The sequence below is a fragment of the Hoplias malabaricus genome, chromosome 11 (genome assembly GCF_029633855.1).
Source record: "Hoplias malabaricus isolate fHopMal1 chromosome 11, fHopMal1.hap1, whole genome shotgun sequence".
Lineage (NCBI taxonomy): Eukaryota > Metazoa > Chordata > Actinopteri > Characiformes > Erythrinidae > Hoplias > Hoplias malabaricus.
Genome location: NC_089810.1, coordinates 8,485,522 through 8,557,610, shown reverse-complemented (window position 1 = coordinate 8,557,610; position 72,089 = coordinate 8,485,522). Strand labels below are relative to the sequence as shown.

Genomic DNA, 72,089 nt, shown 5'->3' with positions numbered 1-72,089 from the left:
GGGGGGCACTTTGTGCTGGAATTGTGGACTCCAGAAGCAGAGAGAAATATCCAGCAATATCCAGCTCCTCAGTCGATCACATCTCCTTATCACTTTTCCAGCCCAGCTTCTCTTTATCTGCCCGTTGGACGGAGAACTGATAAGGGCATGTGCCCGATACGCCCTGCCCGTCCACAAGGGGGCAATGGACATCCGCTGGACGTAGGACAAGACGATGGACCTGAAAAGACCTCATATTGACCACTCCTAATTCCTCTGCTGTGTCCTGTGTGCCTCATGTCATAAATGTGTTCTCTTGACGTAACGTGCCTCTCTTTTGAACAAACACTATGAGCTGGTTAATGTCACTGTGGTGATTGTTGTTCTCCTGAGATGGCGATGATGCTGTTTGCCCCCACTGTAACACTGATCTCTACTGACCTCTCTGCTTGTTGTCCACATACTGTTCAGTTTCCAAATAAACAGGCATCAAAATGAGCATGTATGCGTACTTTTTTATTGAGTAACCAAAATAAAAAAACTAAACGTGCCCTCTTTAAACCTGGACAAAAGTTTGTGGACACGTGTATTCATGGCTTTAAACTTTAAGAGGATTAAAAACAATTTGGTTCAGCTGCATCCAGCTCTGGATCAGTCGCCACCACAACTCGCCCCAAAGGTTCAGGCCGGAGCTCAACACTCCAGAGAAAGGAGGTAGAGATATGCTGCTTCCAAAGTGTGAGGTCTCAGGGAAGGAACCATGACTTTGGCTCAATCTGAGATGCTATAAGCAGTGAACCGCAGTGTCACACCTGTAGCATCACCATAACATCCCCCAGTCCCCCTTTATCTCTGTCCTAACTCTGAGAGAGAGCAGGTTCCCTCTAACACACAGGTCACCTCTCTATTTTAGTCTTCTTGCTGTTGTCTGGTCTTGTTTTGTTCTCATGGTGATTTATGCTGCTGTGATACACAACTTTCCCTCTTTATTAATTAAGGGATCTCTCTATTTACAAAGAGGGCATCACTTGTATTAAATAGTCCTCAGAAGTGTGTCAAAACGAGATGTATTTATAAAAAGACTAATATTCCAGAACTTCAGGAAAACTCTGATGGATTTGAACTTTCCTGATTCGCTGTTACTTCAGCTACTTTTATTTTTGTTGTTTTACAGAAAGCACTTGTACTCTCCCACTGTAAAAACCTGTAAATTAAACAAACAATAAACTACTGTAAATGTAACACACGTCAAGGACTGAGTGATCTGTGTGAGGGGAGGTGTGGGACAGAGAAAGAGACACTCTGTTGTTTATTGTTGTTGTATGATATTGTTGTTGTTAAAATAATGTATAATGTGCAATTATGTGTCATTGAATAATGTACAGTGAAATGTGTCTTTCGCATGTAAGCTTTAATCTGTGGCAGTAAACACACACACACACACTAGTGCACTAGGGGCTGTGAACACACACCCAGAGCAGCAGGCAGTCATCCTCGTTTCATCCGTGGATGTTCCTGTCAGTCCTGGGGAACAAACTGGCAACCTTCCAACACTAAGCTCAGTCTCTAACCATTAGGCCACAGCTGCCCATTTTGTTGTTGTTATTATTGTTGTTGTTGTTGTTGTATGTTATTGTTGTCGTTCTGTAGCCTGAGGTGAAGCGCTCATTCAGACGTGAGCCCAAACCTGAGTCTGGTCCATTGGGAACATCCCTGAGCCCAGGATAAGTTTGGGTTTGGGCTTAGGTTATCTGGATAAATGAGAAATGTGCATTGTGCACCGTGGTGTTGTGTTGGCTTGGTTTGTGAAGGTGATGGATTGTGGTTCTGTTTCAGTGCCCACCGTCCTCTTCCTGAATGGTGACCCCCTTGTTCTTGTGGTGGTGGTGTGGAGGGAGGTTAGACTCTGTGTGTTTCCCTGGATGTAGTTCAGTGAAGAGTGTGAGGGCGTCCAATATGTGACCAGTGTGTTTTCCAGAGTACAGCACTTTTCCCAGAATGTGGACTGTGTCTGGTTTCCTCCACCCTCCGTCCCCTCCTAATGTCTACAGGCATGTCCCTGGTGTTTGTTCAGTGGGAGACAGCAGGCTTTAGCCCAGTGTCTCCTCTGTAAACCAGGCTCTGGGAGCTTAGCGCCTGCTTGTTTAAGCGCGCTGCACGGGGACGTGTGGAATGGGTGAAGCTCTGTGGAAGTAATGCAGTGAATAATTGCGAGGCCTGAAGAGCCGGTCGGGCGTCTGTTAAAGCCTGGGGGCATCCAGCGAGCAGGCAAACCTCAAACACTCGTAAAATCAAACAGATGTTTTTTTTTTACTCCTACCCTTGTTTCTAAGTGTCCTCTTGCCCCTTGTAGCTGGTGGATCATTCTCAGCGCTACAGTGACACTGACATGGTGGAGGGGTGTTAGTTTGTGTTGTGCTGGTGTAGAGAGGATCAGACACAGCAGTGCTGCTGGAGTTTTTAAACCCCTCAGTGTCTGGACTGAGAACAGTCCACCGACCAAAAACATGCAGCCGACAGCGTCCTGTGTCACTGATGAAGGACTAGAGGACGAGCGGCACACACTGTGCAGCGACAGATGAGCTACTGTCTCTGACTTTACATCTACAAGGTGGACCAACGAGGGAGGAGTGTCTCACAGAGTGGACAGAGAGTGGACACAGGGTTTGAAAACTCCAGCAGCACTGCTGTGTCTGATCCACTCTACACCAGCACAACACACACTAACACACCACCACCACGTCAGTGTCACTGCAGCGTTGAGAATGATCCACCACCACATCACACCTGCTCTGTGGGGGTCCTGAGTACTGAAGAACAGGGGGGTTATAAAGTATGCAGAGCAATATATGGACTACAGTCTGTAATTGTACAACTACAATGTGCTCCTGGTTAGGTTCTCTCCAGCCTCTTTATATCCTGTATCCACACAGCAGTATGTACCACATGCTTGATCTGAGGGTTGCCATGTCTTTAAAAATCACCTCACAGTGCAGCTACAACTTTAAGCACAAGAGGGTGTCATCCCTCCATTTTTCCATCCCTCTTCCTCTCTGCTCTTGTTAGTTCTCGCAGACGTTCGCCAGTGTTCTCAATCACACGACTCCTAAACCAGCACAGGGTCCACGAGAGGGTCATTGGGGTCCGGTCTGCACTACATCATCACAGCTCCTGGCCGTGGGTCAGTCCTGATATCATTAGGGTGTGGAGGGCAGAGGAATTTTAGTGAGGATTATCTGCATGGTGCACTTTCTAGAGCTTTTCTCTTGTTCTGTCTTTCTCCTCCTCCTCTGTCATTCATCCTTCATCATTCCTGATGTGCTCAGGGACAGATGTGCACTGCAGACAGTATTTGCATATTTGCAGTTTGTGTGTTCGGTGAGAAGGAACTCATTTTTATACGCATTTATTACAGGGTTAAACCTCTCCATGTAAAACACCCATATTTTACACGTCTCTTCCTGGTGCGAATGCCTGCTGTATGCCTCCATAGTGAGGTGTTTGGGGCGTGTCGACGGGGAGGAGACAACAGGGAAGACCCAGAACTCGCTGGAGAGATATGCCTCGACTGGCCTGGGAATGCCTGGGTATCCCCCTGGAAAAGGTGGCTAGGGAGACGGAGGTTTAGGTTTCTTTACACAGACGGCTGCCCCCATGACCTGGACCCAGATAAGCGGTAGAGAATGGATGGATAAAACAGGCTAGAACCATATATAGTGTTTTAAAAATATCAAATAAACCAGTTGTTGTGTCTGTATTTTGCTTTACATCGAGGATTTAGGACAAAACCGAGACCAATAAAAGTGCCCAAGCGTCAAGAAACATCCTGGTCAGATGCAGAGGTGTTAACCCAGGTTTGGAGGAAGCAGTTAAAACCCTGTAGTGTCCAGTGTGGCATGGAGAAGGCGTGCGGTGACCTCTACTGGTCGGGTACTGAGTTTGCACCACAGGACTGTAGTTCACCCCACCTCAGCCTCCTCATAATTTGTGATGCAGCCATGGGAGCCTGTCACCATGACGACGCAATGCTAAGAAAAAGCTGAGATGGGTCGGTAATCAAAAAAGCTGCTGGTAGGAGGATGGAGGTGTGAAGATGAAACACTATAGATGGGAGGATAGTGAGGAGAACAGTGAATTAATTACAGATGCTAAAGCGGATTTCGGTGGAACAGATTCATCGGAACCAGGTGTTAATTTCACAAACAGAATTTGTTGTTAGTGAATGAAGCTGTGGTAACTGAAATACAGTGCTTCAGTCTGTACAGTGTGAATCACATAGATTTACCCATATTATCACTGTATAAAAACCCAAACTAACAAGCTATTATTTATAAAAATGCAAAGATGCATTTTGTATAGACCCTGCATGGTTTGGATTGTCATCATAGAACTCTGGACTCTTCCTCACAGATCTGTTTATTTTTAAAAACTGAGATATTTGTCTCTTCTTTTTTGAAACAATCACCATCCAGAAGAATATGAAACCAACTGCATTCTCACACCAGTCCAGTAGGGGGCCATAGTACTTCTTACAGAGTGACATCAGAACACCACACCGCATGACAGAAACAGGTTTAATCCCAAATCACTCCATACTCCCTCTGTAATGCAATAAACATGACTGATGTAGTTCACTGTAGAGGGAGAGAGGAGCTGTGTGTATACAGTGTAGTTTATGACTGATGTAGTTCACTGTGGAGGGAGCGAGGAGCTGTGTGTGTACAGTGTAGTTTATGACTGATGTAGTTCACTGTAGAGGGAGTGAGGAGCTGTGTGTGTACAGTGTAGTTTATGACTGATGTAGTTCACTGTAGAGGGAGCGAGGAGCTGTGTGTGTACAGTGTAGTTTATGACTGATGTAGTTCACTGTAGAGGGAGCGAGGAGCTGTGTGTGTACAGTGTAGTTTATGACTGATGTAGTTCACTGTAGAGGGAGTGAGGAGCTGTGTGTGTACAGTGTAGTTTGTGACTGATGTAGTTCACTGTAGGGGAGGTGAGGAGCTGTGTGTGTACAGTGTAGTTTATGACTGATGTAGTTCACTGTAGAGGGAGAGAGGAGCTGTGTGTGTACAGTGTAGTTTGTGACTGATGTAGTTCACTGTAGAGGGAGCGAGGAGCTGTGTGTGTACAGTGTAGTTTATGACTGATGTAGTTCACTGTAGAGGGAGTGAGGAGCTGTGTGTGTACAGTGTAGTTTGTGACTGATGTAGTTCACTGTAGAGGGAGCGAGGAGCTGTGTGTGTACAGTGTAGTTTGTGACTGATGTAGTTCACTGTAGAGGGAGTGAGGAGCTGTGTGTGTACAGTGTAGTTTATGACTGATGTAGTTCACTTTAGAGGGAGCGAGGAGCTGTGTGTGTACAGTGTAGTTTATGACTGATGTTCACTGTAGAGGGAGTGAGGAGCTGTGTGTGTACAGTGTAGTTTGTGACTGGTGTAGTTCACTGTAGAGGGAGCGAGGAGCTGTGTGTGTACAGTGTAGTTTATGACTGATGTTCACTGTAGAGGGAGCGAGGAGTTGTTTTGTTTTTTGCTTTAAAAACAATACCATGCGCACAGATATCATCTTAAAGATGCAGCGCACATCATTATCATCATCATCATCATCATCATCTTCTTCTTTTCTGCTTCACCATTTCAGGGTCGCGGTGATGCAGCGCAAATTCTCAATAATAAATAATAATAAAGAAATCTGCTGCCACAATTTCCACCTCCAAAGAAACATCTTATAGCACTCACTCAGACCTTCATCAGAACTCTCAAAACCAGGAGCTTGTCTCATCAGCTTCTCCGCTGAGACGATTCTGTGTGGCCTGCAGCTCGACCTCAACACTGCCTCATTGTGTCCCTGGGAAGGACAGAGACAACTACAGATGATCAGCTTTGGACAAGCAGCTTCTGAAGGTGGACTCATCTGCACTCAGTTATAAATTAAATTACCAGTGTATTATTATTATTATTATTATTATTATTATCATTTATTAATTTTATTACCTTTTTATGTTTCTATTAATGCCGTTATAATTATTATCATCATTTTATTAGCATCAAGAAAACAACAAAACAAAATAATAATAATAATAATAATAATAATAATAATAATTCATTCATTATCTGTAACAGCTTATCCAATTCAGGGTCGCGGTGGGTCCAGAGCCTACCTGGAATCATTGGGCGCAAGGCGGGAATACACCCTGGAGGGGGCGCCAGTCCTTCACAGGGCAACACAGACACACACACATTCACTCACACACTCACACCCACGGATACTTTGGAGTCACCAATCAACCTACCAATGTGTGTTTTTGGACTGTGGGAGGAAACCGGAGCACCCAGAGGAAACCCACACAGACACAGGGAGAACACACCAACCCCTCAATAATAATAATAATAATAATAATAATTAATATTTGTTTTTATTGTTATTTATATTTGTGGTGTGTGCCTTCTCTTCCACATCATTATTCTCTCTCTCTGTGTTTCTGACCACACACACTCACAGTAACCATGGCGACACAAACAACGGGTAGCAGGCTTTTCTCTTTTTCATTCCTTTAAGCTTTTGTTTTCTCCCAGAATGCACTGCTTCGGTAATGTAAACATGTGATTATGAACTCCCCCAACACCAGTGGTGTAGCCTCGGGTCCAGAGGGCTGTGGTTCTGTCTGTGTTCCTGAATTTCTCCTGATCTGGGAGCGATGTGGATCCAGGTGTTCCAGACCTAGAGACACATGGGAATGTGGACAGAACGTAAGGAAGCAGGGAAGGAGTCGTTTAATCCAGCAGGAGAAGTCGGTTCAAGAAAATGAGTCCAACACATTTGAAATCTGATCTTTTCAGCATCATGCCTCACCCACATTATTCTCTGGACTGTCGTCCTGTTTCACTCAAAGTTTCCTGATTCTGATTTCCATTCAGTTTGGTTATAATACCCAGCCCCAAGTGTGGTCCAGGGGGTATAAACCATCCCAAGGAGCAGTGGAACTGTGTTCTCTGGAGCAATTAATTCAAAAGTTCTCATCAGAAAGATGTAGGTGTATTCTAATCACACCCGGAGTTCCCTGTGAATTGGACACCACCGGGATGACATTTTAAGTGAGATTTCAAATTATGGGGACTAAACAAGTATCGCTGTAAGGTAACAGAGAGGAATGGTTACACTGGAAGGTGACAGTGGAGTTTACTCCTCAGTCATCGTGGTCCACTAGGGCTTAACAGAACTGGTGTGTTTTCATTGATAATCTAGTTGAAGTCAACAGTAATGACAGTAATGAATTTGTGCCCCATTTCAACTGCAGAAATTAAGGCTGACTATAAGACTAACCTGGCAAATAACCTCTAGGGGGCAATAGCTAACAGCTACATTTACTTGTTCAATGGTGAACACAATACCCAGTCTGCATCGCTTTGTTGCTTTCTCTAATGTTGTTAGTTGTAAAAACATGTACACAGCAGACAGTGCAGCAGAGACACTACTCACAGGTTGCAGTGATGCCGTCAAAACAGCAGTGTCTACACTCATGAGGCATTGTATGTGGAAAATAACTGCATTGTTAGTTTTATTATCTGTGATGTGCACTATGCAATGAGTGTAGAGCTACTTTAGGATGTGGCCCGAGCTCCTCTACTGACGAACACAGCTGTTTACAAACAGGGCAGGGATTAATGGGTCAGGCATTCAAACTTATTTAATCACTAAATTAGACTGAAAGTGTGTAAAGAAGCAAATCGATTTAAATATCACACTTTTTATTTGAGTTGTGTGTTTGAGTAATGAATACATCCCCAATGTGGCAGCTACTCTGTAGTGAGGCAACAGCGGAAATCCATGAACTGGAGCTGTTCAACTCTATTAAACTGCTTAGTGATTATAACGTATTCTGTGGCACATCTTCATATTTATATACATCTAAAAACAGGTGGTCATTTTTTATAAAGAGAAGAGTATTTTCTACATCATCTTTCTGGATTCAATCATTAATTCTTGAAAAAATCTCACCTCCAGAAGTGAGTCAAACGATTTTCCAGTGCATTACAAAGCGTTCTCTGGATGAAATCACTTAAGATGTTCAAGGTGTGGTGCAGGGCAAGGAGGAGGCAGATATATATTTGCAACATGCATTTTAATGAACAGAAATAGATTGAAGAAAATTAAACAAAACCCAATACGATTATTATTAACCAGAAAACGGCAGACAATATACAACAATATAAACAAAGAGAACCTAAAGGCAATGAACTAAAACTAAGACCAGAAAATATTAATCTAGAACTGACAATGGAAACAATGGGGTAAGACTAAACTAAGAACTACAGGAAAAGAGAGATACCTGATTATAGGAGACTAGACTGAGACACTGGAGAATGACAGAGATAAATGCAGGAAACCACTAAAGAGAGACAGAAACTTACAGGGAACAAGAGACACAAATTTGAGACAAAACCTAACTAAAAACAACATAATGGAACACCTTGAGAAAGAGAAAAACAGGGACTAACCATCTAACAATGATAAAAACTTAAAATACTGAGAGAAACAAGAAGGAACCCAAACAAGAGCCAGGAGCTCAGCGCTCATGGAGAGAACACTACAAATGACCCAAGGAGCATTTAAACATGAAACATGTGATTCCCAGTGATTCTCGGTAGGCACCAGACGCACAGCAATGTGAGTTCATTTATATAGCACCTTTCGTACACTGATGTCATTCAAATGTTTAACAAATAAGATAATGCAGATATAACAGTTTGATAAAATTATGATTAAAACGAATACAAATAAACATGATTTGAATATCCGATTTTAAGAACTGTTTTTAAGAATATGAGATGTATTAAATATACTGATTAGATTTAAAATGACTTTCCTTCGCCATTATCAGCACCAACAGAAAGCCTGGCACTGTGTCCCTGCTAACACAGCTACACTCCCCATCTCCTTCAGTTAATCTGATCCCAAAACCTGACCGGCTAATCAGCGCTTCTCCCAGCCACAGGATGTGACACTTCCCCCTTCTCCTCACTGCCCTGGCCTCCTGTTCGATCAGTGAATCCGGAGCAGGGGGCCATGCTAACATCCAGTGCTGTGCTAATCACTGTTATTAGCTTGTTTAGCAGATTGATGGCTGCGAGTGTTGGTTTGCGGCTGCTCCAGCTGTGAATGAGTCCCACAGAGGAGTCGGTTCACAGCCAAAACTGAAGAGGAGAAACAGAAACACGCTTTCAGGTCTTGGAAACAGGCTGAGAGGAAATTCTCCACCATAGAGAACATCTACACAACTCAGGGCCCTCTGACCTCTACCCAAAACTGAGACACTCAACTCTATGCACCCTAATTATTTTAGATTTAGTTTTTCCATTTTTGTCAGTGCCTTTAAGTTGTTGTCTCAGTTGCATTTAAACAGTAATTATGAGTTATATCCATATTCCATGTGTTGTTTTCTTTTCTAAAGACCCTTGGCTACTCAAATATGTAATCACTTGAGGTTTAAATGGTGACTGATATCCAAACCAAAAGTTTACCAAGCGCCTCTTTTTTCTTTTTTTTTTTTCTTTTTTTTTAATGTTCAGCCTTCAAAACTTATTCTCACATGTCTGTGAGAATCCCATTCTGGGATGTCTGTTAGTTGAAAACATAAACGTAAGTCTCCATTTATGTTGGCCTCACACGTCCTAAAACCACAGTGCCACCTAGCGGTAGGTTGTTCTCCTGCTGGCTACATTTGTGGATCAGGCTGCTGTGTGTGGAGCGGGTGAAATGTGAAAGGAAAATCTCAAAATCCAAAGACATTCAGAAATGAACAGATGCACGTCATGGAAAACACGCGAGTGACTAGATCCACAAACGATTCAACAATTTACAAATATATACAATGTTGCTGTGTTTCTTTAATGAAGTGACTCTAACTGAACTGATTCAGTGTGACAGAGCTCTGCCTTGGGAGCACCTTCAGAGGAGACTTTTTATTGTAAACACCAAAGAATGGCAGAAGAGTCTCAGTGAATGTGTGTGTGAAAGTGTGTAAGTGTGTGTTAGTGAGAGGATCAGAGAATGAGAGTTTTCCTCCGTCCCAGTCCAGCTCCACTCTGACCCTCTGCACCTTCTGTGACACTGAGAGGGCAGTAGATGACGGTGGTGTTGACATGGCCCGGTATTTACCACTTTTATACCACACACACCACACTCCACTCCTGTCGAATATTTCTCCCTTCCTCTGAGCCGACTCTGTCATCACTCCCACAATCCAGTATGCATTGTCTCCAACATCAACCTCCCAGCAGTGTGTTCCTGAGTTTAACCCCTCAGAGCCCAGGACACACCACTGATAATCAAATCTCTCTGGAACATCAGGGAGATGCTGTTTCTCACTGAAACTGACACTGGTCAGATCATCAGACACAGTGAGAACAGGATGAGCAGTGTTGGGGTCCAGAGTCACAGGAGCTGGAGATAAAACACACATACACACACACACAATATTTACAAACACACACACACACACACACACACACACACACAGTATTTACATATAATTAAACTAACACACACACACACAGTGAGACTCACTAAAGCTGATCATCTCCTGCATCTTCTCCCAGACGGTAAACTTCAGGTTGCTCAGGTGGTTGCTCACATGGAGCAGTGCTCCTGAAAGCCTCTCTGGATCCTGCAGTGTGCACTGAGCTCTGGAAGAACATTCAGGAGTCAGTGCTGCTGTGGCTTTGAGTTCAGAACCACAGAAAAGAGAGAGACAGGAGACACGGCACTCACCTCTCCAGAGTGGACTTGTGCGTCTGTAAAACAATGAGGCCAGTGTGGGTCACTGTGGTCATTTTAATCAGAAAGAAATAGAGAATAACGTCTGTGGACAAACCCTGACTAAAGTGTCCTCACCTGTACGAAGGTGATGTCCTCAGCGCTCATCTGCTCTTCTACGGCTCTGACTGTGTCTGAAAGGGACGAGATCTCTCTGCTGATCTTCTCGATCTTCTCCTTCATCCTCTGACTCTTCTGCTCCTCTTCCTCCCTCAGTGCAGCGATCCTGGCTGCCTCTTCATCTCTGAGAAACTGGTGGAGCTCCTCAAACTCCTCCTTAATCTGCCTCTCTGTGAGCCGAGCCTGAGTCTGGAGTCAAGGAGGAGATGGAGTGAGAGAGGATTGATGATGTGATGATGTTGACCATTGTAATCTCTGTAGTGTTTGATTCTCACCTTTATATGTTCTGCAGTCTGATCCCAGTTCAGTTTACACTCTTTAAACAGATCCAGTTTCTCCTGCAGGGGCTTCAGAGCAGACTTGAGTTCCTCCTAAAATAAAAGTTAAGATCAGGATCTGTCCTCCATCTGTCATTGACCACTGGGACACCTTAACCAGATAATTTAATGCTCATTTTCATGCTCAAATCCATTCATCTACACAGTGTGTTTACCTTGCAGCTTATAATAGCTTCATCCACGGGGCAGAGCTTGTCTTTGGTGTGTTTTCTGGAAGTCTGACTGACCGGCTGCTGATCGTCCAGACAGAAGGGTTTGAGTTTCTCACTGGTTTCTTTGGTTCTTTGGTTTCCCAGAACCTCTGCAGACAGGCTTTACACACACTGTGACTACAGCTCAGAAGAACAGGATCCTTGAAGACATCACAGCACACAGGACACGAGAGATCCTCCTCTGAGAAATGTTTGGAAGCCATTTTCTTCAGCTGTGGTTCCTTCCAGTCAGAGCTCTCACTCTATATCCTTCAGTTCTGTGGAAATAACCCACTCTGAGTTCAAATGAGTTTGAGGTTAAACAGGAGTCTTTCCAGCTGCAGTTAGTCACCAGTTTGTTTCAGAACTGAAAATGTGCCTCAGAATTCTCCATAAAGCTCTTTATAAAACTAGACACACCCCAGCACATTCCAATCTTTCTGTACAGGACGGGAGACGCTTCACACTCAGCACTGCCTCAGTAGGAGGAGCTTTGCACAAGGAAGTGTTTATTTCTGTATTGAGATCTCCTCACTGCAGAGTTAAATGATGCAAATGATACATTTCTGGTTTAAGCTACACCTATAAGAAGTGAATAGTGAGAGAATGTGAGTAGTGATGAGAATGTGACATCTTCAGAAAACAAATAAATAATTTATAGTCAGTGAAATTATAAACCTCGCACAATTTAGACTTTTTGCTTTTAACAGAAACCTGGCTAGAAAACAGCACCGATGCTGCTGTCCTTTTAGAATCTGCTCCCCCAGACTATAGTTTTAATAGTGTGTGTAGAGAAAACAGAAAAGGTGGTGGAATAGCCGCCCTGTTTAAAAATATATTTCAATGCATATTTTAATACTTACTATTTATAGACCCCCTAAATACTCATAAAATGCAGATTTTATTGATGAATTTACTGAGCTGCTAGCAGTCATTTCAACTGACTTTGATCATTTTGTCACCTCAGGAGACTTTAATGTGCACATAGATAATGCACAGCAAAATCACTAGTGTTAAATCAACACTGTTAGTGTAATAATTTAACACTCTCAGTGTTACGTTAACACTAAAAGTGTTGATTTAACACTGGTGAATTTACTGTGTGCCTTGGACAAAACCACTAAGGAACTTTATTCTTTACTTGATGTCTTCGGAACAATCACAGTGCATAATATCTCACTCTCCTGAAAGTGCTCTTGCGAATCTTGACTCTAAAGCTTTGAATCTTATTGACTATTTGGCCCCTCTGAAAACTAAAACTGTATCTGGTAAGAAGAAAGCACCATTGCGATGCAGCATGAGGGTAAAATCCAAGAAAAACGAGTGCAAAAAGGCTGAGCGTAAATGGAGGCACACTAAACTTCACATTCACTTGGAAATTTATAAAGAGAAACTCCAAACATACAATTTGTAAGTTAGAAAGGCCAAACAAACCTACTTCTCTGAGATCGTTAGTAAAAGCTCTAACGCTCGCTCATTATTCACAATATTTGATCAGCTGAGAAACCCACCACCACAGGTTTAACCCAGAACTACTCTCTGTGGAAAAATGTAATGAATTTGCAGCTTTCTTTAGCAATAAAATTCTAAACATCTGACAAGTGATCCTCAATACGTCTCCTGACAGCAGAGCTGTTCAGATACAGCCTCAAAATCTGAAATGTACCCTGTCTGAATTTACTGCTATTCATCTGAAAACTCTAGAGGAAACTGCCCAGCATCTGAAACCATCCACATGCATTAGACTTGCTGCCTGCACACTTTATGAAGGAAGTCTTCTATTGTCTATCTGAGGACATACTGCAAATATTAAATGGCTCTCTACTTTCGAGGATCTTCCCTCAAGCATTAAAAACTGCAGTAATCAAACCTTTCTTAAAAAAGAGCAATTTAGACAGCACTCTCCTGTAGTGTAACAACTGTAGACCAATCTCTAATCTTCCATTCATAGGCAAAATTATTGAGAAAATTGTTTTTATTCAGCTCAGCAAATTTCTACATGATCACTGTTACTATGATGACTTCCAGTCAGGCTTCCATCCACATCACAGCACAGAAACTGCCCTCATAAAAATCCTAAATGACATCCGTCTGAACTCAGACAGCGGTAAAATATCTGTGCTAGTGCTTCTCGATCTTAGTGCTGCATTTGATACTGTTGATCACAGTATCCTTTTAGACAGACTAGAGAACTGGGCGGGGTTTTCAGAAACAGTTCTCTGCTGGTTAAGATCGTATCTAGCGGATAGAGACTACTTTATTGCCATTGGTAATTATAAATCAAAACGAACATCATTGACCTGCGGTGTTCCACAAGGATCAATTCTTGGGCCTCTACTGTTTAACATTTACATGTTACCACTTGGACAAATCCTTAAAACTAAAAAAATTGCCTATCATAGTTATGCAGATGACATTAAGATCTATTTAGCTCTGTCACCAGGTGACTAAAATCCCATTGTCACTCTCTGCAACTGCCTAGAATCAGTAAATAACTGGATGAGGGACAGCTTTCTTCAACTAAACAAATATAAGACAGAGGTGATTGTGTTTGGAACAAAGACTTGAGGTCACTACTCAGCTTAAAAGCAGAGCTCTAAAGCCTAAAGTTCAGGTCAGAAATCTTGGCGTAATTCTGGACTCAGATCTCAACTTTAATGGCCAAATAAAGGCAATAACAAAATCTGCATTTTATCACCTTAAGAACGTATCAAAATTCAAAGGGTATGTGTCACAATTACACTTAGAAAAACTCATTCACTCATTCATCTCTAGCAGGCTGGACTACTGCAATGGTCTCCTTACTGGACTTCCCAAGTCCACAGTCAGGCAGCTGCAGCTTATTCAAAATGCAGCAGCTAGAACTCTACCAGAACCAAGAGAACCGAGCACATCACTCCTGTCCTCAAGTCACTGCACTGGCTGCCAATTAAACACAGAATTGATTTTAAAGTGTTATTAATTGTTTATAAATCAATAAACTGCCTTGGACCAAAATATATTTCAGATCTGCTAGAAGTGTATGAACCCAGTGCCCCTCAGATCACTCAGGACTGGTCAGCTAATGGTGCCCCGGGTCAGAACCACACAGGGGGAGGCAGCTCTCAGTCACTATGCTGTCTGCACCTGGAACAGACTCCTGGAAGACATCAGATTTGCCCCAAATATCACTATTTTCAAATCTAGACTAAAGACCTCCCTGTTCTCATGTGCCTTTGAGTAGCACTGCATGTAGATTCAGTTAAAAATTTAGATCTATATATTTTATTTCCAGTACCATTTCAGTAACTGTCCTTTTTATTAATTTGTTTTTATTGTTTAAAATTTTACTCAATAGCTTTTAATCATTTTTATTTACTTATTCCTTTTTAATTATATATTCTATTTGATACCTTCTAATTGTTTTTATTTTGTTTTACCTTTTACATTCTACTGTAACTTTTCTTTATCGCTCTGTAAAGCACTTTGAATTGCCATTGTGTTTGAAAGGTGGTCTACAAATAAACTTGCCTTGCCTTACATTTAATCTTAAATGTGATTTTGTTGCGTTTTCATTTCACATCAAAAACTGTTCTAATTTTCTGCTCCACCTTATATGGCTTCTGGTTTGGATTTTCCATTCCACATTAAATGGCTTATTGTTTATTTTGTTCTACATTAAAATACTTCTTGCTTTATACAACTAGCTACACTGAATAATAAAGGAGATTATTGCGCAAAGCCTGGCATCTCACGCACAGCGCCGTAACTAGAATAAAAACTTTAGTGAGGTCCACACTGTGGGAATGCAAAGCCACTTCACAATATCTAACATTTATAACTTCAAATGCTGATTTCTAATTTGTTACCCATCCATTCTCCCATAAACTGCCTTGACTCCTCTTAGACTATGTATTTTGTTTTACGTTTACCTTTCTCTCTCTCTCTCTCTCTCTCTTTCTCTCTCTCACACTGTGTGCTCATCCTCTTCTCTCACTTCTTCTTACTGATTACTAAAATCATACATAAAATACTATTAATAATCTCAAGCACAGTTCTAATATATTGCCCAAGTGACTAGGTCTTTAGTCCCTCATTAATATAAAGTAGTAATCCATATAGGACTGGGACATAAGAACACTAACTGTTTTAATTACTAGCATTAATTCAACTGTATTACAGTAGTAATAATATTAATAATATACTGCATGACCAATCAAAATTACTGTATTAATGCAGTAATTAAAACAGTTAATATTCTAATATTGTACTAATATTCTGCATAGATTATGTCATATCATTAATTCATATCACGTTAATTTTAATAATAACTGTTTAACGCTAGAAGTAAGTTGTTACGATACATAAATTTACCAACACATACAAACAATGATGCTGGAATCATGTTTAGATAAATTACAAATTATACTACTTAATTTTATTTGTGTTGGATATTTTTATAAAGTGATTTAAAAAAATATAATGTTACTATAAAACATGTAATTACTGAAAGCATTTTGTATTATTCTGTTTTTATCCTGTGTTAAGATGTCCTACATTTGTATTAAGGGAGTAAAAAGGGCGTAAAAAGGGCGAAACCGTGGAGCAGGTGTTAGTGTCTCTGTCACAGCTCCAGGGTCCTGGAGGTTGTGGGTTTGAGTCCCGCTCCGGGTGACTGTCTGTGAGGAGTGCGGTGTGTTCTCCCTGTGTCTGCGTGGATTTCCTCTGGGTAACTGTCTGTGAGGAGTGCGGTGTGCTCTCAGTGGCTGTGTTGGTTTCCTCTGGGTGACTGTCTGTGAGGAGTGTGGTGTGTTCTCTCTGTTTCTGCGTGGGTTTCCTCCGGGTGACTGTCTGTGAGGAGTGTGGTGTGTTCTCCCTGTGTCTGTGTGGGTTTCCTCCGGATGACTGTCTGTGAGGAGTGTGGTGTGTTCTCCCTGTGTCTGCGTGGGTTTCCTCCGGATGACTGTCTGTGAGAAGTGTGGTGTGTTCTCCCAGTGCCTGCGTGGGTTTCCTCCGGGTGACTGTCTGTGAGGAGTGTGGTGTGTTCTTCCTGTGTCTGCGTGGGTTTTCTCCGTTTGACTGTCTGTGAGGAGTGTGGTGTGTTCTTCCTGTGTCTGCGTGGGTTTCCTCCGGGTGACTGTCTGTGAGGAGTGTGGTGTGTTCTTCCTGTGTCTGCGTGGGTTTCCTCCGGGTGACTGTCTGTGAGGAGTGTGGTGTGTTCTTCCTGTGTCTGCGTGGGTTTCCTCCGGGTGACTGTCTGTGAGGAGTGTGGTGTGTTCTTCCTGTGTCTGTGTGGGTTTCCTCCGGGTGACTGTCTGTGAGGAGTGTGGTGTGTTCTTCCTGTGTCTGTGTGGGTTTCCTCCGGGTGACTGTCTGTGAGGAGTGTGGTGTGTTCTCCCTGTGTCTGCGTGGGTTTCCTCCGGGTGACTGTCTGTGAGGAGTGTGGTGTGTTCTCCCTCCTGTATATTCCCACACTCCACGCACCTAAGTTGGTAGGTGGATTGGAGACTCAAAAGTGTACGTAGGTGTGAATGTGTCTGTGTGTGTGTGTTGCCCTCTGAAGGACTGTCACCCCCTCCAGGGTGTACTCCTGCCTTACGCCCAGTGATTCTGGGTAGGCTCCGGACCCATCGTGATCCTGAACTGGATAAGGGTTACAGACAATGAGTTAATAAATATAATAAAGCAAGTCCAAGGTCAATCTGAAGTCACTGTTGAGCGACTAAAGTTTGACTCAAGTCCAAGTCTCAGACTCCAGTCCCCATCTCTGGTATAGATTAAGTCTAACCTCGAGAGGTTTGATTTACACAAACAAAAGCTTATAAACCAAGAGCTTATTGTTGGATTAGTTTTGGATCCTAAGATAACAAACTTTGCAGTGTGTTGGTTAATTATTCACTGCTAAAGCTGCAATTATGTCTTAGCTCTGACCCTCAAAGCTGACCACTCCTATTAAAGGGGCAGCAGTGGTAGAACAAGCCCCTCTGGGAGAGAGAGCAGAATGAACAGTGACACCAGAGTATTTCCTCTCTCCTGCAGACACAAGGACCGAACGGTTTCTGACCTTTTTTGAGGCCCTAACACCAATCACTTGACCTTTAGCACCAGGCAAAGCATCCATGGGATGAGCTCAGAGCAGGAGGGTCCAGAAAAGAGCTGCGACACACTCCTCAAAGCATTGTTTACCAGTAATTACCCTTAGTCTGAATACAGCTTTTACCACCGCAGCATGTTTATACAAGAGTAATGCATTCAGAACTCAGCTGACCACCTTAATGACCTCAGAGTAATGTGTGTGACAGAGACATGCACTGGACACAGATTCTGCAAAAACAACAAAATGGAGTGAAGGTCAGACTCCCACTTCATTCAGGATCAGGGCAGTGACAGAGAGCTGGGATCAATATGGGTGTGGAGAGTGTTCACACTGGTGTTCAGACACTGGTCAATCAAAGCTCCTGTAGCTGTTCGTGAGGGTCAGACCTTGGCCTTCACTTATATTACAGACAGTGATGAACACCAACAGTCAGAACAATAAGAGCAGCATACATGATTCAGGAGAGCTACTGTTCTTACAGCAACTAACTGTTCACTCAGAAGCTCTACATCTTTTAAGGTGGAGCGGTGTGTGAGTAAAAGGGACTGTATCTTTTAATGTGGAGCGGTGTGTGTGAGTAAGAAGCGACTGTATCTTTTAAGGTGAAGCAGTGTGTGTGAGTAAGTTGCGACTGTATCTTGTTGGTGTCTGAAGTGTAAACTGTCTGTAAGTGTTTATTCACTATTTGAATTCCCACAGAAACTCATGTGTAACTCGAGCTGTTTAGTTTTGTAGCACTTTCGCTCTGTGTTTACTTTCATGCAGTTAGCGCTCTCCTGAATTTAGAGTCAGTTCCACCTTAAGTAATGTAACTGTAACAGCAAAAATAAGTCAGTGTTACCCCCCTATGGAGCAGGAATAGAGCAACATCCTCATCTCGGTTGGTGCTTTTCAGCGTTTGGAGTCTCTCCGTTGTCTCTGCTCATGGCATTTCTGTGAGCAGAGAGAGAGAAAGCCTAACATACCTGACCGAGACACAAAAAAAAAGCACTCAGCGCCGTAAATAAAGCTGCATAGGTTGCACTGAAGCTGAACGGGTGATTCACAGAGTGTTATATCATCCTTGAATATGTTCTGGGTAAAGAGCAGAGAACCAGACACCTCTGTGGATCTTTTCCTTCTAAAACGTAGATGGAAACAGAGAACCTGAAATAACCCTGCTACTCAATTTGTGGTTTGGAAAGGAAACTTCAGGGAAATTCATTCATTCATTATCTTATCCAATTCAGGGTCACGGTGGGTCCAGAGCCTACCTGGAATCATTGGGCGCAAGGCGGGGAATACACCCTGGAGGGGGTGCCAGAACCAACAACCTCCAGGTCCCTGGAGCTGTGTGACTGCGACACTACCTGCTGCGCCACCGTGCCGCCTTCAGGGAAATAAAAACAGGAAAATGTTGTGGGTGTTTTCTGGGGGTTGAGGTAGCATCACTTTAATGTGTATTACATGTGTATCACATCTCACTCTGTTCTGACTGCACGGTAAACAGTGGATAAACCATGACTCTGTCCTGACTCTAGTGCTGAATTCAGACTAAGCTGCCCACAGTGCCCCCTGCTGATGCTGTATCATTGGTTCCCATAAAAACTGGAAGAAATGAAGGGTGGGAGCATAAAGTTTTTAAGAGTCCTGAATGGAACCTATTCAAGAACCAGAGATCTTTTGGTGGAAGAGGGTTATAGCTGACACTTGGCAATTGGGCGTGGGGGCCCGGGAGCTCATGGGGGCTCGAGGCTCAGTGATTTTCTATGGAAATCTTGGAAGCTGTGTGTGTGTGTGTGTGTGTGAGAGAGAGAGAGAGAGAGAGTAATGAGTGTCGGTGTTCAGAGTTCTGTTTGAGAGCTGAAATCATTCCTCTGTTCTCCACTGATCTGGGGTCTGTCCTGGGGTAGGTCTGGTGAGTTACTGTGGAACAAAAGTGTCTCATCTGATGGAGTCACAGTGAGCCTTAAACCTTTTCCAGAACAGCCTTGTTTAATTTATTGGAACTTACAGACACTCTGCTTTCCTGAAAATGCGACAGCATCACACATCCACACACTCAGCTGATTTCACCACTGGAGACACTCAGATGAACTTCTGTTTGAGAAAACCAGGTATCTCTAAGAAGCTTTTTAGCAAAAGGATGAAATGTTCTTAAATGTAAAGTGTACATATTCTCCTCTTCTCCTCTGTGTGTGTTCTCCCCCTGTGTAAACAGCCCTGTTCAGAACGCCAGCTTTCAGCACCTGTTCCTTTAAATGATAATGAGCTGCTCACTGTTCACCCCGACCCCGAGTGCACAGCAGTGAGGAGCGAGGAGCAGAAGCTCTGGTTTTTAGCCATTTTCTCTCAGTTCTCTTTCTTCTCCGTTTTTACTCAGTGCTCTTATTTCTCTGCACTCGTTGTGTCTGTTTTGCTGAGTTCAACCTCGTCTTCGTGCTCTCACATAAACGAGGGTCCAGCGCTGTGATTGGACAGATTCAGACAAGGGGGCGGGGCCATTCAAAAGTCTTTGAACTTGACGTCAGAAGCGGAGCAGAATCAGAACAGCTCGTTTTATTCCGTGTTTTCTGACTCAGGCAGTGCAGAAAAAAACTGACTGGGCAGTCTAGTTTCACAGTGTGGGGGTTGGTGGGCTCCAGATTCACACTTTAATGTGAACATGCAATAAACGAGGGACATTTCAATATTATATTTTATTCCAAATCATTCAGGTTCATTCATCAAGAAACTTTCACAGGAAACTGCACATTGGTGTTCTGTATGTGGAGAAGAAAGCAGAAAAAACAATATGAAACTCAACATGTTAAATACTGATAATTGTGGCATTTAAAAATTAAATAAAAATAAACAAAAAATGGCCCAAATAAGTCAAGACTCCTAGGTGCCACAGACCTCCTGCATCCAGAGGCGTGTTTAAGAAAGGGTTACCTCCTCTCAGGTGACATGTTAGCACACCCTTGGTGGTGAGGTCATCTCCGACATGTCTCAGGATGAAGCCATTGAGCCGTGTTCTGCCGCCTGTTCTCCACGTCCTGGATCACGTGAGTTGACTCTACTCTGAGAGGAGGGGCTCATCTCTCAGTCTTTCACCCTACAATTATTCAGCTGATGCATGTCTCAAATCTATCTGCTGCAACTCATCAGCACCATCCTGAAGTGACTGTAGGGCACATGTGACATCACTGTTCCTGTCGTCATAAACACTCTGTCGCCTTCTTGGCTAATGGACTGATGGAGGTCTGCAGACTCCTGGACATTTAGTCAATGCTGGACCCACTGGGCTGTGAGTGAGTGGTGGATGAAGGAAGATTAACACCCACTGATTACAAACCAGCTGTAAACACAGCTCTGAAGCGTATTCTGAGGCACTACAGGGTTTCAGGGCCCTTCCTAGGGTCACTGTCTGCAAGGAGCATTGTGTGTTCTTTGTGTGTCTGTGTGGGTTTCCTGTGGGTACTATGCTTTCCTTCCACAGTCCAAACATGTGTATGTGTGTGTGTGTGAGTGAATGACTGGGTGAGTGTGTCAAACTGTCCATGGGTCACTCCTTCACACCTGTGGACTCTTTCACACATTCACCCAGTCACTCTCACATCTGTGGACAGTTTCACACTAACCCACAGAGTGAATGACTGGGTGTGTGTTTGAGTGACTGGGTGAATGTGTGAAACTGTAGTGTTGATGTAGCACTGGAACAGATGGCACAGGCAGGTGCATTAATGGTGGCAGTTGGGATGGATTAGGGTCGAGAGGTCAGTTAAAGTGTAACAATGTGCATGTTCTCATTCGTGGTGGACACATTTCCAAAACCCTCAGAAACCTCTCGTCTAATGAATGACTTCCGCTTTTTAAAAAGTGCACCCACCCATTGCTGACCAGTAGTCCAGGAGCTGCTGTACACACAGGTCTGTCAACATGCTCAGTTTAAAGAGTTGACTCGAGGGGTGTAAAGCCTCCATCATCCCGGGTGATCTGTGGAGTGATGGAGCAACAGCTAGGATCTTTGGGATGAGCCTCTGTGGTGTTTCTGACCAGAACTTTTATTCCAACCCCAGCATCTGACCTCATTAGAGACCATGGCTGAATGCTGTTAAATCCTCTTGATTAAAGCCTTCTGAGGAAAAGCAGCTGTAAAGGGGCAGTTCAAACTCCCTTAACCCAGCACAAATGTTTGCATTAAACACTACACTAGGTAGTGTTTTTACCTTACAATTACAGCTTTAAAATCACTGTAATGTCCCACTGAGCTGTAACAGCCTTTGCCCTTGCTACTCCAGGTCCAGCACTGCAGAAACTGTACTATGTATCCTTTAGAGGAGGGTGGAGGGCTACACCCCCTCTCCCTCTGCCCTTTCCCTTGATTTCAGGACAGTGCTGTAAATGTGTAACATTCATTCAGTGTATTTATAACCCCCACTCCCCTGGGACACAGTCCCACCTCTAAATAATCAGGACAGCACAAAACACTCCTATTTCCTCAATGAACTGGACACTGCTCTTCTGACAGTTTCCATTTAAACCCAGACTCTACACAACGGAGAGTAAAGACTCCCTGTGCATCAGCGTGAGTTTAATTATATCAGCTGTGTAAATAAGTTTTAATGAACGAATGCAACACCCAATAAATTCTTCACTTTTCCACACTGCTTCATTTTTAGGTTCTTTTTTGTTGAAGAAAATGAGATTTTTAATACGACACATAGTTACTATAACATGACAAAAAATGTACAAACTCTTCCACTTGGCCCTATATATGTCCTACAAACTCACCACCACCATCAATGTCACTGCAGCGCTGAGAATGATCCTCTGTTGATGAACTCTGTTCATTTTGGTCTCGTTTTACTCTATGAAAATGAAACATTTGTCTAGACTTCAAATATTTTTTGCCTAATTTTAAGTCTTTAAAAACAACAAACAGGTTTTAGTATTTTAAAACACATTAACATTCAAAAATACGGCCTCTCATCCACCGACAACAGCAAACAGATGGAGCATTTTTCTGTTTATATTTCTTTGTGATTTGGTTTTCAAATGATAAATAATTGGTCATTCATCAAATAATATTATGTGGCATACTGTTATGTGGCATGTGTTATACTGAATTATGGAAGACCACCATTAGCCATATAGCCATTGTCACAGAGGTGTTTCTGACATTTCATAAAGGTCCTCAAAATAGTCCAAATACATCCCATTGTCATTGGAAGGTATGGAGAAGCTTTGGTGCTTCATATCAATGTCTTTGTTACATGTGGATTTTATTCTGTGATTGTGTTGTACAGAAAATATGGAGCAGGTACTAAATGCTGGAATGAAAATAGGAGCTCAAAGAACTACCATCAAAGAATAAAGAAAACCAAGAACATTTTGCTGATTTTAAGAACTGTAGTTACTTAATTATTCAGTGTAACAAGTTAAAGCACTAAGTTTAATGTGACATCTCTATGGAGTTTTATAAACACACTAATGCTACAAAATAACTCCCCCCCACAAAGACATGCACTCACGTGAAATAAATTCAGCAGTGCTCCTCTCTCTGTGAGATAATACTGTGTAAGTGTTGCCAAGTTTAGAGTCGTCCCGCTGAGCTTATGAACAGCAGAGAAACTTAACTAACACAGAGCCAAACACAGCCCCAGAAATACACACAAACAGAGCGTGTTCGTGATTTATTTCCTATTATTTATTTGTATGAAACATTGTAAGTGACCCCATCCAGCTCCACTGGGTGATAATGCTGCATGTGAGGTTCTGAGCTCTTTCTTGATTCACTGTCCCTCACACCCACGGATGAAGCCATGGTTCATGCTGAAAAACCTACTCTTCTTTGGTTCCAGATGATAATTAATTTTTCTGGATTGCGAACCAGTTTATGTTGGTGAAAACATGCCAAACGGTTTCAAAAGTAGTTCATAAAGGGGAACTGTTCTGTTTCCTCGTTGGTGGAAAAGCACCATGTGAAATAACATTCCTAATCTTGCATGCACATTTCAACATTAGGAGTCAGTCAGTCAATGCCTCTTTTAGGCCGGTCCAGTAGGCGGTCCGGCAAAATAGCTTTAAAATGTCTACATCCATCAAGTAAAAATGCTCAAACACTCAAAACCCCTGTTCTAGTGAAGAATGTGGAGCTTGTACCATTTAAAAATGCTCCAAACAAGACTGATGTTTCAATTACTGGCAAAATTCTGGAGCAAGCCTCATCTATATTGGTGAAGAAATGTCATAATGTTCACATTTTTGGAGATTCTTCTGGAAAAATTGATATCACTATAGGGGGAGAAAATGAAATACGAGAAGGGAACACTTTCTAGAATGTGTATTCATGAGTTTGCAGGAAAACGATCCCTTTCTGGAAAAGGTAATTCATGCCTTTGTTAACTCTAGACTGGACTAATGTAATGCACTGTATTTTGGAATCAGTGAAGCCTCACTTAATCATTTAAAACTGGTGCAAAAAGCTACCACCAAAATGTTAATTGGTACAAAGAAAAGAGCACATTTCCCCAGTTTTAGCATTTTTACACTGCCTTCCAGTGCATTACAGAATTAGGTACAAAATGCTGTTGATGGTTTTTAAAGCTTTGAATGGTCTTGCACCAGCACACTTTGAGGACATGCTTTGCATTTATGATCCTGTACGATCTCTAAGGTCTGCATCTCAGTCACTTAACTGTTCCATGGTCTCGCCGGAAGCAAATGTCCGCTTGGCTCTGCCCAGCCTTCATCAAAAACTCGTGTTCCACGAAGTTAAAGGTGTTCGGTCAGGTCAGGTCTCTCAGGACTAAGAATCTTTTCAGTGTTTTCGGTGTTCAGTAGTTGGTAGACAGAATTTACCTTAAGAACAGGTAATATTTAGCACTTAACCCCAAGCAAGGTGGGCTGTGTAATTTATTTTTTTGCATTTAAACCCAACAGAAGGGTCAAAGTTCAAAGAGTTTATTTTCATTTGCACAGTAAGGAACAGGTTCAGTGTACAATGAAATTCTTTCTTTTGCTCCACACCAAGAATGCCAAATGGAAGAGAAAATACAATGAATAACTAGATAACTAATAAAGTGCAAAGTTCACTGAGATATATACATAGGTGAATGGTAAAGTGAACGAGTGCTACAATCAAAAACAGCAAATGTGTCATTATGTGACAGTAAATGACAAAGGCATGTAAACATGTTGAGAGTAAAGTGCAGAGTTTTTTCTGAGGTAGGTTCAGGAGTTTGATGGCAGTGGGGAAGAAAGAGTTCTTTAACCTAGTGGTCTTGCATTTGACACTTCTGTACCTCCGGCCTGAGGGCAGAAGTATGAACAGTCCATGCTGGGGGTGAATGGGGTCTTTAAGGATGGAGGCAGCTCAACTACAGACTCTCTGGTGGTAGATGCTTTGCAGAGAGGGTAGTGGAGTCCTGGTGATGTTCTCAGCAGTCTTCACCACTCTCTGCAAGCGATTTCGGCCCATCACAGTCGTGCTGCCGTACCACACGGTGATACAGCTGGTCAGGAGGCGCTCGATGACACAGCTATAAAAATTTCTGAGGATTCTAGGTGACATCCCAAATTTTCTCAGCCTCCTCAGGAAAAACAACTGCTGCTGAGCCATTTTGACCAGCTGCATGGTGTTCAATATCCATGCAAAGTCCTCACTGATGTGGACGCCCAGCTATTTAAAGCTGCTCACCCTCGCTACTTCAAGCTCCTGAATGAACAGTGGCTGATGAGGTCTTTTCTTTTTCCTTATATCCACTATCAGCTCCTTGATCTTGTCTGTATTGAGGGTGAGGTTGTTGTCCTCACACCAAGCTATCAGCCCAGTCACCTCCCTCCTGTAGGCCTCTTTATCTCCATCAGTGATGCGTCCTATCACTGCAGTGTCATCAGCGAACTTGAGGATAATATTGTCCTTGTGGTAGGCGACACAGTCATGGGTGAACAAGGTGTAGAGTATGGGGCTGAGGACACATCCCTGTGGAACCCCAGTGTAGGTGGTGATACTGGCTGAAGTCCTGTTGGACTGGGGCCTGCCAATCAGGAAGTCCAAAAGCCAGTGGCAGAGAGTGGGGTCCAGGCCGAGTGTGGACAGTTTGTGGATAAGTCTGTGAGGGATGATCGTGTTAAAGGCGGAAATATAGCCCACAAAGAGCATCCTGACATAGAAGTCTTTATTTTCCAGGTGAGAGAGAGAATAGTGGAAAGCAGCAGCGAACAGAGGTGGATATGTTGGCACGGGAGGAGTACTGCAGGGGGTCCTGGGTATCCGGTATACTGCACTGGATGTGGGTCAGCACCACTCTCTCAAAGCACTTCATAATGATCGGAGTGAGTGCCACTGGCCTGTAGTCATTCAGGCAGGTGTGGGGGTTTTCTTGGAATTCTAAAACTAGGAATTCCACATCTGGAGAACAGTCCCTATAAACAATCCGTACGTCTCCACACAATGTATTGTTCACAAACACTCACACACACACACACACAGTCAACTGTCAGTGTTGTTATAACAAAGTGGAAACAACTGGGAATCACAGCACCTTGGCAACATAAAATGGCAGAGTGGGATGCTGAGACACATTGTGTGCAAAAGTCACCAATGTTCTGCAGAGTTAATTGCTCCAAACCTCCAAATGTCATGTGGCATTCAGATTCATGTAAAGCATACTGCCACTGGACTCTAGAGCAGTGGAGATGTGCTCTCTGGATTGAAGAACCACGCTTCTCCATCTGGAAATCATAAGGATGAGTTTGGGTTTAGTGGATTTCACTGTGCCGAATGTAAAGTTTGCTGGAGGGGGGATCATGGTGTGGGGTTATTTTTCAGGATTTGTGCTCAACCCATTTGTTCCAGTGAAAGGATGCTTCAGCACACCAAGAGATTTTGTACAATTTCATACTCCCAACTTTGTTGGAATAGCCCTCCTTGTTCCAGCATGACTGTGCCCCAGTTCAAAAGAAGCAAGGTCCTTAAAAACATGGATGAGTGAGTTTGGTGTAGAAGAACTTGACTGGCCTCCACCTGATAGAATATCTCCAACATCAGTGTCTAAACTCAAAAATGCATCACAAATTCCCATATACATCTACCCAACTCTACCTTTACACCACAGCTGTCCATTAAATATATTAAAACTTTTAAAAAGAAACAAACAATCAGTCCACATTCCCAGAATTATCTTCTGAGCCTTTAACCCAAGGTCATTCTTCAAGGAGAACAAAAGCCAGCGTAAAACACCACTTAGTGAGTGAGTTCTCACCTCGGCCCAGAGCCAACTTAAACGACCGCCCACCTGTCCTGCTCCACGCTTCAGACCAGCTGCCTATGCTTCAGACACCACCAGTTGCCTTGGAGCTGCCCACCCTACACTGAAGTTATGGACTCCTAACTATTATCACCAGTAGATTAACCATAGGAGGGTAGGTCCCCCGTGTGAGCCTTGGTTCCTTCCAAGGTTTCTTCCTCAGCTCTGAGGGAGATTCTCTTTGCCACTGTTGCCCCTGGCCTGGGGAGTTTTACTTTCTTTAGATTTTTACATTTTATGTCAAAACTTTATCTTTACTGGAATTCTGTTAAGATGCTTTGTGACATCTGTTGTAAAAAGCGCTATACAAATATATTTCATTTGATCTGAGTGTGTTTACTGGGGCAGGGCTTTTTTTCTGCTGGGCATGTTCTTGCTGTAACCTGAGTGTGCCACGTCACCACTCAATTCATATCATGTCTATCTCTGAAAATCCACCTACTGTAAACAAAATGTCCTACAAAATTTAGCATGAAATTGCAATATACAAAGATGTAAAACGTGTCATGCTCTCCAGGGCAAGAAAGCAAATGTTTGTGAATTACGGTTACAAGATGTGATGTATCGTCTAGAACTTAGATTACCAGTGGTAAATAAGACTTTATCAGCTGTTGAATGTACGGCACCTATAACACACTCACCACACTTCTTACACAGGAGAAAATATACATTATCCTGCCATGCTCTCACCATGATCTCAGCTCAATCTCACATTTCTCCAGGAGCATTCATATGGAACAGAGTGCGTTACAGGACTGGGGGAATGGACCAAAGCAGAGCATCTTTTATTGGTTTTCTTTGTTGTGGAATATAAATTCTAACAAAGAAAATACACAGAAATGGTTGTTACTTCACAAAAAACAGGCAAATAAACTGCAGTAAGAAGTGATGTGAAGAAGGCAGGAAAGCCCAAACAAAAGAGCACTCTGCTTTCTTAAACAGACCCTTTTGTTCTCTACCTTTATTCTTAGTTTTCCCTTTTTACTTTTGTCTTTCTTCCTGAGTTGTTTTCCCCTGTTGTACCTTCTATAATTTTTTGTTTCTTTCTCTAACAAACCACACCAGTTACCCCTCTACAAATGTGTGACTCAGAGGCGCTGTTTGGAAGGTCTTATATACACAGTCCAGCAGGTGTGCACACTCAGTGCTGATTAACGCTGAGGAGTCTGGGAATTGGAGTTCTGAGTCCTGGTGGATCCTTCTCTCGTACTGTGGAACCTAGGCCCCCTGCTGGCAGCCTGAGATACAGCCTGAGCCCTGAAGAGTGCATCCATCCAGTGCTGGGAACTGGGTTTTTAAGGTGGTAGCAGTTTCTTTTCCTCTCCAGATCCATGTTGTGTCTTCAGATCCTAAACAAAGCATGTAAACTTTTAATGGGAAAATGATTTGGGGGAAAAAAAGGGCAGCGACTCCAGACGCCCTGCAGCCTTTGGCAAAGTGTTATGACATGATATGTTACTGAAAACTAAGTGTTAGAAAATTGTTTAGAAAAGGGGTCTGCAACCTTCACAATCAATAGGGCCATATTTAACCCCCGACCCCCCAACCACACACACACAAACAATGAAATAAGTCTGGAGCTACAAAATATTATTAAACTTTAAAGTAAATATAATACAGTTTATAAAACATTATATATATTTACATTATATACAGGAAATAAAGCAAAAGATAATATCCTGACTTAAACTTTTCTCACATAATTCTGTACGTGTTCAGGTTAAAAGTGCAGGGGAAGTGTGCACACACCCTGAAAAATCTGATTATACTATTTCTGCACCATGCCACACATAACCATCTCTGCTGTTCTCCAAAGCAGCCATTAATCCACACTTTATTTAAGCACTTTGTTCAGGTCCAATATCCCAACATATAAACATATACAACATATAAACAGTCTTTTAGTGCACTGGATATTTACTTAGCTGCTTATAATAGTAACAATTATTATTATTATTATTATTATTATTATTATTATTATTATAAGAATTTTTCCAAAACATGATGAAATGTTGAACACACACAATGAAATATTATTTAATCTTTTCAGTTATATTTGGTGATCTTATTCAATATTTGTTTAATGTGAAACTTATGCAAATTTTATACTAATATTTTAGAAACACTATAAATAAATAATAGTAGCAGAAATACAGAAAATTATATGTTTTTTTGACCCATTTTTATTTTTTGTTTTTCAGGCCAGGAAATCTCAAGTGTGTCATGTTTACTCAAAATGAAAATAAAGGTAAACTAAACTCAGTTGTTCATATGTTTCATCAATAATAATAATAATAATAATAATAATAATAATAATAATAATAATAATAATAATAATAAATTAATTAAATTAAATAAAAAGAAGTTCTGCCGGAGAGGGAGAGGGTATTTGTAGGTGTGTTTCACACTGGATTACTCCCAGAGATGATGACAGTGCTGTATTTAGAAACTGTAGAATCTGCCGTTTCTAACGATGTGTGGATTACACTGATGTGTTCAGACATTCCTGAGTTATAAAGCTGAGAAAACAAGGTGTGCTTTTACCCACAAAATGCAGGACTCAGGGTCGTCTCTGGTGCGTCGACTTCAAGTGAAACTCCAAGGATGGAGTAAAAAGAAATCCACACTCACTGATCACACACTCCACAGATTTATTTCTCTTTATTTAACAAAGTAACTGAGAAGCTCAGACAGAAACTGCACAGTGTTCGGGGCGTAGTCACAGCATTGTCACAGCATTGATTTCAGCTGCTTCTTTAATGAAGTGACTCTAACTGAACTGATTCAGTGTGACAGAGCTCTGCACTGGGAGCACCTTTAGAGGAGAATCTGTGTAAACACCAAAGAATGGCAGAAGAGTCTCAGTGAATCTGTGTGTGAAAGTGTGTAAGTGTGTGTTAGTGAGAGGATCAGAGAATGAGAGTTTTCCTCCGTCCCAGTCCAGCTTCACTCTGACCCTCTGGACCTTCTGTGACACTGAGAAGGTGGTAAATTTCTGTGGTGTTGACTGAGCCCTGTATTTAGTCCAGTATTTACCACTGTTATATTCAACACACCACAGTCCACTCCTGGAGAATATTTCACCACTCCTCTGAGCCGACTCTGTCATCACCCCCACATCCCAGAGCGTACTGTATCCAACGTGAACATCCCAGCAGTGTGTTCCTGAGTTTAACCCCTCAGAGCCCAGGACACACATATAGTCATCAAATCTCTCTGGAAGATCAGGGAGCTTCTGATTCTCATCAGTGTCTCTCACACTGGTCAGATCATCAGACACAGTGAGACCAGGATAAGCAGTGTTGGGGTCCAGAGTCACAGGAGCTGGAGATAAATCACACATACACACACACAATTTACATTTAAATAAACACACACACACACACACACACACACACAGTGAGACTCACTAAAGCGGATGATCTTCTGCATCTTCTCCCAGACGGTAAACTTCAGGTTGCTCAGGTGGTTGCTCACATGGAGCAGTGCTCCTGAAAGCCTCTCTGGATCCTGCAGTGTGCACTGAGCTCTGGAAGAACATTCAGGAGTCAGTGCTACTGTGGCTTTGAGTTCAGAACCACAGAAAAGAGAGAGACAGGAGACACAGCACTCACCTCTCCAGAGTGGACTTGTACTTCTGTAAAACAATGAGGCCAGTGTGGGTCACTGTGGTCATTTTAATCAGAAAGAAATAGAGAATAATATCTGTGGACAAACCCTGACTAAAGTGTCCTCACCTGTAAGAAGGAGACTTCCTCAGCGCTCATCTGCTCTTCTACGGCTCTGACTGTGTCTGAAAGGGACGAGATCTCTCTGCTGATCTTCTCGATCTTCTCCTTCATCCTCTGACTCTTCTGCTCCTCTTCCTCCCTCAGTGCAGCGATCCTGGCTGCCTCTTCATCTCGGAGAAACTGGTGGAGCTCCTCAAACTCCTCCTTAATCTGCCTCTCTGTGAGCCGAGCCTGAGTCTGGAGTCAAGGAAGAGATGAAGTGAGAGAGGATTGATGATGTGATGATGTTGACCGTCATAATCTCTGTAGTGTTTGATTCTTACCTTTATATGTTCTGCAGTCTGATCCCAGTTCAGTTTACATTCTTTAAACTGCTCCAGTTTTTTCCGCAGGGGCTTCAGGGCAGACTTTAATTTCTCCTGAAATTGAGACTAAGTTCAATATCTGACCACAGGGAGACCTAGCACAAATAGGTAGACTTGAACAGTGTAGGTTTAAAAGAAAACTGTATAATGAATCAAGTATTATCCTTAATCTGAAAAATAAAAAAAAGAAACTATAAACTAACAAACTAAAACAAAACTAAATCACTGAAGCCAGGTTAAGAATACAACACAAACATCAAAGAGAGAACAAAGATACCAGTGGAGAGAGAGAAAGCCCATCCAAGATTCAGTAAACAGTGCTATCTCTGGCATTGGTGAGGAGCTTTTAGCTGCACATTTAATGTCACAAATCACATAAAGTTCCCTACATAGCGCATTAACATTACATGTAGGTCATATTTGTGGAATCTTTAAAATTAAGTCACACAGCTGTGGTGCAATGTGGATAGTGTTATATTAGAAATATAATGCACTGTTTGGCTGAAACTGCTAAGGTACTTCAGTATTATAGTGCACTACAAATATACAGGAATTTGAGTGAGGGGTTTAGTGTTATTGATAATGTAGTGAGGGCTTAGTGATATTGTTGTGAGATGTTAGTGAAATTCTAGTGAGGGTGTTGGTGTTAGTGATTATGTAGTGAGGTTTTAGTGATATTGGCATTGTAATGAGGTGTTATTTACTGTGTAGTCAAGTTTTTAGTGATAGTGTAGTGAGGGGGTTATTGTTAATTAGGGTGTTCAGACGTCCTCTTTTGCCCAGACAAGTCCTCTTTTTGGGACCTAAAAATGCCAGAAAATTGCAGTGAGGTGTGGGATAGTGTAGTGAGGGGTTAGTGACACGGTATTTATGGGTTAGTTATACTATAGCAAGTTGTTAGTGATAGGGTTATGAGGTGTTAATGATAGTGTAGTGAGGTGTTAGTGGCAGGATGGATTTTTGGCAGAAGGATTTACCAATTTTATAAACAGATCTGATGCCACTTTCACAGCTCTTTTTATATTTATTGCATAAAGTATTAACCAAATAGTTATACAAAAAAGGAATAGAATACTTGAGGTTGTGAGTTATTGCACTGCATCACAGCCAAGCTATTATTTCACAATGACAGACTCTCTCTCTCATGATTTATTTGCTTAAATATAATATACAAAATAACACTCATACTCATCAACAGTACCCTGACTTTTCATGTTCAAATCCATTCATGTACACAGTGTGTTTACCTTGCAGTCTGTAACAGCTTCATCCACGGGGCAGAGCTTGTGGTTGGTGTGTTTTCTGGAAGTCTGACATACCACACACACCGCCTGCTGATCGTCCAGACAGAAGAGTTTGAGTTTCTCACTGTGCAGACTGCAGAGTGGTTCAGACTCTGCTGCAGCTCTCTGACTTTTCTCCTTTAAATAACTCTCACACAGGTTCTTTAAAGCCAGGTTTAGAGGAAGATTAATCAGTGTAGATCTTCTTCTACAAATTGGACACTCTCTGGATTCGTTGGTTTCCCAGAACCTCTGCAGACAGGCTTTACACACACTGTGACTACAGAGCAGAACAACAGGATCCTTGAAGATATCACAGCACACAGGACACGAGAAATCCTCCTCTGAGAAAGATTTAGAAGCCATTTTCTTCAGCTGTGGTTCCTTCAGTCAGAGCTCTCACTCTTTCACTTTCAGTTCTGTGGAAATAACCCCACTCTGAGTTCAGATGAGTTTGAGGTTAAACAGGAATCTTTCCAGCTGCAGTTAGTCACCAGTTTGTTTCAGAACTGAAAATGTGCCTCAGAATTCTCCATAAAACTTTTTATAAAACTAGACTTACCTGAGCACAGTGCAGTCTGTCTGTACAGGACGGGAGACGCCTCACACTCAGCACTGCCTCAGTAGGAGGAGCTTCACACAAGGAAGTGTTTATTTCTGTATTGAGATCTCCTCACTGCAGAGTTAAATGATGACAAAGATGCATTTCTTGTTTAAACTACAGCTACAAGACGTGAAGAGTAGTGATGAAAATGTGATCTTCAGAAAAGACAGCCTGAGTTTGAAGGAGAAAACTAATAAGAAATAAAATATGGCACTGATCCTTTTTATAAATACATTTAATCTTAAATGTGATTTTGTTGAGTTTTCATTTCACATCAAATAATTTTCTGTTCTAATTCTCTGTTCCACCTTTAAATGGCTTCTTGTCTGGATTTTCCAAACGCACAGGGCTATAACTAGAATACAAATTTTAGTGAGGTCCACACTGTGGGAATGTAAACACACTTCACAATGGCAAATGTTTACAACTTCAAATGCTGACTTCTAATTTGTTACCCATCCATTCTCCCGTAAAACTGCCTTGAATCCACTTAAACTATGTATTTTGTTTTACCTTTACCTTTCACTCTCTCTCACTTCTTACTGATTACTAAAAGCATACATAAAATACTATTAATAAGCACAAACACAGTTCTTATATATTGCCAAAGTGAATATGTCTTTAGTCCCTCCGTAAAATAAACATTGAGTAGTAATCCATATAGGATTGGGACATAACTAACTGATTTAATTACTAGCATTAATTCAGCTGTATTGATTGACCATACCGTATAGTAGTAACAATACTAGTAGCATGACTAGTACATGAAAATGACTGTATTAATGCAGTAATTAAAACAGTTCATATTCTTATATTGTACTAATATGCTGCATAGATGATGTCATATCACATTACTTTTAATAATAATTGTTTAAAGCTGGAAGTAAGTTGTAACAATACAACTCATTTAAACAACTGATTTTGGAATCATTCATTCATTCATTGTCTGTAACCCTTATCTTGTCCATGTGGGTTTCCTCCGGGTGACTGTCTGTGAGGAGTGTGGTGTGTTCTCCCTGTGTCTGCGTGGGTTTCCACCAGGTGACTGTCTGTGAGGAGTGTGGTGTGTTCTCTCTGTGTCTGCGTGGATTTCCGCGGGGTGACTGTCTGTGGGGAGTGTGGTGTGTTCTGCCTGTGTCTGTATGGGTTTCCTCCCACGTTCCAAAAACACACTTTGCTAGGTGGATTGGACACTCAAAAGTGTCCAGTTGTGTGCGTGTGTGACGCCCTACAAAGGACTATACCCCCCTCCAGGGTGTGATTCCGGGTAGGCACCAGACCCACCCCAATGTGAGTTCATTTATAGAGCACCTTTCGTACACTGATGTCATGCAGAAATAACAATTTGATAAAAAAAAAATATTAAAATGAATTGAAACAAACATAACTTTTAAAGAATATGAGATGTATTAGATATTCTGATTAAATTTAAAATGACTTTTCTTCGCCATTATCAGCACCAACAGAAAGCCTGGCACTGCGTCCCTGCTAACACAGCTACGCTCCCCATCTCCTTCTTTTGATCTGATCCCAAAACCTGACGGGCTAATCAGCGCTTCTCCCAGCCACAGGATGTGACACTTCCCCGTTCTCCTCATTGCCCTGGCCTCCTGTTCGCTCAGTGAATCCGGAGCAAGGGGCCATGCTAACATACAGTGCTGTGCTAATCACTGTTATTAGCTTGTTTAGCAGATTGATGGCTGCGAGTGTTTAAGTTGTAAAAAAGTGTTTAAATCCACAAACACAGATTCAACAATTTACAAATATATACAATATAATTTTAAACAAATGTATTTATTTTTGCATACAATTCTGATATATTTATCAAAATGAAATGAAACACGGATCCGGTGCAATGTGAAAGGAAAGTCTCAAAATCCACAAACCCGTGAGAGGAAATTAACAAATGCACGTCACAAAAACAACGTGAGTGACTTGATCCACAAACACAGATTCAACAATTTACAAATATATACAACGTAATTTTAAACAAATGCATTTATTTTTGCATAAAATTCTGATATATTTATGAAAACGAAACACATGTAGATTATGAACGTAACTGTAATTGTACAAACTGCAGACTGTGAGACACAGATTGGGATGTGTTCATTTGTGAATAGAGAAATATATCTGTGACTTGTGGATCAAAATTTACACATTTGTAAAGTATTTTAAGACTAATCTGTCTCCATAAAGACAGACTTGTTTTTCTTGATATTCTCTGCTCTAGGATCCATGATAAAACTCTGACAGTCACAGCAGGACCAGCCTTTCAGCATTTAGAAATTATTATTATAAGAATCTTTATAAAATAAGGAGATGTTGTAAAATAAGACGTTGTAAATATTTGTTTATTTAGGATACACACAATGAAAAATTTTAAGATTTCCAGTTTATATTTGATGATCTAATGCAATATTATTTGATGTGAAACTTCATACAAATAATTTAGAAACAATAGAAATGAAATATATTAGTAAAAATAAAGAAAATTGCTTGCTTTTACTGAATTACCCATTTTTTTTTTTTTTTTTTTTTTTTAAATTAATCTATAAGTTAACTCTGATTCAGAGAAGAATAAATGTGTTTAGGTGTGTTTCACACTGGATTACTCCCAGAGGTGATGACAATGCTGTTTTTAGAAACTGTAGAACTTGCTGTTTCTAACGATGTGTGGATTACACCGATGTGTTCACATTCATGAGTTATAAAGCTGAGAAGATGAGGTGTGCTTTTACCCACAAAATGCAGGACTCAGGGTGGTCTCTGGTGCGTCACTTCAAGTGAAACTCCAAAGATGGAGTAAAAAGAAATCCACACTCACTGATCACACACACTCCACAGATTTATTTATCTTTATTTAACAAAGTAACTGAGAAGCTCAGACAGAAACTGCACAGTGTTCGCGGCGTAGTCTTCGTCACAGCATTGATTTCAGCTGCTGCTGTGTTTCTTTAATGAAGTGACTCTAACTGAACTGATTCAATCTGACAGAGCTTTGCACTGGAAGCACCTTCAGAGGAGACAATTTACTGCGAACCCATAAGAACGGCAGAAGAGTCTCAGTGAATGTGTGTGAGAAAGTGTGTAAGTGTGTGTTAGTGAGAGGATCAGACAATGAGAGTTTTCCTTCGTCCCATTCCAGCTTCACTCTGACCCTCTGCACCTTTGACACTGAGATGGCAGTACATGGCGGTGGTGTTGACCGAGCCAAGTATTTACCCCTGAAATACCTCACATACCACAGTCCACTCCTGGAGAATAAGTCTCCCTTCCTCTGAGCCGACTCTGTCATCACTCCCACAGCCCAGTCTGTATTGTCTCCAACGTCAACCTCCCAGTAGTGTGTTCCTGAGTTTAACCCCTCAGAGCCCAGGACACACGTATATTCATCAAATCTCTCTGGAAGATCAGGGAGCTTCTGATTCTCATTGAGTCTCACACTGGTCAGATCATCAGACACAGTAAGACAAGGAAAAGCAGTGTTGGGGTCCAGAGTCACAGGAGCTGGTGATAAAACACACACACACACACATTGAGACTCACTAAAGCGGATGATCTTCTGCATCTTCTCCCAGACGGTGAACTTCAGGTTGCTCAGGTGGTTGCTCACATGAAACAGTGCTCCTGAAAGCCTCTCTGGATCCTGCAGTGTGCACTGAGCTCTGGAAGAACATTCAGGAGTCAGTGCTACTGTGGCTTTGAGTTCAGAACCACAGAAAAGAGAGAGACAGGAGACACAGCACTCACCTCTCCAGAGTGGACTTGTACTTCTGTAAAAAATGAGGCCAGTGTAGGTCACTGTGGTCATTTTAATCAGAAAGAAATAGAGAATAACGTCTGTGGACAAACCCTGACTAAAGTGTCCTCACCTGTAAGAAGGAGACGTCCTCAGCGCTCATCTGCTCTTCTACGGCTCTGAATGTGTCTGAAAGGGACGAGATCTCTCTGCTGATCTTCTCGATCTTCTCCATCATCCTCTGACTCTTCTGCTCCTCTTCCTTCCTCAGTGCAGCGATCCTGGCTGCCTCTTCATCTCGGAGAAACTGGTGGAGCTCCTCAAACTCTGCCGAGCCTGAGTCTGGAGTCAAGGAGGAGATGGAGTGAGAGAGGATTGATGAAGTGATGATGTTGACTGTCGTAATCTCTTTAGTGTTTGATTCTCACCTTTATATGTTCTGCAGTGTGATCCCAGTTCAGTTTACACTTTTTAAACAGATCCAGTTTCTCCTGCAGGGGCTTTAGAGCAGACTTGAGTCTCTCCTGAAATAAATGGGAGACCTGAACCAAATGATTTAAACAGACACTGCCCCCTATAGACCAGAGTAACTCATATCTGACTGCACTTGTAATGAAACCGGAACGGGGCAGATGCTTGCAGATGAAAACAGGATTTTATTTACACAGGGAAGAATATACACGAGGCAGAACACAAGACACAGGATAACTGAGGACAAGGACAAACAGTCTCAATAACATAAGCCGGAAGACAACAGAAAACACGGTAAGCACAAACACGAAAGAAATACAGCAATCAAAGTACAAAGATAGCAGTTCAGTATACCTAACGCGATCGACGGCAATACTTCGCAACGAGCAAGTAACAGGCTGTCCTAATATGCCCACACGCTGAGTTATCCAGGTGACACAGATTAGAACTCAGGGGCTGATGAACGAGGAAGCCTTCCCTGACTGGCTGACTGTGGGCATGTGACAGGAACTTGGGACAGAGTGGGATCCTGGGAATTGAAGTCTACCCTGTCTTGAGGGTTAATAGAGGGGTGGGGAGACTCGAAAGGTATGACAGTACTCCCCCCACCAAGGAGTCAGAAGATGCCGAAAGACGAGGACACCGACGACAAGCGTGCCCTCCCCCTCCTGCAGTCTCCAGTTTGGCACCCGTGGGTCCACCACGGTGTGGATCAGAGGAGTCCGTAGGGATGTGCTCTCTGGGAAGAAGGTTGGGGGAATCCGCGGAGGGACTCCTCCCACACCTCAGAGGCCGAACTCTGGGGCCAGGCTTCTCAGGATGTTGTTCATGGAAGTCCTCCTTCAGGCCAGGATCCAACACATCTCCGGCGGGTACCCAACTATGCTCCTCCTGTCCATAGCCCTCCCAATCTACCAAATATTGGAGATTACCTCTCCGCCTCCTGGAATCCAGCAACACTCGGACGGCATACACAGGAGACCCCTCGAGACTAGCTGGAGGCGGAGGCACGCTGTCAGGTGTAGACTCGTCCAACGGACCGGGGTTCACAGGCTTTAAAAGGGAGACATGAAACGTATTGGATACATGGTATTGAACGGGTAGTTGAAGTTTATAGGTCACTTCATTGACCTGCTGAATTACTTTAAAAGGACCAATAAACTTGGGCAACAACTTTTTACTCCCCTCTGAAACTCTGAATTCCCTGGTAGAGAGCCAGACTCGGTCCCCTGGGAGATACACAGGTGTCTCACCATGACGGCTGTCTGCCTGTCTCTTATGACGGCATATAGCCTCCTCGATTCGCTGATGAGTTCAACCATCGCAAGCACCTCAGAGGGAGAAGCTGTCCAGGGCATAAGTGGGAGTTGGAATCCTAAAATACACTCAAATGGGGTTAAACCAGTAACAGAGCTGGTTAGAGAGTTCTGAGTAATTTCTGCTCATGGCAAGAACTGGGACCAGTCAGCATGATTCTCAAAACAATATATTCTTAGAAATTTTCCCAACTCTTGGTTCATACGCTCACACTGACCATTAGACTTGGGGTGATACACTGATGTGAGGCTAACATTCACTCCTAGCATCTCAAAAAATGCTGACCACACTTGAGAGATAAACTGGGGTCCTCTATCTGAAACTATATCTTCAGGGATACCATATAAATGGAAGACCTGGTTAAACAAAGTTCAGCAGTTTGGAAAGCCGTAGGGAGGTTAGGAAAAGGGATAAACCTGACTGCACATGAAAACTATTATTGTGAGTATAACTGTGTGGCCTTGTGACAAGGGTAAATCAGTGATGAAATCTACAGCTCTGTGTGACCAGGGGCAAGATGTGACTGGTAAGGGCATAAGCTTGCCAGCAGGGAGGGTTCTAGGAATTTTACACTGAGAGCACGTGAAGCAAGAAGAAATGAAGCGATGCACGTCAGAAAACATGTTCTTCCACCAATATCTGCCCTTGATTGGTACGCGTCTCCCCTGGATGGCCTGAAGTAAGGGCTGAGTGGGCCCAAGTGAGCACAAATTTTCTCCTCCTAGGACATTGAGTAGGAATATGACTATGGGAAAGTTCCTGATCTGTCTCCTCATCAATCTCCCATCTAACAGGGGAAACCGAAACAGACGTTGGTAACACCCATTGGGGAGTAGTGGCCGACTCTGAAGGCATGTATATTTGAGATAGAGCATCAGCCATGACATTACGGGTGCCCAGGAGATAAGAGATGGAGAAATTAAAACGAGAGAAAAATAAAGACCAACGAGCCTGACGAGGATTCAGTCTTTTAGCCGATTTCAAATACTCAAAATTTTTGTGGTCTGTGAGCACCACAAAAGGGTGTAACACCCCCTCTAGCCAATGGTGCCATTCTTCTAGAGCTAGTTTAATGGCTAGGAGTTCTCTGTCTCCTATACCAAAATTACCTTCGGCAGAAGACATTTTATGCGAATAAAAGGCTATGGGATGCTATTTTTTAGGTTCACCAACCCTTTGTGACAAGATGGCTCCAACTCCCACTTCTGAGGCATCTACCTCAACAACAAAGGGCTGAGAGGGGTCCGGATGTCTTAAAATGGGGACGGTTGTAAACATTTCTTTTAAATTCTCAAATGCCTCCTGAGCTTCCGTATTCCAAATCAGACCTTTAGGATTACCTTTCAGCAGATTAGTTAAGGGTGAGGCCTTGCTGGTAAAAATTTGTATGAAACGGCGATATAAATTTACAAACCCTAGGAACCTCTGTAGATCCTTGATGGAAGTTGGAGTAGGCCAGTTCAAAATAGCCTCAATTTTATGATAATCCATGACAATCCCTTCAGAGCTGATTATGTAACCTAAGAATGAGACAAAAGAGAGATGAAATTCACACTTCTCACCCTTCACATACAATTGATGCTCCAGGAGACGGGTAAGCACATTTCTCACATGTTGCATGTGACTCTCCCTATCCGGGGAGTAAATTAGAATATCATCAATATACGCAATTACATATACAACAAGCATCTCCCTTAAAACATCATTCAAAGACGCTTGGAACACTGCTGGTGAATTTTTCAACCCAAAAGGCATTACCGTGTATTCGTAGTGCCCCCTAGTGGTAATAAAGGCCATTTTCCACTCATCACCTTCACGAATTCGGATTAAGTTGTAGGCACTACGGAGATCTAAATTAGAAAATATGGTAGCCCCGCGAAGCTGTTCTAAGGTGACCGGGACTAGGGGCAAAGGATAAGAGTAGGTTATTGATATCTGATTAAGCCCACGATAGTCTATACAGGGTCAAAGCCCCCCATCCCTCTTTTTAACAAAGAAAAACCGGCTGCAACAGGAGAGGTAGAAGGTCGTATAAAACCCTGTTCTAAAGCTTCCTTGATATACTCCTCCATAGCTCTCTCGTCACCCTGCATTAAGGGATATACCCGAGACTTGGGTAGAATAGCACCTTCTATCAGGTCTATAGCACAGTCATATTCTCGGTGAGGAGGAAGCTGGGTGGCCCTAGTTTTACTGAACACTTCTCTAAGATCATTGTATTCTGAGGGGATATTAACAGGGGTAAGAGTATTTGGACTCTCTATGGTGGTGGACTGAACTTTAACTGAGGGGAATTTAAGACAGTGGCAGTGACAATATGTTGACCAGGATATTATCTCCCTCTCTGCCCAGGAGATAACATGATTGTGTCTCTGAAGACAGGGTAACCCCAAGATTATTTCATAATCAGTGGAGTTAACAACAAAACAAACATGTCTTCTCTGTGTGGAGAGCACTAACAGACACAGAAATGGGTTTGATGATTACAGACGCCACTCCCTCTGCCACTGGATCCCCATCCACGGCTGACAGTCTCAATGGGGTCTCCAGATGTTCGACAGGAATCTGGAGTTGCTCTACCAACTTGGAGTGGATAAAATTTCCTTCTGCCCCGGAATCTATTAAGTCTGAAAACACAGAAAGAGATCTGGAGCAGTCAAACATCACAGGGAGAAAAAAGGACTTAGATACCAACCCCAACGTGGGTACACTCACCACATTATCTATTCCACGCACTTTCCTGGGATAGGTGCCATGGTTCTACGAGGGCGACTCTTACACTCCCGTATGTATAACATGACGGGGAATCCCACAATACAGTCACAGACCTCCCTGCAGACGACGGAGCCTCTCCTCTTGAGACAGGCGAAACCCTTCCCATTGCATAGGTTGGGGTGGCTCTGGATCTAGGCGAGAGTCCTCAGAGCGATCCCGATGCACAGGGACAATCCGATGCGGAGAACTGACAGCTGTAGTGGATGTATTGAAGGGAGTTTGTGTGAACCTCAGTTGATCGAGACGAATGGCCAGAGATATGATCTCATCTAACGACAATCCATCATCCTTACATGCCATCTCAGTAAGAATGTCAGAATTTAATCCCTTTCTGAAAGCTATGATCAAGGCAGGGTTGTTCCAACCACTACCGGCTGCAAGAGTACAAAAACTTAGAGCATATTCCGACACGGATTGAGCACCCTGTTTAAGTTGTAAAAGTAATTCCCCTAAAGAGCATCCCTCATGAGGATGATCAAACCCAGTCTTGAGTTCTTGGATAAATTTATCATACGTAAAAAATTGAATGTTAGTCCAAACAGCCCAATCTAACGCCTTGTCTGTTAACTGAGAAATCAAATATGAAATGCGCTGTTGATCTGAACTAGGAGGAGAATTGGCAAAAAAAGAACACTGTAACAAAAAACCCTTGCATTGATTAAGGGAACATATCAAACATCTCTGGTTTACCAGAGAGGACTTTGCTCAGTTGTAACAGCGGAAGGATGAGGATGAGCAGAAATGCTCGTAGGATTCTGCCATTGAAACAGAAATAAGTTGTCCCATATTATTTGTTAAAGATGTTATTTGTTCTTACTGTTCACGTTGATGTTGAGTAAGAGTATCAAGGGACTTACTTAGCAAATCCAAAAGTTGGTGGTGTTGTCCCAGTAATTGCCCTTGGTTACTAATGGCAGCATGAATCTCGTCGGTATCCTCCGTCTGCATAGTGTAGTATTACAAAGTATTACTGTAACGAAACCGGAACGGGGCAGACGCTTGCAGATGAAAATAGGATTTTATTTACACAGGGAAGAATATTCACGAGGCAGAACACAAGACACAGGATAACTGAGGACAAGGACAAACAGTCTCAATAACATAAGAACGAAAAGTAAGACAACGGAAAAAACGGTAAGCACAAACGATACACGATAGAAACACAGCAATCGAAGTACAAAGATAGCAGCTAAGTATACCTAACGTGATCGAAGGCAATACTTCGCAACAAGCAAGTAACAGGCTGTCCTAATATACCCACATGCTGAGTTATCCAGGTGACACGGATTAGAACTCAGGGGATGATGAACAAGGAAGCCTTCCCTGAATGGCTGACCGTGGGCATGTGACAGGAACCTGGGACAGAATGGGATCCTGGGAATTGAAGTCCACCCTGTCTTGAGGGTTCATACAGGGGTGGGGAGACTCGATCGGTATGACAGCACTGAATTACATGAGAATATATTGATTAAAAGGTTGTTTACAATGATTTTATGGTCACTATAAGAACAAAGGGCATCAGTCATTTACTAAAAGTCACTGTAAAGAAAACCCCTGACTCCATCTCCATAGTCTCTGCAGAACTGGAGCGGTAGAACCGGTAAAGAACAACATTCCTAAGATGTATTTGTTGGTTACAGTGTGTGAAGGAGAATGTGCCCTTACTCTCTTCCTGTTTAAACCCTGTGGGTTTTAATTCATATTTCAGATGAAAGTGATCTAAATGTAATATGAACAGCACAATTTACCACACTGTGTTACATCTACTACCTTGTAATAACAGCTCTATAACACAAAGGACTCTAAACTTCATAATTTAATAATCCCTCAATGCTCTCATTATCAGAGCCCTGACTTTTCATGTTCAAATCCATTCATGTACACAGTGTGTTTACCTTGCAATCTGTAACAGCTTCATCCACGGGGCAGAGCTTGTGGTTGGTGTGTTTTCTGGAAGTCTGACACACCATACACAGCGGCTGCTGATCGTCCAGACAGAAGAGTTTGAGTTTCTCACTGTGCAGACTGCAGAGTGGTTCAGACCCTGCTGCAGCTCTCTGACTTGTCTCCTGTAAATACCTCTCACACAGGTTCTTTAAAGCTAGGTTTATAGGAGGATCCATTGAAGATCTTCTTCTACAAACTGGACACTCTCTGAATTCTTTGGTTTCCCAGAACCTCTGCAGACAGGCTTTACACACACTGTGACTACAGAGCAGAAAAACAGGATCCTTGAAGATATCACAGCACACAGGACACGAGAAATCCTCATCTGAGAAAGGTCTGGAAGCCATTTTCTTCAGGTGTGTTTGCTTCCAGTCAGAACTTTCATTCTATAACTTTCAGTTCTGTGGAAATAACCCCACTCTGAGTTCAGATGAGTTTGAGGTTAAACAGGAATCTTTCCTGCTGCAGTTTGCCACCAGTTGGTTTCAGAACTGAAAATGTGCCTCAGAATTCTCCATAAAGCTCTTTATAAAACTAAACTCACCTGAGCACAGTCCAGTCTGTCTGTACAGGGCGGGAGATGCCTCACACTCAGCACTGCCTCAGTAGGAGGAGCTTTACATAATGAAGTGTTTATTTCTGTATTGAGATCTCCTCACTGCAGAGTTAAATGATGAAAAAGCTGCATTTCTTGTTTAAACAGCTATAAGAAGTATAGAGTAGTGATGAAAATGTGACCTCTTCAAAAAACACAGCCTGAGTTTGAAGGAGAAAATAGGAAATAAAGCATGTCTCAGATCCTTTTTATAAGTACATTTGATCTTAAATGTGACTTTGTTGAGTTTTCATTTCACATCAAATAATTTCCTGTTTTAATGTTCTGTTCCACCTTTAAATGGCTTCTGGCGTGGATTTTCCAAACGCACAGGGCTGTAACTAGAATACAAATTTTAGTGGGGTCCACACTATGGGAATGCAAACACACATCACAATACCTAACATTTACAACTTCAAATGCTGTTTTCTAATTTATGTTACCCATCCATTCTCCCATAAACTGCCTTGTTTCTCTCACTTCTTCTTACTGATTACTAAAAGCATACATAAAATACCATTAATAAGCACAAACACAGTTCTTATATATTGCCAAAGTGAAAAAGTCTTTAGTCCCTCGGTAAAATAAACATTGAGTAGCAATCCATATAGGATTGGGACATAACTAACTGATTTAATTACTAGCATTAATTCAGCTGTATTGATTGACCATACCGTATAGTAGTAACAATACTAGTAGCATGACTAGTACATGAAAATGACTGTATTAATGCAGTAATTAAAACAGTTCATATTCTTATATTGTACTAATATGCTGCATAGATTGTCATATCACGTTACTTTTAATAATTTGACTGTCTGTGAGGAGTGTGGTGTGTTCTCCCTGTGTCTGTGTGCGTTTCCTCCGGGTGACTGTCTGTGAGGAGTGTGGTGTGTTCTTTCTGTGTCTGTGTGGGTTTCCTCCGGATTACTGTCTGTGAGTAGTGTGGTGTGTTCTCTCTGTGTCTGTGTGGGTTTCCTCCGGATTACTGTCTGTGAGTAGTGTGGTGTGTTTTCTCTGTGTCTGCATGGGTGTCCTTGGGTGACTGTCTGTTAGGAGCGTGGTGTGTTCTCCCTGTGTCTGCGTGGGTTTCCTCCGGGTGACTGTCTGTTTGAAGCGTGCTGTGTTCTCTGTGTGTCTGCATGGGTTTCCACCAGGTAACTGTCTGTGAGGAGTGTGGTGTGTTCTCTCTGTGTCTGCGTGGATTTCCGTGGGGTGACTGTCTGTGAGGAGTGTGGTGTGTTCTGCCTCTGTCTGTATGGGTTTCCTCCCACATTCCAAAAACACACTTTGCTAGGTGGTTTGGACACTCAAAAGTGTCCAATTGTGCAAGTGTGTGACGGCCTGTAAAGGACTAGACCCCCCTCCAGGGTGTGATTCTGGGTACGCACCAGACCCACCGCAATGTGAGTTCATTTATATAGCACCTTTTGTACACTGAGGTCATTCAAATGTTTAACAAATGAGAAAATGCACAAATAACAATTTGATAAAAAAAAAATATTAAGATGAATAGAAACCAACATAACTTTTAAAGAATATGAGATGTATTAGATATACTGATTAGATTTTTAGATTTATACTGATAGCTATTTTTCCACCTTCAATACTGTAAACCAACAGCTTGTTTTACAGATTATTAATTTCTCAAAGGCAACTTCATGTCAATTAGACCCTTTTCCTACGCAGCAGGTGAAAGCCTGTTCTCCATTTATCTCTCCTCTCATTACCAAAATTATCAATGCTTCACTTAGTTCAGGAATGGTCCCAGCTTCTTTGAAACTGGCAGCTATTACTCCAGTTCTCAAGAAGCTTGGCTTAGATCCTGAGAACCTTGCAAATTATAGTCCCATCTCTAATCTCCCTTTCCTTGCTAAACTGTTGGAGCGAACAGTAGCTGCTCATTTAACAGAACATATTCAATCATGTGATCTGTTTGAGGTCTTCCAATCAGGTTTTAGGAGGAATCACAGCACTGAAACTGCTCTTGTTAGGGTTGTCAATGACTTGCTGATGTCAGCTGACCAAGGACTGCTGAGTCTTCTTGTACTGTTGGACCTTACTGCAGCCTTTGATACAATGTGTCATAGCCTTTTACTAACTCGGCTCAAAAACATGGTTGGCGTAACTGGTACTGCATTAGCTTGGTTTCAATCGTATCTTTCTGGTAGGCAGCAGTTTGTTTCAATGGTAAGTTTTCCATCTGACACATGCTCCTTGTCACATGGTGTCCCCCAGGGGCTCTGTTCTTGGGCCCCTGCTTTTTATTTTGTACATCCTTCCTCTTGTTGACATCATTAGACATCATGGGCTGCAGTTTCACTGTTTTGCTGATGATGTCCAGATATATATTTGTACAAAACCTTCCCACAGTTTGCCACCTAGTGCCTTGCTGAAATGTTTAACTGATGTGAGGGCTTGGATGATCGAGAACTTCCTGAGCTTAAACAATAAAAAATCTGAAGCCATCATAATTGCTTCTCCTGCAACAGTCAAGAGGCTTATTGACACTACTGTTTGTATCCCTGGTTTTGTTGTCTCTACCTCAACACAAGTGAGAAATCTCGGAGTAATGTTTGATTCTACATTATCGTTTGACTCACATATTAACAACACATGTAGGACAGCCTTCTACCATCTTAAGAATATCTCTAGGATTTGCCCTTTTCTCTCTCTCACTGCTGCCGAGACCATAGTCCATGCATTTGTTACTTCCAGACTTGACTACTGCAATGCTCTGTTGTGTGGCCTCCCTGCTCGGGCTTTGAGCAGGTTGCAGTATGTCCAGAACTCTGCTGCTAGGGTGCTGACCCATACAAGATCTTGGGAGCATATTACTCCAGTTCTAAGTCGTCTTCATTGGCTTCCAGTGAAGTACCGAATACAGTACAAATTGCTTGCGTTGGTGTTTAAATCCTTGCATGACCTTGCCCCTTCTTACCTAAGTAGCCTACTGAAACCATACTCTCCAGTGCGTACTCTTCGGTCCTCAAGCCTCCATTTGCTTGAGGTCCCACATTTTAAGCTAAGCACCACTGGAAATAGAGCATTTTGTGTTGTGGGTCCAAAGCTGTGGAATAGTCTTCCTGACGAACTGCGAGCTTGTTCATCTGTAGATGTTTTTAAAACCAGACTAAAAACTCATCTTTTTAAACTAGCATATGGATGATACTATGTATATGTCTCTATGGTCATTTTATGTTTGTATGTGCATTTACCTTTTATTGACTTTCTTCTTTTTTTTTACTTTTTATTTTCAGTTTTATTTTATTTTATTTTTTATTTTTATTATCTATTGTACAGTGTCCTTGGGTCACTTGAAAGGCGTTTCAAATAAAAATGTATTATTATTATTATTATTATTTAAAATGACTTTTGTTCGCCATTATCAACACCAACAGAAAGTCTGGCACTGCGTCCCTGCTAACACAGCTACGCTCCCCATCTCCTTCAGTTAATCTGATCCCAAAACCTGACCGGCTAATCAGCTCTTCTCCCAGCCACAGGATGTGACACTTCCCCGTTCTCCTCACTGCCCTGGCCTCCCGTTCGATCAGTGAATCCAGAGCAGGGGGCCATGCTAACATCCAGTGCCATGCTAATCACTGTTATCAGCTTGTTTAGCAGATTGATGGCTGCGAGTGTTGGTGCGCCACTGCTCCGGCTGTGAATGAGTCCCACAGAGGAGTCGGTTCACAGCCAAAACTGAAGAAGAAAAACAGAAACACACTTTTAGGTCTTGGATAAAGGCTGAGAGTAAATTCCCCACCACAGAGAATATCTACACAGCTCAGGGCCCTCTAACCTCCACCGAAAACAGAGACACTCTTAACTCTAAGCACCCTAACTATTTTAGATTTAGTTTTTCCATTTTTGTCAGTGCCTTTAAGGTTTTGTCTCAGTTGCATTTAAACAGTAATTAGGTATATCCATATTTCATGTGTTGTTTTCTTTTCTAAAGACCCTTGGTTACTCAAATATGTAATCCCTTGAGGTTTAAATGGTGACTGACGTCTGATATTTTCTTGAAATTTGCAGTGTTTTTACCAATTTTTATTATACATATTTTTTATGTACAGCCTTCAAAACATTCTCACATCAGATATCTTTTCAGAAATTGTTAGTGTGGGATGTCCGTTAGTTGAAAACATAAACATCTAAACCTAAACAAGTCTCCATTTATGTTGGCCCCACACGTCCTTTTTGCATAAAAATTCTGATGTTTTTATGAAACCCAAACACATGTAGATTATGAAGGTAACTGTATTTGAGATCCATGAGATCCGTCCAAGGTACAAAGCATGTAATCCAAAAGACAAAATCCAAAAACCAGTAACCTAATAGAACAAACCAAGGGTCCATACACACAACAGTTATTCCAGTACAAGAGTGCTTAGAATTGCAGGGAAAATACCAAAAAAGACTTCACAATGAAAACTGCAAGACAAAGGGCTTTTATACCAAAATGGCAGACACAGGAATCATGTGACCAGTTCTCTGGTGAGAGCGACCTCTGTTGGTGTGGAGGATTGGCAGCAGATGTGACAATTTGTACAAATTGCAGACTGTGAGACACAGATTGGGATGCATTTATTAGTGAACGGAGAAATATATTTGTGACTTGTGGATCAACATTTACACATTTGTAAAGTATTTTGAGACTAATCTCTCTCCATGAAGACGGACTTATTTTTCTTAATATTCTCTGCTCTAAGAGCCATGATAAAACTCTGATAGTCACAGCAGGACCAGCCTTTCACATTTAGTTCAGGGCCAATATCCCAACAAATAACAACTGTTTCTGTGCACTGGATATTTACTCAGCTGCTTATAATACTAACAATTATTATAATTATTATAAGAATCTTTATAAAATATGATCTTGTAAATATTTGTTTATTTAGTATACAAACAATGAAAAATTATTTAAGATTTTCAGTTTATATTTGATGATCTAATCCAATATTATTTGATGTGAAACAAATAATTTAGAAACAATACAAATGAAAATTGCATGTTTTTACTGAATGACCCCATTTAGTTTTTTTCAGCCCTGGAAATCACGAGTGTGTCAGATGTATTCAAAATTAATCTATAAGTAAACTCTGGAGAGCAGAATAAAACGTGTGTTTCTTTAATGAAGTGACTCTAACTGAACTGATTCAGTCTGACAGAGCTCTGCACTGGGAGTATCTTCAGAGGAGACTCTTCACCGTCGACCCAAAAGAACGGCAGAAGTGTCTCAGTGAATGTGTGTGTGAAAGTGTGTAAGTGTGTGTTAGTGAGAGGATCATAGAATTGGATTTTTCCTCCGTCCCAGTCCAGCTTCACTCTGACCCTCTGGACCTTCTGTGACACTGAGAGGGCAGTATATGGCTGTGGTGTTGACGTGGCCCAGTATTCACTACTGTAATACTTCAAACACCACACTCCACACCTGGAGATTATATCTCCATTCTTCTGAGCCGACTCTGTCATCACTCCCACATCCCACTCTGTACTGTCTCCAACATCAACCTCCCAGCAGTGTGTTCCTGAGTTTAACCCCTCAGAACCAAGGACACACTCGTATTTATCAAATCTCTCTGGAAGGTCAGGGAGCTGCTGTTTCTCACTGAGTCTCACACTAGTCAGATCATCAGACACAGTGAGATCAGGATGAGCAGTGTTAGGGTCCAGAGTCACAGGAGCTGGAGATAGAACATACACAAGCAATTTACATATAATTTAACATGCACACACACATTATTTACAAACAAACACACAGTGAGGCTCACTAAAGTGGATGATCTTCTGCATCTTCTCCCAGACGGTGAACTTCAGGTTGCTCAGGTGGTTGCTCACATGGAGCAGTGCTCCTGAAAGCCTCTCTGGATCCTGTAGTGTGCACTGAGCTCTGGAAGAACATTCAGGAGTCAGTGCTGCTGTGGCTTTGAGTTCAGAACCACAGAAAAGAGAGAGACAGGAGACACAGCACTCACCTCTCCAGAGTGGACTTGTGCGTCTGTAAAACAATGAGGCCAGTGTGGGTCACTGTGATCATTTTAATCAGAAAGAAATAGAGAATAACGTCTGTGGACAAACCCTGACTAAAGTGTCCTCACCTGTAAGAAGGAGACGTCCTCAGCGCTCATCTGCTCTTCTACGGCTCTGACTGTGTCCGAAAGGGACGAGATCTCTCTGCTGATCTTCTCCTTCATCCTCTGACTCTTCTGCTCCTCTTCCTCCCTCAGTGCAGTGATCATGGCTGCCTCTTCATCTCGGAGAAACTGGTGGAGCACCTCAAACTCCTCCTTAATCTGCCTCTCTGTGAGCCGAGCCTGAGACTGGAGTCAAGGAGGAGATGGAGTGAGAGAGGATTGATGATGTTATGATGTTGACCATTGTAATCTCTGTAGTGTTTGATTCTCACCTTTATATGTTCTGCAGTCTGATCCCAGTTCAGTTTACACTCTGTAAACAGATCCAGTTTCTTCTGCAGGGGCTTCAGAGCAGAACTGAGTCTCTCCTGAAATAATGGGAGACCTGAACCAGATGATTTAAACAGACACTGCCCCCAATAGACCAGAGTAACTCAAATCTGACTGCACTAAATAGGATCAGAATCTATTGATTAAAAGTTTGTTTACAATGATTTTATGGTCACTATAGGAACAAAGGACATCAGTCATTTACTGAAAGTCACTGTAAAGAAAACTCCTGACTCCATCTTCATAGTCTCTGTAGAACTGGAGCAGTAGATGTATTCCTAAGATGTATTTGTTGGTTACAGCGTGTGAAGGAGAATGTGCCCTTACTCTCTTCCTGTTTAAACCCTATGGGTTTGAGTTCATATTTCAGATAAAAGTGATCTAAATGTAATCTGAACAGCACAATATACCACACTGTGTTACATCTACTACACTGTAATATCAGCTCTATAACAGAAAGGACTCTTTAGCTGGACTCTGAACTTCATGATTTAATAATCCCTCAAAACTCTCATTATCAGAGCCCTGACTTTTCATGTTCAAATTCATTCATGTACACAGTGTGTTTACCTTGCAGTCTGTAACAGCTTCATCCACGGGGGAGAACTTGTGGTTGGTGTGTTTTCTGAAAGTCTGACACACCCAACACACTGGCTGCTGATCGTCCAGACAGAAGGGTTTGAGTTTCTCACTGTGCAGACTGCAGAGTGTTTCAGACTCTGCTGCAGCTCTCTGACTTCTCTCCTGTAAATAACTCTCACACAGGTTCTTTAAAGCTAGGTTTAGAGGAGGATCCATTGAAGATATTGTTCTACAAATTGGACACTCTCTGGATTCTTTGGTTTCCCAGAACCTCTGCAGACAGGCTTTACACACACTGTGACTACAGCTCAGAACAACAGGATCCTTGAAGATATCACAGCAAACAGGACACGAGAAATCCTCCTCTGAGAAAGGTTTGGAAGCCATTTTGTCAGGCTTTGTAAACAAGAGAGATGCTCGCGGGTTTTTAGCAGGAAGAGGTTTACTCCAGAGATGTTCACGTGCAAAGCACACCGTAAAGAGAAAGTAGTCACAGCAAAAGGGGCAATCCAAAGAATAGTGAGGTACAGGCTGAGGTCAAAAACACAACGTACTAAACAATAGCAGTCCGTAACCAAAAACACAGAGTCAAGAGGAACGTAAGAAAGGGTCATACACGGGTTGGCATTCAGAAACAAGGTTCACTCGGTAAGTAACATAAGGTTAGCAATACTTCGCAATTGGCAGATGCCAAAGCTGGTTTATATAGTACGTGAATTATTGTGATAAATACAGAACAGCTGTAAGTTAAATCTCAGGTGACCCGGAGCGCACGAAAGAGTTCACATTGGTTGATGGAGTCATGTGATCATCCGTTGAACCATGGGAACTGAAGTCCCCAGAGTCATTCACAGACTGAAGTGAAGGAAGAAGCGAGACGTCCACAGAGAGAGGTGTGACACATTTTCTTCAGCTGTGGTTCCTTTCCAGTCAGAACTCTCACTCTAGAACTTTCAGCTCAGTGGAAATAACCCCACTCTGAGTTCAGATGAGTTTGGGGTTAAACAGGAGTCTTTCCAGCTGCAGTTTGTCACCAGTTTGTTTCAGAACTGAAAATGTGCCTCAGAATTCTCCATGAAGTTCTTTATAAAATTAGACTCACACAGCACAGTCCAGTCTGTCTGTACAGGATGGGAGACGCCTCACACTCAGCACTGTCTCAGTAGGAGGAGCTTTAGGCAAGGAAGTGTTTATTTCTGTATTGAGATCTCCTCAGGGGCGGCACGGTGGCGCAGCATGTAGGTGTCGCAGTCACACAGCTCCAGGGACCTGGAGGTTGTGGGTTTGATTCCCGCTCTGGGTGACTGTCTGTGAGGAGTTGGTGTGTTCTCCCAGTGTTCGCGTGGGTTTCCTCCGGGTGCTCCGGTTTCCTCCCACAGTCCAAAAACACACGTTGGTAGGTGGATTGGCGACTCAAAAGTGTCTGTAGGTGTGAGTGTGTGTGTGAGTGAATGTGTGTGTGTGTCTGTGTTGCCCTGTGAAAGACTGGCGCCCCCTCCAGGGTGTATTCTCCCCCTTGCGCCCAATGATTCCAGGTAGGCTCTGGACCCACCGTGACCCTGAATTGGATAAGCGGTTACAGATAATGGATGGATGGATGAGATATCCTCAGTGCAGAGTTAAATGATGAAACAGATGCATTTCTTGTTTAAACAGTTATAAGAAGTGAAGAGTAGTGATTAAAATGTGATCTTCAGAAAAGACAGCCTGAGTTTGAAGGAGAAAACTAATAAGAAATAAAATATGGCTCAGATCCTTTTTATAAGTACATTTAATCTTAAATGTGATTTTGTTGAGTTTTCATTTCACATCAAATAATTTTCTGTTCTAATTTTCCATTCCACATTAAATGGCTTATTGTTTATTTTATTCTACATTAAATTGCTTCTTTCCTTGTACAACTAGCTACACTGAATAATAAAGGAGATTATTGCGCAATGTGTGGCATCTCACGTGCAGCTCCGTAACTAGAATAAAGATTATAGTGAGGTCCATACTGTGGGAATGCAAACACACTTCACAATATCTAACATTTACAACTTCAAATGTTGACTTCTAATTTGTTACCCATCTATTCTCCCATAAACTGCCTTGAATCCACTTAAACTATGTATTTTGTTTTACGTTTACCTTTTTCTTACTCTCACTTCTTCTTACTGATTACTAAAAGCATACATAAAATACTATTAATAATCACAAACACAGTTCTTATATATTGTAAAGCTGGAAGTAAGTTGTTACGATACACCTTATACAAACAACTGACGTTGGAATCATTCATTCATTGTCTGTAACCCTTATCCAGTTCAGGGTTGTGGTGGGTCCAGTGCCTACCTGGAATCATTTGACGCATGGCGGGAATACACCCTGGAGGGGGCGCCAGTCCTTCACAGGGCAACACAGACACACACACACATTCACTCACACCTACGGACACTTTTGAGTCGCCAATCCACTTACCAACGTGTGTTTTTGGACCATGGGAGGAAACCCACGCAGACACAGGGAGAACACACCACACTCCTCACAGAAAGTCACCCGGTGGAAACCCACGCAGACACAGAGAGAACACACCACACTCCTCACAGACAGTCACCCGGAGGAAACCCACGCAGACACAGAGAGAACACACCACACTCCTCACAGACAGTCACCCGGAGGAAATCCACGCAGACACAGAGAGAACACACCACACTCCTCACAGACAGTCACCCGGAGGAAACCCCCGCAGACACAGAGAGAACACACCACACTCCTCACAGACAGTCACTCGGAGGAAACCCACGCAGACACAGAGAGAACACACCACACTCCTCACAGACAATCACCCGGAGGAAACCCACGCAGACACAGAGAGAACACACCACACTACTCACAGACAGTCTCCCAGAGGAAACACAAGCAGATACAGTGAGATTCCATTTTCTTTTCTAAAGACCCTTGGCTAATCAAATATGTAATCACTTGAGGTTTAAATGCTGACTGATGCTTCCCATCAGATGTGTTTTCAGAAATTGTTAGTGTGGGATGTCTGTTAGTTGAAAACCAAAACATAAGTCTCCATTTACGTTGGTCTCACACATCCTAAAACAACAGTGCCACCTAGGTAGGTTGTTCTCCTGCTGGCTACATTTGTGGATCAAATACACTTCACGGAACACACGTGAGTGACTAGATCCACAAACACAGATTCAACAGTTTACAAATATATACAATGTAATTTTTAACAAATGTATTTATTTTTGCATAAAATTATGATATATTTATGAAACCCAAACACGCAGATTATGAACGTAATTGTATTTCTACAAACTGCAGACTGTGAGACACAGATTGGGATGTGTTCATTTGTGAATAGAGAAATATATCTGTGAGTTGTGGATCATTTGTAAAGTATTTGAGACTAATCTTTCTCCATAAAGACAGACTTATATTACTTGATATTCTCTGCTCTAGGATCCATGATAAAACTCTGACAGTCACAGCAGACCCAGCCTTTCAGTATTTAGTTCAGGGCCAATATCCCAACAAAAAAAAACTAGTTCTGAAAAATTGTTTAAGACCTTCAGTTTATATTTGATGATATAATGTTATGTATGATGTTTTTTAGATGTATTAGATATATAGTAGTAAAAATGGTAGTAAAAGTAAAGAAAATTGCATGTTTTTACTGATTGACCCAATTTTTTTTTCAGCCCTGGAAATCACGAGTGTGTCAGATGTACTCAAAATTAATCTATAAGTAAACTCTGGGGAGCAGAATAAAACGTATGTTTCTTTAATGAAGTGACTCTAACTGAACTGATTCAGTCTGACAGAGCTCTACACTGGGAGTACCTTCACAGGAGACTCTTTACTGTGAACCCAAAAGTACGGCAGAAGTGTCTCAGTGAATGTGTGAGTGAAAGTGTATAAGTGTGTGTTAGTGAGAGAATTAAAGAATGAGAGTTTTCCTCTGTCCCAGTCCAGGTTCACTCTGACCCTCTGGACCTTCTGTGACACTGAGAAGGCAATAGATGGCTGTGGTGTTGACTGAGCCCAGTAGTTACCCTGGTAATACCCCACATACCACATCCCTCTCCTGGAGGATATGTCTCCCTTCCTCTGAGCCCTCTCTGTCATCACTCCAACATCCCACTCTGTATTGTCTCCAACGTCAACCTCCCAGCAGTGTTTTCCTAAGTTCAATCCCTCAGAACCCAAGACACACTCACATTCATCAAATCTCTCTGGAAGATCAGGGAGCTGCTGTTTCTCACTGAGTCTCACACTGGTCAGATCATCAGACACAGTGAGATCAGGATGAGCAGTGTTGGGATCCAGAGTCACAGGAGCTGGAGATAGAACACATACACACAATTTACATTTAATTAAACATGCACACACAAACACACAAACACACACACACAAACACATACCCAGTGAGACTTACTAAAGCGGATGATCTTCTGCATCTTCTCCCAGACGGTGAACTTCAGGTTGCTCAGGTGGTTGCTCACATGGAACAGTGCTTCTGAAAGCCTCTCTGGATCCTGCAGTGTGCACTGAGCTCTGGAAGAACATTCAGGAGTCAGTGCTGCTGTGGCTTTGAGTTTAGAACCACAGAAAAGAGAGAGACAGGAGACACAGCACTCACCTCTCCAGAGTGGACTTGTACTTCTGTAAAACAATGAGGCCAGTGTGGGTCACTGTGTTCATTTTAATCAGAAAGAAATAGAGAATAACGTCTGTTGACAGACCCTGACTAAAGTGGCCTCACCTGTAAGAAGGAGACGTCCTCAGCGCTCATCTGCTCTTCTACGGCTCTGACTGTGTCTGAAAGGGACGAAATCTCTCTGCTGATCTTCTCAATCTTCTCCTTCATCCTCTGACTCTTCTGCTCCTCTTCCTCCCTCAGTGCAGCGATACTGGCTGTCTCTTCATCTCTGAGAAACTGGTGGAGCACCTCAAACTCCTCCTTAATCTGCCTCTCTGTGAGTCGAGCCTGAGTCTGGAGTCAAGGAGGAGATGAAGTGAGAGAGGATTGATGATGTGATGATGTTGACCATGATAATCTCAGTAGTGTTTGATTCTCACCTTTATATGTTCTGCAGTGTGATCCCAGTTCAGTTTACACTCTTTAAACAGCTCCAGTTTCTTCTGCAGGGGCTTAAGAGCAGACCTGAGTCTCTCCTAAAATAAATTGGAGATCTGAACCAGACGATTTAAACAGACACTGCCCCCTATAGGCCAAAGTAACTCATATCTGACTGCTGTCAAGAACGCGGAGTTGGACTGATGGAGGCAGACAAAGACTTTTATTTACAACAAGGATGTCAAACAAAGACTGACTAGGGAAACGATAACAGAGAGACAGCGTAGACAGAGGCTAGAAAACAACAAGACATAGGTAAAGAAACAATGCAATACTTGGAATTTGAACGAGGAAACGACATGACCTAGGAGTTGATACGACAACATGACACGACGGAGACAAACAGACCGGACTTAGCAACATAGAGCCACACCATATGACTTTGGAAAGAAAACAACAATACCTTGGAATTGGAACGAATGACCGATACGAGGAAGCGAGACAAAGGGATTTAAATACATCTTGCAGACAAGACACACCTGAAACAGATAACGAGGAGGATGGACAAGGAGGCGGAACAAAGGCAGGACATGGGCGGAGACATGGACACTAACAAACAGAGCCATGTGCTGAGAGAGCACATGGCAGGGAAAACAGACATGACAGGGCGAGGGCGTGACAACTGCACTGAATTAGATAAGAATCTATAGATTAAAAGGTTGTGTAAGAGCTAATTGATTTTTAATTCATTTGTTGTAATAATTTAGTTAAAAGGGATAACATATTTGAAGATAATAAGAATTTATAATGATATAATGATAATATTTTTTTTCTAAAATGCATAATTTAGTGCTGTATAAACCTTAAAAGGATATATAAAAGAAAAAATATATATATATATATATTTTTTTTGCTTGCATTAAGAAAGATCAGACAGCGGTTAGGGACGAAGGAGGCAACACCGTTTTTTTGACCGAGCCATATTGAGTCCAGTGTAATGTCTACTTTTGTGTTTTATAAGCAAACCTTTAAAAGAAGATTCGGACTCGCGTTCTTCAAATACTGGTCTTTAGACTGACTGCCAAAGGTGGGACAAAAGGATTTGCAATATACAGAGTGCCACTACAGGTTGTTTACAATGATTTTATGGTCACTATTAGAACAAAGGCCATCAGTCATTTATTGAAAGTCACTGTAAAGAAAACTCCTGACTCCATCTCCATAGTCTCTGCAGAACTAAAGCGGTAGAACCAGTAAAGCACAACATTCCTAAGATGTATTTGTTGGTTACAGCGTGTGAATGAGAATGTGCCCTTACTCTCTTCCTGTTTAAACTCTGTCAGTTTGAGTTCATATTTCAGATGAAAGTGCTCTAAATGTAATTTGAACAGCACAATTTACCACACTGTGTTACATCTACTACACTGTAATAACAGCTCTATGACACAAAGGGCTCTTTAGCTGGACTCTGAACTTCATGATTTAATAATCCCTCAAAGCCCTCATTATCAGAGCCCTGACTTTTCATGTTCAAATCCATTCATGTACACAGTGTGTTTACCTTGCAGTCCATAACAGCTTCATCCACGGGGGAGAACTTGTGGTTGGTGTGTTTTCTGGAAGTCTGACATACCACACACACCGGCTGCTGATCGTTCAGACAGAAGAGTTTGAGTTTCTCACTGTGCAAACTGCAGAGTGTTTCAGACTCCGCTGAAGATCTCTGATTTCTCTCCTGTATATAACTTTCACACAGATTCCTTAAAGCCAGGTTTAAAGGAGGATTAATCAGTGAAGATCTTCTTCTACAAACTGGACACTCTCTGGATCCTTTGGTTTCCCAGAACCTCTGCAGACAGGCTTTACACACACTGTGACTACAGGGCAGAACAACAGGATACTTGAAGATATCACAGCAAACAGGACACAAGAAATCCTCCTCTGAGAAAGGTTTGGAAGCCATTTTCTTCAGCTGTGGTTCCTTTCAGTCAGAACTCTCAATCTTTCACTTTCAGTTCTGTGGAAATAACCCCACTCTGAGTTCAGATGTGAGTTCAGATTAACCATGAGTTTTTCCAGCTGCAGTTAGTCACCAGTTTGTTTTAGAACTGAAAATTTGCCTCAGAATTCTCCATAAAGCTCTTTATAAAACTAAACTCACCTGAGCACAGTCCAGTCTGTCTGTACAGGACGGGAGACGCCTCACACTCAGCACTCTCTTAGTAGGAGGAGCTTTACACAAGGAAATGTTTATTTCTGTATTGAGGAGATTTCCTCACTGCAGAGTTAAATGATAAAAAAGATACATTTCTGTTTTAAACTACAGCTATAAAAGTGAAGAGTAGTGATGAAAATGTGACCTCTTCAAAAAACACAGCCAGAGTTTGAAGGAGAAAACTAATAGGAAATATAGCCGCAAGTGGCAATTCGCGGGATCCAAGCTCATATTCGCTGGTAGAAGAACAAAGCGCCAGCATATGAACTTTCCTGAGATAGAAGGGGATTTTTGGGGAAGTTTGTGTATTGTTTTGAAAGTGATCCTTGGTGTTCAAGCATCTCTTTGGAGATGCAGCTTGAAATGGTGGAGTAGTGGAAGACAGAGACAGCATAGAGCACAGAGAGAACTCATTTTGGATTTGCACCCAGGTTTCTCACCCTAATGTTCAGAACCCCCAGACAGCAGATATGATGTGGTGTTGCTTGTACTGAAGTCTGTCATCAGTGGACACAGGACACTATCCGCTGGATGTGTTCGATTGTGGACTATTCTCAGTCCAGCAGTGATGCTGAGGGATTTACAACTCCAACACCTAAGTCTTACCTGCTGTATGGGTGTCCAGATCATCGAAGACCAGAGTGAAATTGAGCAATCTTTGCACAGCAAGAGGTTAGCATTTGACATTTCCTGATACATGAGCCACACTTTAGTATAGATTTTGTAGTGCTTTGAAATGTAATCCTTGGTGTTCTGGCATCTCAGTGGAGCTGGATTGTAAGATGGAGGTGAATGAGTGGGTGAATTTCTGATCTGCAGACAGGTGAGGGTTGAATTTTTGTTACAGAGACAGTAAAAAGCACATAATTGACTCTGGATTTTCACCCTGGATTCTGACCCAAAGTTCAGGAGCCCCACAAAGCAGATATGAGTGAGGTGGTGGATAATTCTCAGCACTGCAGTGACACTGACATTGTGGTGATATGTCAGTGTGTGTAGCGCTCTTATGAGTGGATAAGACACAGCAGTGATGCTGGATATTTTAACACTCAATCAATCAATCAATCAATCAAATTTTATTTATATAGTGCTTTTCACAACAAAACATCGTCACAATGCAGTTTTACAGAGATCCAGGTCCAAGACTCCCATGAGCAAGCCAGGGGCAACTGTGGAAAGTAAAAACTGAGTTTCTGAGTATATGTACGTAGTAGCAAGACCTCGGTTTTATCAGAAATTAACATGAGAAAATTTTGTATCATCCAGTCTTTAATTTCAGTTAGACATTCTGTTATTTTACGTAGACAAGCAAATGTTGTGTGTCATCAGCATAAGAGTGGAACTGAATACCATGCTTATGGATTAGTCTACCCAGTGGCAGCATGTACAGTGTGAATAATTCAGGGCCAAGCACTGAAACAAATTGATAACAGTCAGATAAATAGGATCTGAACCAAGAGAGGGCAGATCTATTTATTCCTAGATCTTCCAGCCTATCAAGAAGCATCACATGATCTATGTTATCAAATGCTGCACTAAGGTCAAGCAGCACCAGAATAGAGATATAGCCCTTATCAAGTAAAAGGAGTAAGTCATTAGTTACTCTTGTTTGAGCTGTTTCTGTGTTGTGTTTTGGTCTAAATCCAGAATGAAAAATGTCATGAATGTCATTGTTTTGTAGGTAAGAGCACAACTGCTGTGACATGACTTTTTCTAGAATCTTAGCAATAAAAGGGAGGTTTGATATTGGCCTGTAGTTTGTGAGCACAAGAGTGTCAAGATTGTTTTTTTTAATAATGGTTTGATTACCGCTAGTTTCAGAGGTTTAGTTACATATCCAATGTTGAGGGATGAGTTTATTACTGTGAGCAATGGTCTAATGACTTTAGGCAAGATTTGTTTAAATAATTGTGTTGGTATAGGATCTAGTAAGCATGAAGATGATTTAGATGAGCTAAACAAACTAAGCAAGTCATTTTCATTGACAGAATTGAAGTAGTTGCACCTCAGAACTGGCGGGGGGTTCATCAACAAAAACCGATGTGACTTTCTGATTTTGGGTTTTGAGTCGAATGCAATCAACTTTATCATTAAAAAACCTGATAAAGTCATTACTACAGAAATCAGAGGGGACAATGGAATTGATTTACTTTTTGTTGCAAATTAGATTTGATACAGTGCTAAAAAGGAATCTAAGGTTGTCTTTGTTGTTTTCTATAAGAGAAGAGATGTACTGTGATTTGGCTTTAGATAAGGCATGTTTGTAGTCGGTGAGGCTGTGCTGCTATGCACTTCTAAAACAATCTAGTTTTGTGTGTCTCCATTTACGTTCACGGCTACAAGCAACCAGTTTTAAGGCATGTGTGCTGTCACTGTACCATGGAGCAAGCCTTTTCTCTCCAAATAGTTTGGTCTTAACTGGAGCAACACTATGTAGGTTTGTACACAGTAAATTTTGTAGGTTGTTTGTAATGAGCTCAAGGTTATTAGGGTGAATTGGAAAAGAAATGGTGGTAAGGTCTGGAAAGCTATTAAAAATCACTAAATGTTGAGGATGTTGTAGTGCGCTTTCTAATATAGCGAGGCTGTGGATAGATATCATAGTTTAAAGCAATTTCATATATGATTAGATGGTGATCAGAGGTGGTCTCATGTAGTGAGAGGTTGGATAGATTCTTTATCTCAATGCCCCATGTTAACACTAGGTCCAATGTGTGTTTGCATTGATGAGTGGGACCAGTAACATTCTGAGTGAACCCTAGCGCATCCAAAATTGATTCAAATGCAATTTTAAGTGGATCATGATTCTTCTCAAAGTGAATATTGAAATCACCAACAATTAAGGCCTTTTCTGAAACGATAGCTACACAATGTATTCAGCAAATTCACATATACATTCTGTAGGGCCAGGAGGAGGATAGATTGTGATGAGCATAAAAGAGTGCCTCCTTTTTGATGAAGTAACTTTAAGAGTAAGCACTTCAAAGTACTTAGTGTCATAACCAGATTTTTGTGTTGCATCTATTGTAGGGTCATAAATTGTGGCTACACCACCACCACAACCAGATGTTCGTGGGCAACTGTAATAGCTGAACACAGGGGGAGTGAACTCATTTAGGGCAATGTATTCATTGTGTTTAGCCCATGTTTATATATGTCATAATGCATAGAGTTTGTTATCAGTAATAATATCACTGACAATGAGTGCTTTAGATGCTAGAGATTGTATATTTAAAAGCCCTAATTTAATGTTAGAAGTGCTGAAATATTGCATTCGCTGCAGTGCCTTGGTGTTAATTCTAATTAGGCTGTTAAAACTGATTTTTGGGCATCTGTGATAACAAGCTTTGCGGGGAACAGACACAGTCTGCTGAAGAATTTATTAGTGTTAATCAGAGTGGGTGATATGGACAAGCTACTCATCATATTAACAGCAGAGAGATTTTCAGGTGGAATATAAACAACTTTAATATTACTTACCTGTGAGGAGTTGGTGTGTTCTCCCCGTGTCTGTGTGGGTTTCCTCCGGGTGTTCCGGTTTCCTCCCACAGTCCAAAAACACACATTGCAGGTGGATTGGCGACTCGAAAGTGTCCGTAGGTGTGAGTGTGTGTGTGAGTGAATGTGTGTGTGTCTGTGTTGCCCTGTGAAGGACTGGCGTCTCCTCCAGGGTGTATTCCCGCCTTGCGCCCGATGATTCCAGGTAGGCTCTGGACCCCCGCGACCCTAAATTGGATAAGTGGTTACAGATAATGGATGGATGGAATATTACTTACCTGCTCGCTATCCAGTCTACCTACCTGACTGATGGGACTGGCAAGGACCAGTCAGTTGCTGCTCAGAACCACCTCAATGTTCTCAGAGACAATGATCCTAGCGTCCGTCTTCTTCCGAGCAGTATCCAGAAGTGAACGGTAGTGCTCCTTCAGGACCATGCTGCGGCGGGCGGAGATGTCGTTCGTTCTCATGTGGAGAATGACGGTGCCGAAGTCTTCACACTGTAGAATCATTGAGGGAAGTCGCCTGGCAACATCCAAGACATGTGCGCCTGGGAGACAAGACACATTTGCGTTACTCTTTGTGCCCAGCACTTTTAAATGTCTAACTATTGAATCTCCAATAATAAGAACACTGTCCTGTTTAGTCTTCAGTGCTGGAGCAGGTGCAGGTGAAGGCCAGAAGCTGAGCACCTCAAACTGGTTGGCAGAAATGAAGACTGCCTGCGGTGCAGAGGGGACAGCCTCGGCTTCCTACGCCCACGCTGGCGCTCCAATCCCGGTGCAGGCGTGTAGATAGGTACCCCCATGAACTGCTGTGGCAGAGGAGCTGGAGTGGTGACGGCCACGTAGGAGGCGTCGCGGGCTGCCTCAGGTCTCGTTTTCTCCCGATGGAGCTCCGTCTGCTTCTCCAGGAGACGCTGAATCCGTTAAGAAACAGTGGATTAGGAACAATGAAGACAGCACACTAAGATAAGCAATACCAAAAAAATATGTAATAGAGATAAAGAATTTCAAATAGAAGTTGTTTAATGGGTAGGAACAACTGACCTGGGAACAGCTTAATAAAGCTACTGGGGGTCATTTTCTGAATTTATGTCTGAACTTACACAGCCACATTTGAATGATTATCACTTTCTAACTGCTCTGAATAAATGAAGAAAGTTGGTGTTTGTGTGTTTTTTGAACATAACAATGTTTCCATAATCATCCAATTTACTCCTGAATGACAAAGAAATTTAAACGTAATTTTCTACACTTCATGTGACAGTAGAGACACCATCTGGATCCAGTTTGTGGCTCAGATGTGGATTTCTAAATGTAAACCTTCACCAGAAAAGGGTTTGAGTTTTCCAACTTTATTTATTTAATATTTATTCATGTTTAAATATAGGATCACAGTGGTGTTTCAAAGTGTTCTTTTGGGTATTTCCCAGTGTCTTTTGGTTAAATAAACTCTATGTTTTATGAATTACTACAAATACACATTGAATGGATTATGTTTAGGACGTGATGAGGTGTATTGGGTGATATTAGGTTCTGAAAAGCAATAATGGACTCATTAGGTTTGTAACTATTTGTCCTTTTTGTAAAATTGTGGTAATAAATCCCCAAAGTGTTAAAAATTCTGTAAAACAGTGCAAATAAGGTGTTGAATGAAATTTACATGGGTTGAGGCTCTGTCCAAATAGAATCTACATTTCTAGGTTTGTTTTATTACTGATAAATATTGTGAATTATATTTGATTGAAGATTATAGACAGACAATAAGGGCTTGTTAAGTTTTGCCTGGTTTATACAACCTCTATAACCACATACATGTTTTAGTTCAAGTAAAAAATTTTTGAATCACAATAATAATTATATATAATAGTAGTCAGTGAATTATTTCAGTTTAGAAATCAATGGTTATATTTCATCCAGTGAAATGAAATCTGAACACTTGACTGTTTAACACTTCACCAATTCATAATCCTGAGAACTGCCCTTTCATTTTCTGCATAATTTAATCTTTATATTATTTGTTCAAATAAACAATATTCATATTTCATTTCATATTTCTTTTATATTTGAGCACACGTTTTTTGAGACAGATTGCTCATTAGTCTTAATTACACCACTCTGAAATTACACCACCAGTCTGAAACCTTCAGTGGTTTACTGGAGTGTAAAAAGTCATTCCCACAGTAAACTGTGACTCAAGTTTCAGTTCACTACTGTATCTCTGTAAATCAGCTACATTTACTCTGTAAACATCCAGACTCCTGGTTCCTATCACCTCCTCAATAAAGTTTTCCTGCTGGATTTCTCTACACTGCACCATTCACACAGAACCCCTCTAAATTACGATTTACACCTTAACGACTGGAATAAGGTGAAACTGTAAAATTTGGTGAATTAAACCTTTAAAAGTTAGGGTAAAAACGTCCCCAAAAAAGTGTGCATTAATGAGTTTGCATTGTGTAAGAGCAAGATTTGGGATGGGACCACAGTGTGAAGTCAGAGCATGTCCTAAGGCCTTTGTAGCTTCTGAATATCTGCTTTAAATTCTTATAAAAGCTGTGCACTCATATGTTTGTTGTATCATCTTCTGTTTTGTATTGTTTCTTGTTTGTGCTCCCCTTGTCATGTGACTGTTACCCCGTATCTTGTGTCTGCTTCCTGCTTGTTCCCAGGTCATGTGACACACTTCCCTTCAGTTTCTAGTGTCACACATCTTAATCAGTTCCAAGGTGTTTCTTATTTGTGTTGATATAGTCCTTGTAAGTGGTTCCTGGTTGTGGGTCATTGTATGTATGTTTGTGGTCTGTGCTTAATGTCTCTGTCTTGCTGTGTTATATGTTGTTTTATGTTTAAAGTCTCATGTTTAGCCTTGCTCAGTGTTTAGCCCCATTGTTCTGTATTAGGCTTGTGTTTAGCCTTAGTGTTTAGACTAGTCTTTGTATATAGCTCCCTAGCCTTTGTATTTAGCTCCCTAATCTTTGTGTTTGAGTTCACTGGCTTATATTAAAATCTGCACTTACCTCCATCCCTTCTCCTTGTACCTTGTCCTTCTGACCTTACCCCACGCGTGACAGACCATGACATGTGTAGTGTGGTTTGGGATGTGGTCAACGATTGACATGGAAAATGTACAAATCAGAGCATGCCATAGGGTCCTAGTGCCAGAGTGTAACATAATCGTACATCCCCATCCTGGTCCCCTTCCCAAGGACCCTCAGACAGCTGACATTACGTCTGATTAAAATACACAACTTTCTCCTCGCTGTAAATGAGGTACACAAACCAGTCCACAATCTTCTGAATGCAGTGTTTACCAAATACTTAATTCCAATGCAAACATCACTTTAAAATAAGGACATACTGCATCATATTTGATCAATGCCGATTACTTTTACAAGTGCAAAGGAAAACAAAATTGAGTCAAGATTCCAAGCTAACATATTTAAGTGTTTTCCACTTCCAAAAATTACTTCAGGTAAAAAAGAAAAATAGTAACAAGAAGCATGAGGACAGCAGTGATTGGTTGTATATTATCTGTCCATTTAGCAGCAAGGAATATTGAAAGGTTATTACCTATTCTGGTGTGATTCAAATGTTCCACTGCTCAACAGTCCGTGTTCACCATTGCCTGATTATTTCATCCTTGATGGCAGCAAATTAATATATATAGATATGCAGATCAGTGATGATGGAGAATCCCCACAAAGACCTTTAAGGGAGTGGTCGCTGTATCTAAGACACTGTCTCTAGCCAAATGGGAGAAGAGGAATGGCAGCTGCTGCAATGATACAAAGCCCATGTCTGCAATACTCCAGAAAGCCCTGTGCGCCAGTGACATCCTGCCAGCTAGCTGCACTCCATCTCTATGGATACGTAAGGTCACATGGTTTCATTTCTTTCATAGCTCAGGAGATTGGTGCTGAATGCTTTGCTGCGATCAACTATAGCCACTGAGTGTTCCCGGTTCTCAGTCTTGTTTGTTTCAAGGTTATTTGTTCCTATAGTTGTTCCTATATGTTTCAGCTCAGCTGGTGATAAACTGTGTTTGTGCAGTTGGTGTGGATGCTTTCTTGAAATTGTGGGTTAGTTTACTGTGTTGTATATGAATCCTCTATGGAGATAAAAAAGAAGAATTTGTTTTGTTTCCTTTTTGTTTACTCCCTGTTTGCTTTAGTTAGGGAGTTATTGTTTGCCGGGGGTGAGGGAAGCTGTCAAGCGGAAGAAAGAGGCTTTTCGGGATTGGCTAGCTCAGGGAACTTCTGATTCTGCGGATGGTTACCGGCAGGCGAAAAAGGCTGCAGCTGTGGCAGTTGCTGAAGCAAAATCCAGAGCATGGGAGGAGTTTGGAGAGGCCATGGAGAATGACTTTCGGGCGGCCTCAAAGAGGTTCTGGAAAACATTCCGACAGCTCAGGCGAGGGAGGGGGGACACTGTCCAAGCTATGCTCATCAAGGATGGTGAAACTCTGAACTCAACCGAGCGTACTGTTGGGCATTGGAAGGAGCACTTTGAGGAACTCCTTAACCCGAGAGACATGCCTCCTGTGCAGGAGGTAGGGTCAGAAGTGTCTGGGGGGTCCTTGGATGAAGTCACTGAAGTGGTGAAAAAGCTTTGCAGTGGCAAAGCTCCAGGAGTGGATGAGATTCACCCAGAGTTACTGAAGGCACTCGATACTGTGAGGCTGTCTTGGATGACACGCCTATACAATGTTGCATGGACCCTGGTAACGGTGCCTTTGGATTCGCAAACCGGGGTGGTGGTTCCTATTTTCAAAAAAGGGGACCTTAGAAAGTATGCCAATTATCATGGCATTACACGTCTCAGCCTCCCGGGGAAAGTCTATGCCAAGGTGCTGGAAAGGAGAATCCGTCTGATAGTCGAACCTAGGATTTTGGAGGAACAATGCGGATTTTGTCCTGCCCGTGGAACTATGGACCAACTCTTTACTTTTTCACAGATGATTGAGGGGGTGTGGGAATTTGCTACTCCACTCTACACATGTGTCAGGGTTGAGGGGTGCGGACTGAAGGAGGGCGGACGCACTCGCTAAAACACAGTTTTTTTAATAAAGGGAGATAACAAAACAAAGAACGAAAACATACAGGGAAACAAGGCAGGCTAAATTAAACAAGGGAAACTAAACAGGGCAAACCGGACTGACAGACTAAAGAGTTCACAAAATAACGATAGGAAAGGAAACTGCGACATGAAACAACGACTAAGAAAACAAACACTGAGAAACTGGAGACAGACGGACAGACCAGGAAACACGACCGACTAGACATAGGATAAATGTGAAATGAGAAATGTACGACAAACAGGACGTGACACAAGAGGGCTTAAATACAGACACAAACGAGACACACCTGGACAGATAACGAGGACGGGCTGACACATGACACGGACGAGGAGGCGGGACGAGGGCGGAGACAAGGATATAAACAAAACATAGCCATGTGCGAATAAAGCACATGGCGGGGACAACAGACTGACAGGACGAAGGCGTGACAACATGCTTTGTGGATTTGGAGAAGGCATATGATCGTGTTCCCCGAGAGATTCTGTGGGAGGTGCTCCGGGAGTATGGGGTGCCAGGGTAACTCCGGCAAGCCGTACAGTCCTTGTACACTCAGCATTTGAGTTGCGTTCGCATCCTTGGTAGTAAGTCAAGCTTGTTCAGTGTAGGCATTGGACTCCATCAGGTCTGTGCCTTATCTCCACTCCTGTTCCTGATATTTATGGACAGGGTGGCGAGGCGTTGCCTGGGACAGGAGGGCTTCTGTCGAGAAGCACAGGAGGTGGCATCTGTTATTTTTTGCGGATGATGTTGTTCTGCAACACATCCATATGTATACCAGGCACATCCAACTGGAAGGAGGCCCCGGGGTAGACTCAGGACACGCTGGAGGGATTATATATCCCGGCTGGCCTGGGAACGCCTTGGGATCCCCCAGGAAGAATTGGTGGATGTTGTGAGGGACAGAGATGTCTGGGCTTCTTTGCTCGCCACCGCGACCCTGAAATGGATAAGCGGAAAAGAAGATGATGATGATGATCAACAGTGCCACCTGGCGATAGGGTGTTCTCCTGCTCTCCACATTTGTGGATCAGACTGCTGTGTGTTTTTTTTCTTGATATTCTCTGCTCTAGGATCCATGATAAAACTCTGACAGTCACAGCAGGCCCAGCCTTTCACATTTAGTTCAGGGCCAATATCCCAACAAATAAAAACTGTTTCTGTGCACTGGATATTTACTCAGCTGCTTATAATACTAACAATTATTATACATATTATTATTATTATAAGAATCTTTATAAAATATGATCTTGTAAATGTTTATTTAGGATACACACAATGAAAAATGTATGTGACACTCTGCCTAATTACATATAAAATAAAGGCAGAGCCCTGGGTCCCAATGATAAATGTAATGTACAGTGTATTTTTTTTTATTTGTTTTATATCAATGAAGTATAAAACATCTAAAGCAAGTTCATGTCTCTGAACAAGTACACATGTATTGTTTCCTATCTGAACAGTGGGCCCACACATGCGCACATACACACACACAACAAATGTAAATGGACAAAACATTGCAGGCCTGAATCGTGGCTTGTGTACGGTGAGGCTCAAAACACCAACAGTCACTTCACTTGCTTAATGCAACCAAACAAAACTTTATTTGTGTGCGCTCATTACTCACAACCTCTCTAGGGAAATTTCTGGATCTCTGGAGCTAGTAGGAAGATGGAGAAACTAATCAGAGAGCAGCAAAGGGGAAAACAGAGGCCCATGGAGTGGTGAAAAGTCCAAGCAGTTAAATACAGCTCCCAATTCGGCAGCTCTAGCTCTGTGTAGCTCACTGAGCTCCAGGAAAAAACGGGCCGTGTCCTTATCCTGTGCTTAAAAATGTCTCACGTGGTTTAACTGTGACGAAAACTAGCTTTGTTTTTCCCGTGTGGCTGAATCAGTGTGACCCTCTCTCTCTCCTTGCTCTCCCCACAGCTCTTAGCCCTGCACACTCCCAGACACTTAATTGACAGGCAACATCTAATCGCCTAGCACAGACAAAAAATAAAGATATCTCGACAGAAATCAGTGAAAAGTAAGATGTGTGAGCACATGAGCTGTTACACCATCTAACATGAACTTTCTAGAATTTCCTGTAAAACTTATATATTTTAAAACAACTCTAATAACTGGGAAATTCAAAATGTAAGATTTTCAGTTTATATTTGATGATTTATGATCCAGTATTATTTGATGTGAAACTTCAAACAAATAATTTCGAAATAATAGAAATTAAAAAGTGTAGTAGAAAATTGTTTTAACTGAATGACCCAGTTTTGTTTTTTCAGCCCAGGAGATAAGGAGTGTGTCAGATTTATTCAAAATTAATCAATAAATAAACTCTGCAGAGTAGAGTAAATGTGTGTTTTGAAGGAGAGGCATAGTATTTTAGGTGTTTTTCACAATGGATTACTCCCAGGGGTGATGACAGTGCTGTTTTTAGAAACGGTAGAATCTGCCATTTCTAGCGATGTGTGGATTACACCGATGTGTTCAGACATTCCTGAGTTATAAAGCTGAGAAGACGAGTGTCAGGCTCGTGGGGTGCGGACTGACGGAGACGGACGCATACGCTAAAACACAACAAACTTTTTAATTAAACAAAACAGAACAATACAAAACAGACTTCAAAAGAAAGGAAACACTATAACTGAAAAACAAATAACGACAGAGGAAACCAAATGAGGAACAGCAGAGACAGACTAGACTTAAAAACATAACGAAACGACGACGTGAAAAACAATGACTGATAAACAGTGGAGACAGACAGACTTGAGAACGTGACAGAGGTAACAGGGACCGAAACAGTAAAAGTACAACGAATGAGAACGAGTAAGAGGACGAGTATGAAGACAATACAAATGAACGACAACAGGAAGTGAGGGAAGGGGACTTAAATACACGAACAGGTGAGACACACCTGAGACAGATAACAAGGGTGACAAACAAGGAGACGGAACAAAGGCGGAGACAAAAAACAACAACAAACATAGCCATATGATCCCTCTCAGCACATGGCCGGAAAAAACAGACATGACGAGGACGTGACAGATGCCCCGCCCCCTGAATGCGCAACTCCCGGGGCGCGTACTCCTAAACCTCCCAGGAGCTGGCACAGGAGAGGGCACGGAAAAAAAATCACGGAAGACAAGACTCAAGACAAGACAGGAACAGACACAGGAACTGGGGACACAACAGAACCGAATATATGAGACGGGACATGGGACATGACAGGAGACTGACAAAGGGGGGCAACAAGAGACTGAACAAGAGACTGGAATGGACTGGACAGGACGGGAGTGGACACATGAGACTTGACTGGAGTTGCACATTGGACAGAAACTGTTACAAGACAGGGGACTGAACAGGTTTGGGGACAGAAGACTTGACATGGGCAGGTGACAGGACAGGAGACTGGAATGGAGACAAGACAGGTGACTGAACACTGGACAGATACAGGGACTGGAAATGAGGCAGGACAGGTGACAGGACTGGGTGCTGGAAATGGACGGGAGCAGAAACTGGTGACGAGACAGTGGACAAGATACGGGACTGGATAGGAACAGAAACATTAGACTGGACACTGGGTGGGTACAGGAACTGGACAGGGGACTGAACTTGATTAACAGGGGACTGGACATGAGACAGGACAGAGGGTTGAAATGGGGCCTGGACAGGACTAACAGGTCTAACAGGGACTGGACAAGACTTGGCAGGGGAACAGGGACCAGGACGTTTACGGGGACAGAAATGAACACAGTGACAGGGACTGGGACAGAGACAAACGTAGACACAGGTACAGGGACGAGGACAGGGACAGGAACCAAGACAGTGACAGACAGGGGAACCAAAACAACATGGGGGTGCCCAGGACTGGCAAAGTCTGTGGGGCTGTCCAAGAAGCCAGCCTGGGCACAGCTCTAGGGATCAGCCCCGAAGTCCTAGGGGCCGACCTTCGGACATGACCAGGAGCGACCGAAGCCACAGTCACAGGGGCAAAAGCAGCCGAAGCCACAGTCACAGGGGCAGAAACGGCCGTGGAAGCCTCCTTTGCTGGGACAGAAGCGGCCGAGGACGCCGCCCTCGCTGGAGCATGTGTGGCGGACGCCACCCTCGCTGGAGCATGTGTGGCGGACGCCACCCTCGCTGGAGCATGTGCAGCAGATGCCGCCCTCAGTGGAGCATGTGCGGCAGATGCCGCCCTCGCTGGAGCAGGAGCGGCGGGCGCCGCGTTCACAGAGACAGGAGCTGCGGGCGCCGCGTTCACGGAGACAGGAGCGGCAGGTGCCGCGTTCACGGAGACAGGACCGGCAGGCGCCGCGTTCACAGAGACGCAACAAACTTTTTAATTAAACAAAATAATACAAAACAGACTTCAAAAGAAAGGAAACACGATAACTGTAAAACAAATAACGACAGAGAAAACCAAACGAGGAACAGCAAAGACAGACTAGACTTAGAAACGAAACAAAACGACGACGTGAAAAACAATGACCGATAAACAGCGGAGACAGACAGACTTGAGAACGTGACAGAGGTAACAGGGACCGAAACAGTGAAAGAACAACGAATGAGAACGAGTAAGAGGACGAGTACGAAGACAATACAAATGAATGACAAGAGGAAGTGAGGGAAGGGGACTTAAATACACGAACAGACGAGACACACCTGAGACAGATAACGAGGGTGATGAACAAGGAGGCAGAACAAAGGCGGAGACAAAAAACAACAACAAACATAGCCATATGCTCCCTCTCAACACATGGCCGGAAAAAACCGACATGACGAGGGCGTGACAACGAGGTGTGCTTTTACCCACAAAATGCGGGACTCAGGGTCGTCTCTGGTGCGTTGACTTCAAATGAAACTCCAAGGATGGAGTAAAAAGAATCACTCACTGATCACATACTCCACATATTTATTTCTCTTTATTTAACAAAGTAACTGAGAAGCTCAGAGAGAAACTGCACAGTGTTCGGGGCGTAGTCTTCATCACAGCATTGATTTCAGCTGCTGCTGGGTTACTTTAATGAAGTGACTCTAACTGAACTGATTCATTCTGAGAGAGCTCTGCACTGGAAGCACCTTCAGAGGAGAATCATTGTAAACACGAAAGAACGGCAGAAGAGTCTCAGTGAATGTGTGTGAGAAAGTGTGTAAGTGTGTGTTAGTGAGAGGATCAGAGAATGAAAGTTTTCCTCCGTCCCAGTCCAGCTTCACTCTGACCCTCTGCACCTTTGACACTGAGAGGGTGGTGTGTGTCTGTGGTGTTGACCTAGCCCAGTATTTACCACTGTAATACACCACATACCACAGTCCACTCCTAGAGAATATGTTTACCTTCCTCTGAGCCGACTCTGTCATTACTCCCACCATCCAATACGTATTGTCTCCAACATCAAACTCCCAGCAGTGTGTTCCTGAGTTTATCCCCTCAGAGCCCAGGACACTATCAAATTTATCTGAGAGCTCAGGGAGCTGCTGTTTCTCACTGCGTCTCACACTGGTCAGATCATCAGACACAGTGAGACCAGGATGAGCAGTGTTGGGGTC

At 42.4% G+C, this 72,089-nt stretch overlaps 3 protein-coding genes and 2 pseudogenes across 3 annotated transcripts in view; all 5 read right to left on the bottom strand.

Annotated features, from left to right (window-relative positions):
• Nucleotides 1–9,880: 9,880 nt before the first annotated feature.
• On the bottom strand, nt 9,881–11,670 carry LOC136709416 (E3 ubiquitin-protein ligase TRIM39-like; annotated as a pseudogene).
• Nucleotides 11,671–29,213: 17,543 nt separating this feature from the next.
• Nucleotides 29,214–52,063, bottom strand: LOC136709982 (nuclear factor 7, ovary-like). The gene is made up of 13 exons (XM_066685588.1): nt 50,665–52,063; nt 50,037–50,132; nt 49,729–49,950; nt 49,606–49,628; nt 49,402–49,520; nt 48,778–49,314; nt 32,736–32,806; nt 32,138–32,563; nt 30,849–30,944; nt 30,532–30,762; nt 30,409–30,431; nt 30,205–30,323; nt 29,214–30,118 (listed from the first exon to the last, which is right to left on the bottom strand). Exons 1-13 carry the CDS (start codon nt 51,061–51,063, stop codon nt 29,565–29,567), a joined length of 2,916 nt encoding a protein of 971 aa, XP_066541685.1. The 5' UTR covers nt 51,064–52,063; the 3' UTR covers nt 29,214–29,564.
• Nucleotides 35,348–43,537, bottom strand: LOC136709373 (E3 ubiquitin-protein ligase TRIM39-like; annotated as a pseudogene).
• A 1,361-nt stretch (nt 52,064–53,424) lies between the features above and the next one.
• On the bottom strand, nt 53,425–57,950 carry LOC136709276 (E3 ubiquitin-protein ligase TRIM39-like). The gene is made up of 7 exons (XM_066684408.1): nt 57,912–57,950; nt 57,312–57,786; nt 55,753–55,848; nt 55,436–55,666; nt 55,313–55,335; nt 55,109–55,227; nt 53,425–55,010 (listed from the first exon to the last, which is right to left on the bottom strand). Exons 2-7 carry the CDS (start codon nt 57,711–57,713, stop codon nt 54,499–54,501), a joined length of 1,383 nt encoding a protein of 460 aa, XP_066540505.1. The 5' UTR covers nt 57,714–57,786; nt 57,912–57,950; the 3' UTR covers nt 53,425–54,498.
• Nucleotides 57,951–71,576: 13,626 nt separating this feature from the next.
• The window catches only part of LOC136709981 (E3 ubiquitin-protein ligase TRIM35-like), a 2,323-nt gene continuing 1,810 nt past the window's right edge, over nt 71,577–72,089 (bottom strand). Inside the window, exon 6 of the mRNA XM_066685587.1 lies at nt 71,577–72,089. This exon is cut by the window's right edge and continues 14 nt beyond it. Coding sequence (XP_066541684.1) covers nt 71,577–72,089 — 513 coding nt within the window.

Excerpts from the sequence above, each read along its gene's own strand:
- LOC136709982 (XM_066685588.1), bottom strand. The coding sequence starts at position 51,063 with ATGGCTTCCAAACCTTTCTCAGAGGAGGATTTCTCGTGTCCTGTTTGC. Across the intron at positions 49,629-49,728 it reads AGGACGTCTCCTTCTTACAG|ACGCACAAGTCCACTCTGGA; the intron begins GTGAGGACACTT and ends ATTGTTTTACAG. Across the intron at positions 49,521-49,605 it reads CACAAGTCCACTCTGGAGAG|AGCTCAGTGCACACTACAGG; the intron begins GTGAGTGCTGTG and ends ATGTTCTTCCAG.
- LOC136709276 (XM_066684408.1), bottom strand. The coding sequence starts at position 57,713 with ATGGCTTCCAAACCTTTCTCAGAGGAGGATTTCTTGTGTCCTGTTTGC. Across the intron at positions 55,228-55,312 it reads TACAAGTCCACTCTGGAGAG|AGCTCAGTGCACACTGCAGG; the intron begins GTGAGTGCTGTG and ends ATGTTCTTCCAG. Across the intron at positions 55,011-55,108 it reads GCAGAAGATCATCCGCTTTA|CTCCTGTGACTCTGGATCCC; the intron begins GTAAGTCTCACT and ends TTCTATCTCCAG.